General features: G+C 41.8%; 1 protein-coding gene across 2 annotated transcripts; it reads right to left on the reverse strand.

The window, feature by feature from the left end:
- Positions 1-3,922: 3,922 nt before the first annotated feature.
- APX3 (ascorbate peroxidase 3) lies at positions 3,923-40,507 on the reverse strand. Of its 2 annotated transcripts, none has more exons than XM_087389245.1 (10): positions 40,385-40,507; positions 40,186-40,348; positions 22,095-22,219; positions 18,534-18,583; positions 13,703-13,768; positions 13,504-13,552; positions 4,959-5,041; positions 4,793-4,872; positions 4,396-4,498; positions 3,923-4,313 (listed from the first exon to the last, which is right to left on the reverse strand). In XM_087389245.1, exons 2-10 carry the CDS (start codon positions 40,296-40,298, stop codon positions 4,089-4,091), a joined length of 894 nt encoding a protein of 297 aa, XP_087245371.1. In that variant the 5' UTR covers positions 40,299-40,348; positions 40,385-40,507; the 3' UTR covers positions 3,923-4,088. The 2 variants fall into 2 exon arrangements, with proteins under 2 accessions (XP_087245371.1, XP_087245372.1); XM_087389246.1 differs by having other exon boundaries at positions 40,186-40,344; positions 40,383-40,406.
- Between the last annotated feature and the right edge of the window lie 31,582 nt (positions 40,508-72,089).

Below are 72,089 nucleotides of genomic sequence, written 5' to 3' on the forward strand. Positions count from 1 at the left end.
TGTAACCTAGGTAGGCAGCTATGTATGGAAGTGGTTTGAACCTTAGTATTGCACCAAGCTCTTCACTCTATTTTCTAGCATAGTCTTGGATTGAGGAGATGTTGCCTCATGAAGAGAGATTACCTAGAGACCATTAGTATTTTTTAAGTTAAAGGTTTCAGTGGGTTCAAGTACAAGAATTTGTTCCAAATTCATATCCACCAGGTGTGCCAGTGATAGGCGAATAATATCCGGATAAGTATTTTAGAATTATTTTTGTATAGTTATTTCTTACATATATGAAAGGTCACCATCTAACAGGTGTATCCCTTCAAATCCACATAAGAACATGTATCAAAATGGGAATGAGATGTTGTGTGTGTTGTTGCAATAATAGATTTTGGCTAGTGTTGTAAGCAAATACATTCTCCCAAATTCTGAAGGTGTCTATTACTCTTGATTTCATGTTCATTGATTTGTTCTCTGCAATTCAGTAATGTTGTAAGCTTCTGGATTATATTTCAATGATGATGTTTTAAGCAATCCATGGTGTTATCATATCATTCAAGATTTGGTGTAGTGTTGCATGATGTTTTTGAGTTGTTTGTTGGACGTTTCTCTATTTTGGAGTGATGAAAGTAGTAGAAGTATTAGTATGGAACACTTTTGTGGGTTCTAGATGAAACCCCAAACATGGCTTTCTAGCCATGTGGTAAAAAACTGTCCCCTTGAGAGGAGCAAGCCTAAGGAGGCTGTTGCTCCTGCTCCTAAGCATTCAACTCCTTCAAAGAAATGGGTACCCAAGACTCCAACACAACAAGTGCTGAAAAACCAAGACAGGAGGTTGTCCCTCCCTCTAATGCCAAGGGCACTTCAGACAAGGGAAAATGAATTGACAGAAAGGGAGACTGAGGAGGGATTAAAGAGAATCAAGGAACAAAAGATGATATTATGATTGAGGAGATGGGATAAGTGACGAAGAATCAGATGATAAGCAGCCTAACAATAATCTAGGCAGGAAAGATGACACTGCTCAAATTAGAAGGGATTTTGCTTTGAACAATCAATGCCAGATATTAGTGCTAAACAGTTTGGGACTTTGGCAAGGTAATACTCAGTGCAAAGGAGGCAACTTCTTGATCTACTAGAGAGAATTCAATTGGTTGGCAGTTCACCGCTTCTCCCAATTCCCACTCCTCCTAATGATATTGAGGATATTTTCAGAGCTCACAACGTAAGGTGGCATTTACAGGATAGTAGAGACAAATGGTATGAAAGATTTAGAAAGCTATGGAACACTAAGGTACCTAAGAAAATGTCTTGCTTAACTTGACTCATTCTTCACAAAGCTATGTGGACTAATGCTAGAGGATTCAATATAGGGAGAGGGGATGGAAAATGCAGGAGGTGTGCTGGTGTAACTGAAGCCATCTTTCATCTCTTCATTGCTTGCCTTCTCATGCTAGAAAAGTTTGGAAATGCATACAGATTGGAATAGGGGAACCAATAAACTGAAAGTACATTTTGTTAGGGGATGCCTTCAGAACTAGGCTGAAGATATGGTTTCAAATTAGAGCACTTGCATTGTGGTTCATTTGGATATCCAGAAATAACTTTCAATTTAATGATGTTGTGATGAATACTGATGCCATGTTTATGGCTTGGTGGGATAGGAAAAAAGAAGACTTGATTTCCAGATAAGTGCCTACAATAATGAACATTCCAAGCTAATCAAGGGCCTTGCTAAACATATCACCAGAGGATGCTACTCATGTCAAACCCCCCAAGTACTTTCACAGGACTGCCTCTGCTCTGGATGTTGCTGCTCAAAGTGTTACTAATGTCACTGATCAGGGGGCTACTGCTAAGGGTGATATTGTTCAGGATGTTACTTTTCAGGCCCCTTCTACTTCACACAAGAAGGATAGAGATGTCAATCTGTCTTGCCCATTTCAGAGAAACAATTTTGAAGCATAGTTGATGTCTAAATTTCCTATTGTGGTTCTTTAGCTGTTCCCGGTACTCTAGATATAATATATCACAACTCATCATGGAAATCTTCTTATCCTGTGAAGGAGAGAATTTTGATGTATAAAGTTCTTATGAATATAAACACCCTTTTTTTCCAAAAAAAAAACTCGAGTGGGGATGGCTTTAGCAAAGCTTTGTTTCTAAAACTCGAGCCCTCATCGTCTACTCTTTGAACCTTAACATCCCATGATTCTTTCCTAACATCCTTATTGTCCTTTGTAAGAAAGAGACTCGATATGCATTCTATCTTCTCAATGGACATGTTTACAAAAATGTCTCAAGCAAAGCAAGCTATCACTTCTAATTGGTGTGTTTAAAAGACAACAAATTCGAGAGAAGCACAAAGACGGATGGGAATCATCAACACAACATGAGAATGACGTTTTTTATGCTCAAAAGAAAAAAGCCAAGACAATGCTCCAAAGAGTAAATACTTCAAGGATAGAGCTAAACAAGGCTAAGCTCTACACTCTCTTAAGTGCGCTTTGGTTGATATCCCAAGGAGAAAGAGAAAACCATCTTGAACAATATAGAGATTTATAAAGATAGGTGTCTTGAGTGCAAATTGGTTGATGTCCCAAGGAGAGAGAGAAAATCAACTTGAAACAACAAAGAGATTTACAAAAACTGATCTCTGACTCCACAAGGATCTTAAGTTGTTCTCGTATAATAGATGCAAAGGTCACCAAATAAGAAGAAGAGAGTTCAAGATGCCTTCAAGCATTCTATTGTTTTTGAATACTAAGAAATTAAATATCAACGCAGACGTGTTGAAACGGTTGTTTCTTTAACAAAAAAGAACTGTTAGAGCTACAAATTCGTTCAAGAAGAAATTTCTTAAAACTTCCTACAAATGTTTTACGTATATTCAACAAGCTGATGTATTGTTACCTCCTTTTGTGATTGTGTGTAGGTGCTTTAAATACATTATATATTACATGCTATTTCATAGAAATTTATATCAGTTTCAAGATTCTAATTATGCATTATCCAAGATCAACAATTATTGTTTTAAGAAAACTCTTTCAAAAAGCATATTATATGTCCAAATGTAATAATTGTTGCGACTTTTATTTTAACTCTTTCAATGAGAATATTTTAGCAAAGGTCGACTGCGCACAACAGCAGCAGCATCGTATACATACATGTCTATCTATCTATACATACATAGATCTCTCTCTCTCTCTCTCTCAGACACACACACACACACACATCTCTCTCTCTCTCTCTCTCAGACACACACACACACACACACGCCCTCACTCACATGCACGCACGCACAACAAAATTTATAAGTAACTCTACCTTTCCCTTTGCAATCTGTACGTAGAGTATACATGATACTGTATGAAGCCATAAGTTCACAACTAACTTTACTTCCACTTATAAGCCGAAGGAGCATTATGGTTCATGCAATTCAAGCTTCATGCACTAGCAGATATACGATAGAGTGCCATACCTGCTTATATAAATAAAAAAATCATCCATGTATGTACTTTCACAAATCCTCCATGTATTGAGTTAGTATAAATTATAAATCTCCACTTTATTGATGTCCCATGAAACAAATTTGTGATAGAGCACATAACTAAAAGATGCAACATGTAAACATTTGCAATCATCAAGTAAATTCATTATGCTAGAAATTTAATATGCTCTCTACAAATTAAACTTTATCATGTATGTGCTGGAGCATGAAGCTAAAGCTGTACGAGTTAGAGAAATAAAGCCATTTTGCCTTCACAGTTTATAAGAGTATCCTTTACTTAATTTGTATACATGTTGATTATCAGGCCTCACATTTTTTCATGCATGAGTTTGAAGTTTGAATTTATGACTTCCCACTCTATTATTTTTTGCCACCATGTTTGTCTCTACTCAAAATGCATACGTATGCATGTACTTGGGAAGATTTGTCTAAAAACAATAAGTTACGATTATGTAATCATGATCCATTCACAGAACTGATCTGTTTTGCTCAGGGTTGCACAGCATTCCCAATAGTCACAAAGCTCAACAATCTTTCCGCAAGAAAAGCTACAGTGTGAGCACAGTTCATAGTAGAGAAGAAATATATATCACTTAGCACTTGCCTTTTTTCGAGCCTCATAAATATAACCCACAACAATAACTGCAGCTGTGACAGCAACTCCCACAGCACTTTGTGCCAACACAGTTGTTGGGCTGACAAAAAGATCTTTAGTAGTTCCCCTAGGAATAGCACTGGTTGCTGGACTCTTAAAGCCAAGCTCAGAAAGCTTCTTATGTGATTCTGCATAATCCTTGAAAAAGGCATCCTCATCCTGAAAAATGACTTCTTTCAGAAGCAATTAAGCAAAATTAACTACCTAGGTTATAATATCACCAATTAACCATTAATCTCACCTGTGCATAGAGTTCCACATATGGGCGGAATGCTGGATCTTCGAGCAAGCATTTATCTGTGGGAAGTTGAAGCAGACCCTCAGATTCTCCCTTCAATAATTCCCTGCCACAACCAGAAACCACTCTCCATCAAACGAATGGAGCGATGCCGGAATTCTCATATCAATACATCACATCATCAGAGTTTCCCTCTCAATTCAAAAACCACCAAGGTATAAGCATAATGTAGGACATGAATAAGCCATCACTTTTATAAATAGCATAGCCACCCAGTACTGTTTACAGTTCCATCTATATCAAGTAAGATGGCTGAGATCTGTATAGTGATGCAAGAAATGGATTGCAGTATTATATCAACTGCACAGAATTGGCAAGTTTAAATTGTACAGATACTCACAAGAAATAAGAATTGTCAAACTTCAAAGGTTTTTCTGTCCATGCTCCCTCAAAACCAGACCTCTCTGGATGAGCCCTTCCCTACAGCATGAAGCAACTTCAAAGCATAAATAATCTACCTCAAAGCGAAAGCTGCGAAATAATTTGAAAAATAACTCACAGCTTACCAAAGTATGACCACCTGAAAGGGCTACAATATCCTTATCTGAAAGTCCCATTCGATAGAAAATGTCCTTCAGATGCTCCGAGCCTACACCGACAAGTGCAATGCAGATTGTCACAGATGCATCTATCATGTTGCTTATTTGATGCAGACACTACACCACCTATCCGCAACCAAGTCCACAGACACAAACAAAAACCATTTCCCCTCATCTCCTGAAGCAGCAGAACGGGTGAAAATAACTAAATAAAACATGTATGAAATCAATAATCTCTAAGTCCTTGATGTGAATTATCCGCACAATTCGCTAAGAAAATTTACAAAATGAATTCATCTTTTCAATAGTTCTGGAACGAACAAACAGAATGGCCAATGGAGACCATGTGACAGCTCAAGAGTCTAGACAGCTCAAGAGTCTAGCCTGTGTATTCAGTCAGAGGTCAATCTTTGGGCTTGAACCAACAGCCTGAGAGTCCTTGATGAAAATTATCCGCACAATTCGCTAAGAAAATTTACAAAATGGATTCATCTTTTCAATAGTTTTGGAACGAACAAACAGAATGGCCAATGGCGACCATGTGAAAGCTCAAGAGTCTACCCTGTGTATTCAGTCAGAGGTCAATCTTTGGGCTCGAACCAACAGCCTGAGGTTGCCATATCAGACAATCACTTTGTCCACTCTTTTTGCACAGTTGAGGAGATGTACACTGGTACGATCTGCAAAAAACATTTAGGGGTCGAGAGGCAGGGGTGACTCTCCAGATGGAGTTCTTGCTCCAAAATGCACCACCACCGTGTCAAAATTCCTGATATTGCAGAAATAGTGTAACCATGTCCAAATGCCCATGTGCGTGAGCAAATCTGCATAAACTTCGCTTTGAGATGCATGTTTCTCATTGTCGGACGGCTTTGTATCTATAAACTCTGCTGCACCTACACAGATATACTGTATGGGCATGTTTGAACAGCTATGCAAACCACTTTATTGTGTGAGAGATTGCGGAGAGAGAGAGAGCAAGAGAGTGAGAGCTTGAGAGCTGAAAGTTTGAGAGCTGAGTTGCAATAGAAGAGTGTAAAGAGTACAACTCAAAGAGTGAGAGATAAGGTTTTGTCCTAGTGACAAAACCTTAGTAGTCACTAACCATAGTTAGTGAACTAACTGCGGTTAGGGGGAAAAACCTCCTAAAGAAAGAAAAGTGCCCCTAACTAGCTTATTAAATTACATTGGTCACTGCTGAATTATATCTATAATTCTAACACCCCCCTGCAGTGCCAATGTCATGTACAAGGCTGATCAATCACCAAACGGATATAAGTTCAAGGCACTGCGAAATGCCTCAAACTTTTCACGTGGTAGTGCTTTGGTGAAAATATTTGCAACGTTGTCATGTGTGGACACAAAGATCATACTGATCTCTCCTGCATGCAACTTCTCTCTGACGTAGTGATAGTGAACCTCAATGTGCTTCGTGCGAGCATGAAACACTGGATTCTTTGCCACTGCAATGGCACTCTGACTATCAGTGAGAATTGGAGAAGGACCCTCCAAAGACAGATGAAGATCAGCAAATAGACGTCGCAGCCAGACACATTCAACTGTTGCTGTGAAAGCTGCCCTGTACTCAGCTTCACATGATGAGGTAGCCACTGTAGATTGTTTCTTGCTTAGCCAGGAGATGCAAGATTTACCCAAAAAGAAACAATTGCCACTAGTGGACTGCCTAGTGTCATAATCACCAGCCCAATCTGAATCACTGTAGGCATGCATCTGCAAGTCACCCCCCCTCGGAAATAGCAAGCCAAAAGACTTCGTGCCCTGCAAATAACGGAAGATGCGCTTAACTGCCTGCCAATGCATAGTTTTTGGGCTGTGCATGTACCTGCTCACCTGAGATACTGCAAACTGAATATCAGGTCTAGTGTTGCAGAGATATATGAGGCATCCAACAGCCTGACTGTAAAGTGTGGCATCAACTAATTCTCCTGCATCATGCATTGTGAGTTTCAGCCCCGGCTCCATGGGAGTGGCTATGGGCTTACAATCATGCATGTTAAATCTGTCCAAGAGTTTCTGCACATACTTGGACTGAGACATAACAGTGCCACGTGTCTCATGAGAGAACTGGATCCCCAAATAAAAGCGAAGCAGCCCCAAATCTGACATGTCAAAGTTGGTCTACAAATCAGCTTTGAAATCTGCAATTTTGTCTTCATTGGACCCTGTGAGCAGTAAGTCATCGACATAAAGAAGGATGACTAAAATTCCCCCCCCAGAGGGTGCTCTTAGTAGGACTATTGCGCAGCCCCTTGCTGGTCAAAAAGGCATGAATCTTGGCATACCATGCACGAGGGGCCTGTTTCAGCCCATACAAAGCTTTGTGTAGCTTGCATACCTGAAGTGCATTTGCTGTAATTTCAAAGCCTGGAGGTTGTTTGACATACACCTCTTCCAGCAAGTCTCCATTTAAGAAGGCTGTTTTTATGTCCAATTGATGAACATGCCACTCAAAATGTGCAGCCATTGCAATAACTGATCGGATGGTGGTCATCCGGGATGTAGGAGCGAATGTCTCCTTATAATCTATGCCCTTTTTCTGAGCATAGCCTTTAGCAACTAGCCTTGCCTTGTATCTGTCAATGGAGCCATCTGGCTTCCGTTTGACCTTGAAAACCCATCGTGTGCCAATGGCATGTTTACCTGGTGGCAAGTCTACAACATCCCAAGTCTGTTTTTTTTCAATGGACTGCAACTCATCGTGCATGGCATTCATCCAATGCACATTGTCCTTTGCCTCTTCGAATGTGGCAGGCTCCTCCTCATCAAGAAGAGTACCTGCATATGCTGATTCCACTGAATTAGCACCTTCCATGTGCCTTGCTGCACTGCGAGTCCTGCCAGGTAACGGAGCATCAATTTTACTCTCCCTGAGAGTCTGTAACAGCCAGTTTGGGACTGTTTTTGCTGCATGTATGTCTGCAAGCACCACCTGTTCCACCGCCTGTGGAGGTGGCAAGACATCCTGTGGCGGAACTAAAGCATCGGGAGGTGGCTGTAAATTCTGATTTGCATCAGAAATATCAGCACGGGAACCCAAGGCGATGGGTAGTAACCCCTCAAAGACATCCTCTGAAGAAGAAGGCATTTGAAATTCAGCCTGAGTGTGAGCTGAATTTTATGCAAATATCACATCTCTACTGACTATGATCTTGCGTGTAACAGGATTGTAGAGACGGTACCCCTTGCTTTCTGCACTATACCCAACAAATATGCACTTAATGGCTTTATCTGACAACTTGTGCCTAAATTCAACTGGCACATGAGCATAAGCAAGGCATCCAAAGACTCGGAAATGATCCACTGAAGGCTTTCTCCCATCCCAGACCTCATAGGGAGTTTTTGTTTTTAAGGCCTTAGTGGGAGCCCGATTCAAAATGTAATTGGCACACATCAGACCCTCAAGCCAGAATTTGTGAGGCATGTGTTTGCTTTTCAGCATACATCTGTCCATCTCCATGAGAGTTCTATTTTTCCTCTCAGCTTTGCCATTTTGCTGAGGGGTCAGCCTCACTGTGAGCTCATGCACAATACCCTTGCCTTTCAGAAAAGCATCAAAATCTGTGGACAAGTATTCCCCACCTCTATCTCTGCGCAATGTCTGTATCTTGAGTCCGGTTTCATTTTCAACCATGGCTGAAAAGTGTTTAAACACCATGAACACTTATGATTTGCGCTTCAGCCCAAAGACCCAAGTGAAATTGGAGTAATCATCAATAAATGTAACGAAGTAGAGATGACTACCCAATGATGGAGTCCTCATGGGACCACAGACATCACTGTGTATAAGCTGTAATTTGCGGACAGCTTTAACTGAACCATCCTTTTTGAAGGGGAATCTATGCATCTTGCCGAAAATGCACCCTTCACAGGCATGTGGAGGAGGTATCTCAAGAGGTGGCAATGCATCAACCATAGAATGCTTCTGAAGTGTCATCAAGCTGTAGTAATGCATGTGGCCATATCGGGCATGCCATAATTCTGCATTCTGCATGGCAGCAGTAGGGGTAGAAACTGCAAGAGCATGGGCTACTCTTTTCTCAAAAAGATCAAGCTGAAAAAGCCCACGCAGCAGAGTACCAGATAATCTTAAGGCATAATCATCTTCCCTGTCTCGGACAGCACATTTGTCATCTTCAAAGATGACCTGAAATCCAGCTCTGTTAAGAGTGGACACTGAAAGAAGATTTTTGGTGATACCAGGCACATATAAGACATCTGAAAGTCTGAAAATTGAGCCATCAATGGCAGTAAGATCAACATCTCCTGTGCCACGTACTGAATATGATAAGTTATTGGCACAAGTGACTTTCTTACCGACGGGAGGTGGATGCAAGAAGTAAAAAGACACTTCCTAGAAGTCATATGCTTGGATGCACCGCTGTCAAAATACCAAGTGTTCAGTGTTTCATTGACACTGAAAGCAGATGCATCCGTAGAAGAGTCATAACTGCAAGTCAAAAATGCATATGTATCATCATTACAAGTGGTTGTACTATCCCGAGCATCTGGAGCAGCCAGCCTAGAATTTGAAATGCAAGATAAAAAGGCATAATCCTGTCCAACAAAGTTGGCTGCAGCATCCCCACTGTCAGATGCATGAGGAGCTGAATCTGAAACAACCATACCGGAGCTGTTTTTCTTCTCTTTTGCAAGCCTTTTCCTGCATTCTGCAATGTGATGACCTGGCTTTTTGCAGTAGTGACAAAAACCCTTCTTCTTGGGCTTACTTGCATCATTTTTAGCCTTTTGTGAAGGCTGTCCTGACCCACTGGAAGGCTGATTTACTGATGTCTTTGCCTGTCCCTTTGTTTTTTATTTAAACTTTGAGAGCATAGCTTGTTCACCTACACGTGAAGCCAAGTTTTTCCTGGTCTGCTCTTCCTGAAGCAGAAGTCCTATCAACTCATGAAAAGTGAGAGGATTTGCACCCCCCCTCAATGATAAGTTCAGCGAGGTATGAAAGCTGAGATAAGACTCAGGAAGAGTATTCAGAGTGGTAGTAATCATCTCTGAATCAGGAATAATCTCATCTATGTTTAATAATTGCTCTCTGAGATCCTGTAGTTTTGTGAGGTGGACTGACATGGAGTCACCCTCTTCCATATGTGTATTACTTAACTCTCTTTTCAAGAAAGATACCCTTGCATCATTCCGGGCTGCATACATGCTTTCTAAAATATCCCACGCTGCCTTCGAGGTCTTACACGACCAGATATGCGGAATGATAAATCTTTTCACTGAAAGAGAGATGCATGACAAAGCTAAGGCATCCCGTGAATCCCATCTCTTCTGCTCTGGAGTAGTGGCTATAACTGCACCAACAACTTGTTCTGCAGCTGCACCCTGTGCACGACCTCTTCCACCTCCTTGCTGAGGAGGGGTATTAGGTGCCATACCTGCTAGTCGGATCTCACCCCCATTCACATAATCCCATAAATTGCGAGAAATCAGAATGTTGCGTACCATAAAACTCCAGAGGGAGTAGTTGGTACCATCCAACTTGTCTTCCTGTGAAAGACCACCGAACTGGAAGTCATTCTGATTTTGTTGGGCCATATCTGAGAAAGAGATTTAAGCAGATACAAAACTGAATTCCCTTACTGGGAATGAAATGCACAACTCCCAAAAAACACAGCCAAGCACTGGCTGTAAATGCAACTCAGATTTCTGTACTTGCACTGTCAGAAATCTGTCCAAGCATCAAAAACTCTCCAGAATCTGCCAAAAGTGCTGCAAAACACTTCAAGAAAGGCAGTATGAACTGAAAACTCCAGAAATTGATCTCCCAACACAAAAGCCCCAAAATAGGCCTGAAATTGCAACCGGAAAGGGGCAAATTGATCAAAAGCCCCAAATGTTGCAAGAATTGCGCTTTGTTTGCAAAAGCCCCAAATTTCACTGTGAAATTGCAGTGTAATTACAAAATCCCCAAATTTCTTCAAGAAATTGTACTGCAAAACTGAAAGCCCCAAATTTCGAGCTTGAAATTGCAACCAGAAAGGGACAGAAGTACAAAAAGCCCCAAATTTTGCAATTTCAGCAGAAAGTCCCAAATTTTTGGCTAAACCTCTGAATCTACCTGCAATGTCTGCTTCACAAGCAACAATGAACCCGAAAATACCCAAATGACTGCAAAGATCTGCAAATGTCTGCACAAATACCACCAGATCTACTGGTACGATGACTGTACAACATAGTACTGATTAGAATGTACGGATGTACAACAGAGTACCGATCAGCGGGGTACAGTTGTACGGACGAACATAGTACGGATCAACGGGTACAGTTGTATGGTGCCGAAACGTATGAGGACCTGTACGGAAGCAGGGACGACAACCTGCTGTACGGCTTGTACGCACAGGTACGGACGGTGACAGCGAACCATACGTATGGTGACAGTGAGCCGTACACGCAGGTACGAAACTGTACGGCGAACCGTACAGTCTGGCGACGGACTGTACGGCTGGAGATTTGCTGTACGGAAAGGAAACATAGACTGTACGTCGCTTCACTTGTACGGACGACGAGCTGTACGACGACCACACAGGTACTGAAGGTACGGACACAGCAAGAGCAGTACGGCAGGGTACGGTACGGTACGGTACGGTACGGCAGGTAGCAGGTACGGCAGGGTACTGAAGGTACGAAAGGTAGCAGCAGGAGCGTGGGCTGTAGGCTGGAGCTGAACGGGGAAAAGCAGGGAGCAGGATCAATTGCTCTGATACCAAATGTGAGAGATTGCGGAGAGAGAGTGAGAGCTTGAGAGCTGAGTTGCAATAGAAGAGTGTAAAGAGTACAACTCAAAGAGTGAGAGATAAGGTTTTGTCCTAGTGACAAAACCTTAGTAGTCACTAACCATAGTTAGTGAACTAACTGCGGTTAGAAGGAAAAACCTCTTAAAGAGGGAAAAGTGCCCCTAACTAGCTTATTAAATTACATTGGTCACTGCTGAATTATATCTATAATTCTAACATATTGCTCCAACATACATAGAACATAGTTTCAGGAGTTTTGGGCCTGTAGTAGTTAGCAGTAGCAGTAGCAGTAACAGCAGCAGTACAAGTAGCAGTAGTAGTAGAGTAGGAGGAGGAGGAGTAGAGCAGTAATAGTAGTAGACTGTACATACATCTACATGACTGTCCATAAAATCACTTGCACTTGCACACTTGGCTTCTCCATTGCCCTACTGTGCTTATTAAAAAATTGCGACAACCATTTCCCTTAGTTTACTTGTATTTTACTTTGTAAAGTATGTTATTGCCCCCTAAAATCTCTCCTTTTTTAAAGAAAAATTTGCGGGGCGGGGGGGGGCGGATACATAGTAAAAAATAAATGCTTGACATACTCAAAAGTCCATAGGAGGACTATTTTCATTGAAGTGAACTCTCCACTGTGCATTTCAATGTATTCAAGCATTGCCCAAAATCTAAGTCATTGTCACACTTATTAATCCACTCTTTATGGAAGCGTCAATACTTGGACAGTGCATGTATGTCGTATCTCATACATGTACTACTCTACCCCCCATTTTCAGATCCATCATCAGCTGCTTCTTATGTTTCTATACTTTTCATTTGGAATTTCAGTACCTAAAAACTAGGCTGGCAGTGCAGAGCAAATCTACCAGCATAAAGTTTTCGCTTCTTGAGGTCTTCAAAGGCAAAACAGTATCTTCCGCTCTAACTTCATAAGGAACCACTGTTCCTCGAAAGTGGAAGAGATGCACAGGCATGCGTGCTCAAACAAGCACTATGGTGGATTATTGTAGAGTTTCAAGGAGCCAAAAACCTAAATGAAGAGGCAGGGACTTATGGCATCCCGTAGGGAAAAGGTGGACATAGTGTAAGATTAATAATGATTGTCACCTTCATTCCTCTGGATTTCTTGTGTAGACTCTCATTTCAGAGAGACGATTGTATAGAGCTGAGTTGAAGCTCTTCCCTATTCTTCCATTCATTGTAACTGTAAATACAGTCGCAAGGTTGTTGACCTACGGGTCATAGTGTATGAAACTACGTGTTGTAGGTTGAAAACCAGCATGCTTGCTGGATATAAAGCATTTAAAGCTTTAGCACAGCTTTCAGGTTGCTTCAAAAATAGTCAACGCAAAGCCTGCATTCTCAGTTCTTCTACATGAAGTGGTATCAAAGCAGCCTGTTTAAAGAGCTTGCAAGTTTGTGTATTGCCTCAGGAAGGTTCAAAACACACCCCGTACAGAGACCAGAACATGGAAGCTCAGGGTAAGAGACCCAAAAAATAGGTATCTTTGGGGCATGAAGGGAAGAGGACATGAAGCATCTTGCTTTCAGTCTTTCAGCCTTTTGACTACAAACAGTGTCAGAACGATATAGAGTTTCCTTGCTCAAGCTTGTCCTCTTGAGACAGACCAAACATTCTCCATGCACACATTTGGAAAAGAGAAATATGGTTCTTTTTTGTCATATAATGTGAATACTGTAAGTTCCAAAATTGTAGCTATAATCAACCTCACCTTTCTTGGCATCTGGAAGTCGCCCCTCTGGTGGTGATGCAAGTGAGTCCTGTTATATCACAGATAAAACTGTAAATCTTTCTCTCTTCTTTGAAATTGAACTTGTCAAACAGAGCCAGCTGATCTCTAAAAACCGGCTGATCTCTAAAAACAAAATATGAACCTGTTCACAACATAAGAACAAAGAATCAGAGCAGACCTTACGGCCAGGAAGAAAATCAACAGTAGGGCCTCCAGTAACTTCGACTGCCACAACCCCAGCGAGCTGCAAAAATAGGACACACAGATTTACCTTTCTGCTAAAATACTTCAGCTTTATATTTTCTGTTTAAAAATATACACTGCAGTATAGAACCCTTATTCAATACCAACTGGCATGCTGTATACAAACTATTCTAGGTGTAAGCAATTACAAATCCCAGTAAACTCAACCTGATCTAGTCAAATTTGGAGATTGTTGACACCAACTTTGATGCTCTGGATTGGTATCATGCAAGTCCTCTATTCTTGCCATGAAACTCCTCTAGACTCATCATGAAACTGCTATAATGCTTTAAATAACCCGCAAAGCATGTAAGCAAGAGTAGTTCACGCACTTGCCCTCCTTTGGAACTGTATACTGACCAACTCTACGCTTGCAGTGCAAAAGCATAGAAACAGGCCATCAGTGTTCTTTGATACTAGATTTAATTTAGGGTCCTTTGTTATTGTAGACAATGATCCACGAAAGGAGGAGTCTCTTCTAAGCAAGAAAGTGAGTAATACGGATATGGCTTATGTTCCTTTGTCCACTTTCTCATCATTTGTAAGTCAAATCTCACAAGAAAACTACAAAGTTTGGGAGTGTGACTATGTATCACTTGGAAAAGAAGATAAGAAATACAACTATGATGGGGCTTTTCAAATCATAAGAAAGTTCTACCATGAACTCGGTGGCATGAAGAAGTCACGCAATGGAAAAAATGCTGCATGGAGTGTGGATTTTTACTTGATTGCCCTTCCTACAAGATCTATAGTGAGTGGAATCAAGAATGGAATCCCTGGATGGAACATTCTAAATGAGGATCATATCTCATGTTCACTTGCTATTGCTTCATCTGTGATGGATGACTATGGATGGACATTGGTGATGTGTTCACCTGTATCCACTTCATTTGTTGAGCATTTGGCGAGACAACTGAGGCTAGAGGTTTCTTGTAGGTGAGTAATATATCACAGTTGATAATGTTTTGTTTATGTGAATTGCACTCGGCTATTGGCATCTTATAGTCAATACATGTAGATGGATCATGGAGACGGGAGATTGCATTGATGTTGTAGATAATGTTGGCTTTGGTGTCAAGGTATGTCATTTGGCTATTTACATGATTGTCATGTTCTTGTTTGTTCTTATTTTATTTTTCTCCCCTAACTTTTTCAATCTATGGCTCATGTAGATTACCGCCTTTCAAATCCTATTGTTATCTAGGATTGGCAAGAAGGCACATCACTATCTTGATAGGGCAAATAAAGTCTCCCAATCCCTTAAGGTGTGCGTGGACAATTATTTCATCACTCATTACTTGCCTTCAAGTGTACGGTGCATAAAAGAGGGAAAGGGTGGACAGTGGCGTGGTGGGTTGGAGAAGAGTAACTCCATGATCTTGATATTCATGGAGTTATTGTGTCCGATTGGAGGCTCCATGCTTCAGCTTGGTGCAAGTACATGACCTGGGATGAAAGCAGCAATTCACTCACGACGTCCATGTATGGCGGTGTACAAAGGCATTTGCATAGGATACTTGCAAGGCATGCTCAGAGAAAACTTCGTAGAGGAGGGGCCTTCAAGTATGAGTCAAGCAGTCCTCATGATAGATGATGAGGAGACAGACTATGACTTTGATGCACCTCTTGATTAGTGAGTAATTTATTTGATGTGTGTATATAATTTAAGCATGGTTGGATACTGACTAATTGGGCTTAGTGTTCTGCCTTGTTATGCAGAAGATGTGGCTACCCAAATGGCAGGAGATAGCACATTGGTGGAGAGGCATCGTGGACATCTGGATTACATAGATAACTTAGCTGATGAGGTCTAGAGAGCATGTCCTAGCTTTTTATGGATTGATGCAAAACTTAATCTCTCATGTTTTCATTATCATCTCATGTAGATTTAGCTTCTTGTGGATGGATAGCCATTACCTTCTCATGCAAACCTTAACTTCTTATGGATTGATAGACTATGGCTTTTGAATCAAGTAATTATAATGCTCTTTGACCTAATAATATGAATAGGTCATAGTTGTTTTCGTAATGTAGTGCAAGTTGTAATTTTTAGGTTTGAATTTACAGTTTGGAAATTCTGAATTTGCAATTTGCATACCTTAATGTATAGTTTATAGTTATATATTTAAAGTTTTCACTTTGTAGAGATAAATTTGTAGTTTACAAATTCTAAACGTATGGTTTGTGGAGAGCATTCAAACCAAGGGTATATTTCTCTAACTCTTTGTACCTTGGTACATGCATGCAAGATTAAAGTTAAAGTAGACCAATTAGGCTATTTTTATGTCACTCAATTTGGACGTCTACGCAAGGAAAGTATCCATAAGACCTTATCCTTGCATAAGCTTGCCTCTATTTTAATCCCTAGTATGCTTTTTATTAGGTGCAATAAATTAGCAACTTCCAAAGTTGCAAAAATACCTAGAGGTTTACTATAAAATCAATTAAAGAAGCATGTGCTGATATGAGAGCTGCCGATTGAGATTTTGAAAAAAGATATTCCATGAAAAATCATTCATTCAAGTATAACTCTATTGAGTGTTGCTCGGATAATCTTCTCGAGGGTTACCGCTCATAATATGTACGCACCCTTAAAAAATGATGGTAGCCACAAGAGACGACTCATATATAAAAATTACCCATCATTGGGTTTTGAGAGTTTGATTCCCTCTTGAGAATTGAAACCATGATCTCTATGAGCATCAGATTGACGAGTCACCAAAATACCCTATCCATCCTTGGAAGGAGTTGTCCAACCATCTAATTCATCGTACAAAACACTATGCTTCTTGAAGTTCCTTTGCTTTCGGACTACTAAAGAGATGCCCTCAACTCTTAGTACTATAGTCAAAAAATCATTATTATTGTCACCTTCAAATCCCAAAGGAGTCCCAAAGCTTCCCCTCCGAACTCCATTTCAATCAAGAAATGATCCCACTCAAGAGTAACATTGCAGTCCACCAGTTTCATCTCAAGGAATTTGCTTTCTTAGCTTCTAGAGAATGAAATAAGTACTAGATGAGCTCGCAGCAAATCATCATACAAATCACAGAGAGCATGACGAACCATACGCTGAAACCAAAGGCAGAGGATTGCAATCAAGCCAAAATCGATAGTGTTTGCTCTAGCAAGGGCCATAATCAGCAGTAATGGTTGAATCATCACGACATGTAGCTAAATCAATCCAACCCCAAGATACTCCGTGCCAAGAAAAAACTATAAGGTTAAACTTAGGTTGACTTGCTGGCCATGCAAGCTCACCCGCTCAATTCACCTTGGCCACAGTTTCTAAAGGCAACTTTACGCTATAGAATCAAGCCACATCCAAATTTAGGTGGCCTTCCAAGACTAGCGTCCTCAATCACTTATCTATCCTTAGCTTCATGCAGTTCAAATCTAAAAGCTAATTTTGCTATTCATGAAATGTCAAGTGCAGTCTTAAATTTTGGAGCACAAAGCTTGGGTCCCATGCATGCATCTACAATGTCAGACTAGTGATCTTCCTATTACTCAATTCACTTAATCTTGTGACCTCTATCAATAAAAATCAGCCTAAGAGCTAAAATTCGCTTCTAGATCCCTCCAAATACCTAAACCATGAATCCTCAATCTATCCAATCGTACAAATTCAAATTTTTTTTGTGATCTAAAGGAGTTTTACTTGTTAGGCTTTTGCACCTGCGTCAGGTATTTCAATATAGTTGAACAGCTGATCACCACTTGGATGAAAATTCAAAGAATTTGCATGACCGCTAAGGTAATAGAAAAATATACCTTTGTAAGGCTAATCATACAAATTCAGATTTTTGTTGACCTAAAGGAAATTTGGTTGTTAAGGCTTATGCACTTGCGTCAGGTATTTCGATATAATCGAACAACTGATCATGACTTGGACAAAAATTCAAAGAATTTGCATGTCCGCTAAGGTGATAGAAAAATAAACCATTGTTTGCTCCAATAATTGTTTCTTCTCTAAGTCTCTAGAAATTTGACCATCAGAACTACTCTATAACAATGCCAAGCTAGATCTTAATTTAAGTATTACCCATGTGGTATTCACATGTGAAAAGGGATAACTCTGGAGCAGATTTTTGACACGTGGTACCTGAAGCGCTAACCAACCAGACTTTAGTTGTCTAATTCCATAGAGCACTATTATTTAGTATTATTGACTCGACATCTCTTTGGACAAGACTCATATATACAATCTTCATTAGACTAGAATATACAATCTTCCAAATTAATATTTTGTATAGAACAAGCGAAAGAACACAGGAAAGGAGGGAGTTTGTAAGCGACTTTAGACAAATTTGTGTGTAATTGAGAAAAATCTAAAAATAGAAATAGCTTAGTAAGCAAAGGGTTTCGAAAGACTTTGAAATCCCTTGGTAAGACCATTGCTTACTAGTATTTGAATCCCCACCAAACAAGAAAAACGTTGATAGCGAAAAGGTAAAACCAAAGCAGAAAGTAGAATAAGAAATGTGTGTGTGTGTGTGTGTGTGTGTGTGTGTGAGAGAGAGAGAGAGAGAGAGAGAGTAGGCTAATTCTCATAATGAAAGTCAACCCTAATAGCCAATCTTGGTGTGCAATTCAATTTCTCATTCAGCTTGGGCATTGCGCTTTTTGATTGCCAAGCTTTTTTTAAAAAGGGAAAAGGGGGGAATTCCTCAATCCAAACTGAGCTAAACATTACGGAAATTACAAAAAATTTTGAGAAAACTAAAACTATAGAGTTATAAAATTTGAATTTAAACAATCCTAACCTGATAAAGATCTGCATAAGTTATGTTCGGATAGTGTGACTTGATTTCCTCTGAAAGAGAAACATAAGTCGCGCCATTAGATTCAATACTTTCTATATCAGCCAACTTGAGTGTCAAAAATGCAAAAACTAGCTGTGCTTAAGAATCAAGATACAAAAATAGGCACACATGTTTAAAACACTTAACTGATAAAAGCTAAGCTAACAACATGCCCTCAAGACATTGAATAAATTCCTCGGACAAGACCTTCAATCATTTCGTATGACTTAACGATAACAAGGCAAATAAAAGCAGCTACTACCATCACAACAGTCATGTGATAACTACCATTTCATTGCAAAAATGAGATACAAGACTCAAGGCTATTTCTACAAACACCATCAAAATAGCATACACAATGAGGCCTATCTTTAGAAATGCCTCTACATCGTGGCTTACAAACACCTACATGGACTACCAAACTGTTGCTTCAAAAGACTATCTTGTGCCACTGTGGATAGTAGCCAATGTCTAACAGGGCATGTGAAGACACCCATTACTTTCATCCCATTCGATAGGTGACAATTCTTCTTTAGAAAAACCACTATAAAAGTCAACAACATTCATGAAAACGTTGTTAGTGAGAATACACACCCAAATCCTAGCACGGTCATCCGCGGATTATTTTTCCAAATGGCCTATTATCAGTAATGACCTCCAACATACCCATCTAGAACACCCAATATGCTCATTGTGGGCATATCATTGGAGGTGAGCATATGACGTATGATAGGATTTATAATGATTTAGCTGAAGATTATATATATACCTTTGTAAGACTAGTATATATCCAATCCTATAAGTTCATTTTTTTGTTGATCTATAAAGAAAGTGCCACATGTCCCAAGGATACACTATGTATGGGGGTCATCGATCCCCACCACCCTATTGTGCATAGCCCTTAACGCTCTTCAATAAGAAGTTGGTAAGGATAGCTAGAGAAGTGTGGATTCTCTATTATCTATTTCTTTGTGGATCAACATGTAGGATTATCACACTAAACCATTTGCCAACATCACTGCTTTACATGACCAAGAGCCCTTTTCTTCAGACTGTTGTCCCAATTTGTACCACATGAGAGGTGAGACCGTCACTTAAAACCACTAACCCGAGTCAAAATGTTAGAGCCTGCTCCCGCTTCCCTGCTAGCTGCCACCGCTTGTTGCAATTTCTACTTCCTCCACCTCTCTTCTCCTCCCCGTCTTGCCTTTCTGCCTAAGCCACCTTTGCCCATTTTAGAGTTCTTGTTACCTTTTCTCTACCGTACCGTTTTTCACGCTTTGCCGTATTCCACACAAGACCTTCTGCCCCTGCTCAGGCCAACCATTAGCTGGCTTGCAGGCTCCCTAGGGACCTCGAGGTTGTTCCAAGGCCACCTCCCACTTACCTTCACCCAACACACCTCCAAGGCTGTTCACATCCCTCTTTGGGTACCTTTTCAACCTCTATTTGCCGCCCACCCAAGACTCTAGTTGCCCTCCTTCCTTCCCTAGGGAAGGTCTCTCATCCCTTCAAGACCTTCCTTTCCTCCCCTCTTTTGCCTTTCCTCCTTTCTTGCTCTTCCCTTTCTTGTATTTGATCTTTCTTGGAGCACCCCCTCCCTTTTCTCCTTCCTCCTTATGGCCTCTTCCGTCCCTTGTCTCTCTCGCCTGCTTCTTCCCCTCCCTTCCTTTTCCAGACCTTCTTCTCAAAGCTATCATGTGGTTGGTGTTTGTTTGACAAGGGGACTCGTGATTCAAAAGGTGAGCACTTGGTCCAGCCAGAGAGACTCCTATGTAGTTCCCTCAACTCCCACAGCCTCCAAACTTCCCTACCCCCGGACGACAAACAATGGGTACAGAAAACGGTTTAAAACCTGTGAATAGAGTACTAGTGGGCCACATTGTTGGGCCCACCTACACAAAACGACAAGTCCTAGAGTGGATCTCGGCAAGTCTTGCATTAAGGTTTCATGGCAACTTTTGAACGAGTGGATTTCTAGGGATTTTGGGAGGGGAGTCATCTAGATGTGCGGCGATGCGGCGCTAGAGGCATCACTAGCTCCAAACCCACATTGACGGCCCAATGCATCATCTCCGACGCCAAAACTCCCAACTTACTAGAATACTCATTAAAGGCCAATGAGTAACATCGCAGAGCTTCTTGCTCACATCCAATCGGATAACGCCACAAAATACCTAGTCCAAGTCTGTTCTTGGGGAAAGCCACTTTGAAAGGTGGCCTGCCATATGCTACCCTTGCTGCCCCACCGACCCATCCTCAAGCATTTGCATCATTTGGGCCTTCACCAAGTCAAAGAGGAGCATGGTCCCTTGCTTCTCTCCTATGGCTGAAAAATTAAAGCCCCAGGATGGGCTGACAAGGCTCCCTACTATCCTAATGGTGCTCCCTTTCATGGGCTGGAGAATCATCATTGAAATATTAAGGACAAGCGGGTACTTCTAGGAACATGGGCCCCAAGCACGCAAACTCCAAGCTAGAGGAGGAAAACAGATGGTGACCTCTTGAATGTGAGCACCCTAGCATTGGAATGCCTTGCTTCTCAAACCCCCCCCAAAAAAAAAATTTCTCCATGAGCTAAACATTAGTGAGTTGAAGTGTGCATGAGTTCCATGACCATGCACATTAGCAATTGCAGCACTTGATCCCAAGATGGTGACCTCTTGAATGAGATCACCCTAGGATCAAAAGGCATTGCTTCTCAACCCACCCTTCCCATTTTCTCCATGAGCTAAACAAGTGTGCATGAGTTCCATGACCATGCGCATTAGCAACCACAGCACTTGATCTTATGGCAATAGTTGCACGAGCGATTATTGGGCACTCAATGGACATTCTAATGCTTCAGGAGCATTTGTTCTTGACCATGGACTTTCACCGACCCTTTCCAAGGAGGAGATCGAAGATTTGATTCCAAGCTATGGGACGGGGCAAGGGAGTATGTATCTCAATGGGACAAGTAGGCCCTTGCCCTAGGGAATTTGAGGCCTGGGCTATCATCTTGAAATGGATCATTATTTAGAACAAAGTTTAAAATTTTGCCAAAGACTGTGCACAATAGTCATAGAGGCTGCCATGTCTCTTTTTTTGGACAGTATGATTGCCATCTTGTCTGGTATAGAAGTCAACCTTACTTCAGGTGTTGTGGCATTGCATCTTTCAGCAACACGCTATCGAAGAGTGCCACAGCATCCAACCGTGTGCTTTGTAGAGTATGACCAAGATACTTATTATTGATTTCATTATTCTTTGACAATTTAGAGGTTCTCAATCAATGTTTATTGCATACAAGGTCTGCAAAAATGCATTAGTGTTTCAAACAAGGAAATCATAATATTGATGTCAATTGCCACCGAAACTCAGATCGGTAAAGCAGGCTATCAATAGAAATAGAAATAATGATCACATTCATCTCAAAAGAAGGCACATTACGACAGTCCACAAATAACAAACATATTACCACAAACATCAATAGAAGAGCGCAAATAACAATCATATTCATCTCCAAAAAAAGCATATTACCACAAAAATCCAGGGCGACTTTCAAGCCTTTGTTTGCATCATGCATGTGCTCTCGCTCATTTCGAATTGAACCATTTGCTCCACCAGTATTTGTTTTTGCATCATACGTACCAGCATCATGCCACCTACAATCATTATACAATGCAGTTGTTACAATACAGTGAAAATTGTGGCTGCAGACATCACACAGTCAATAGGGTCATTCATTGACATGCAGGATTAAACTTTTCCATAATCACTCATATATTGCACAGAAATCAATTGAAACTCATTATACCAGAACAATAAGACATCAGAGACACAATCTCTGTCATTGTTATTCTAACTTTTGAATTGGAACAACAATGAGACAATTAATGCTCCATTCCAATTCTCACCCCTTTGTCCAAGCATTCAATATTATTTTATAAAACTGCAGCAGTATTTCCAAAATAGTATAGACTTTATGCGTATGTGGGTAAATCAAAGTCCATTGATAGGCCCTTGCGCTAGCTGCATCAGCTATAAATGTACTGTTTGCGCTATAGACCATGCCAACTTGAACTAGTTATAGATGGCATCATATTTCCTCATTTTAGCATGTCTTTACTCAAGTTAAGTCTTGACAATTTTTGACAGCCATCATGCCTAGTGTACTTTTACACTTTGGACTTGTATTCTTTACATCTACAAGGCCAGCTGCTATTACATTTCAGATAGATATTGTCATTGTCATTGCCATCATCACTGTAATTGTCATTTGTTAGAAATCACCCAACAGAGGGTACGCACAGCAGAAGACTCGTCGAATTGCCCAGGAGCTCACACAGTGTGGTGTGGAATCACAAACTTCTTAAACTTATGTGCATAGAATGGATGTGCACACTCATCAATAGACAATGAACCAACCAGATATAGAAACCACCAAAATAATATATTTCCGTCCAAAGCTATGAACTTCTTAAACTTATGTGCATAGAATAGACGTGCAGACTCATCAATAGACAATGAACCAACTAGATAGAGAAACCACCAAAATAATATATTTCCGCCCAAAGCTATGGACACGATACAAAAGAGATAGATCCAAAGTCCCACCAATGGTGTGGTCCTCTGATCTTACCACAAGGTGTCCCACCAATGGTGTGGTCCTCTGATCTTACCACAAGGTCCTTCTCCTATCTACTGGCTATCTCTAGACTTGAGCCCCCGTGCTCCACCTCAAGCATAAGTAGACTTTCCATCCAGATCACAACACCTTGCTGCCCTGAGAGACAGCCAAGGTTCAGCCCTTGAGAGCTCACTCTGCAGCACACCTCCTACTCTCCTTCAACTCCAGGATGAGGCCCAAGGAAATGTCTTTTGGCTGCTCCTGTCTGCTGCCTCTTCTGCTGAACTGTTGGATGAATTATGAGGCCCAGGGCCCCTCCTTTTATAGGCCCAAGGCCTGGTCAAAATAGCTGACTGGTCAGCCCTATTTTGGCCGACTCAGTCTGGCTGAAAACCGACCTGGTTGGCTGCCCCTACCAGCCCACTAACCAGGGCCCTATATAAGGGTCTTTACTAGGCCCTTTGCAGCCTTTGTTCCAGGCAGGGACCCAACCCTCTTGACCAGCCTAACCAAGGCCTGGTTGGCTGGATCAACCAGCCCCAACCAGCTCTACTGTTGGCCGACCTGTTTGCTGATATGTCCCGCCATATTCCTGCACCATCTTTAGGGTATGTTGCAGGCCATGTGCCTACCTACACGCCTTGCCAAATAGCTCGCCATGTAGGCGCCTGTACCCTGGGATACCCCACCATCTTTTGCTGCTCCAGGTCTGTCTCTTCCAGGCCAGATCTATGCCTTGTATGCATCGCCATCTGCCAGGGTCTTGACGCCATGTGTTGCAGCCACTTTGATGCGTCCAGGTACTTTCCTTTTTCTCTCTGATCTCTGCCCCCATGGCAGCCATCCCTCAGTACCCAGGTCCACCCCTCCCCATGCTCTCCTCATATGGGGGCTTACAGATGGGGAGGTGACCTTTCCAACACCCCCTCTCCCCGACACATCTCGGCCCAATGCCAACACGTTGATGACAATGCTCCAGTGACTCCCGGGTCATAGTCCTCTAGAACACTTCGATGTCGAAATCTTTTCCTAGATTTTCATCCAGTGGCTCTTGCTCCACTAGGTCTGGTTCTGCTTCCGCACACCATCCTGGTACACAGGTCCATCTTTGGTAGCACTTCCTGGCACCTCCTTCAGTCACATTCCTGCCTTTGAACTCGAGCAATCCAGTCACCATGATCTTCTAGTTATCCACTTCATAATGAGTGAACAACCTGGAGTCTTCCGCTTTGAGGGTCTGTTTCTTCCTTTAACAAGGTCTGCAACAAATAAATATTTCCAGAAAACCTGGACCATGAACTCCCGTTGAGCTCTCAAACAGGTACTCTTCTGGCTTCAATACACTTTGTCCATCACCTTCTAGCAATCTGTGTCTGAGATTTGAAGAAGCACCCAGACTTCCCCTTCTGCCTTCAAAGAAGGCCAATTCCTTTCAATCTCACATTACCTGAGACAAATGAAGAGCAGAGTCTCTCCACAGCATGCTATAAAGGCTCAAATGAAGAACATCAAGTACATACCAGATCATCATGCTGCCTGTGTGTTTGCTCTAAAAGCAAACCATGCACCTCATCTGTTATGCTCTAGCCGAGATAGCATGACCTCGGAAAGATCGGTGGGCATTTTCTCTTAGATGACCGACTTTTGTAATATTTTATGTGCGTAAATAAAATGGTCAAGAGAAGTAACTGCCAAGGTCCTAGGTGAGGGTGTATTGGCATCGACTAGGTGGTTCTGAGTGCTAAGGCCTAGGTGCACCTAAATGTGTAAAAATGCCAAGGGGCAAATGTTTAATTGTGCCCCAAGAGAGGGGTAAATGGTGTACCAAGTAAAAGGTCTAAAATGATGACATGTGGCAGGAGGGAACCATCTAGGGAACTGAGAGCTTGTGGATAAGCATGAAGGAAATAAAGTTACGTATCTTTTGTACATGTGATCCATGAGATAGGCTGGGAGGATATTCAGTATGCCAATGCCTGTGAATTTGAGTCCGTGAATATTCACAACGAAGGAGAGATTAGTTACGGTTCGTTTCATTTGGTATCAGAGCTTGCAGGTTTAACGAAGAGGGAAGAACCCTTGAAAGAGTCGCAAGGCCTGGGCCTCCCTGGTGGTCCGACAACTGTTGGTGGGATCGTCACGTTATTTTGGTAACCCCTTTCGATGCATCCTCTGGCAGGAAACGCAAGGCTGCGGTTTTGCAAAATGAGGAAATAGGTTTTGGAGCTTGTGATCACCCTGTGTATAAATTTTTGCAAAAAGAAGGGCACGTAGGTCGCTTCACTTGTTCGAGAAAAACGAAGGAGAGGACGATGCTTTTTTGTCCTTTGCAAGGGCTTATCGTTTTTAATCACCAAGTCGACCAAGGCATCTGAAATTCAGAGTTATCCGACGGAGATAGTGCCGAGGCTTTTATTCCTGGGTGATCTGAATCATGCGAAGGTTCGGTTGAAGGATCTTCAGATTTCTCAAGTGTAGCGATGCACGGGCAACGGTATGGTCATATGGGTGACTCGTCGACGATGCGTGGTTGACGGGTCCCCTGCTTTCAAATTCACGCCGAGGCCTTGAAGTCATCTAGCAGCTACTCAAAGCAGTAGATAGCGTATCATTCCGAGACAGAGAGCAAGCTTCGAGACATCTACGTTACGTGGATATTTCAGGAAGCAGTGTGAAATTAGAGACCGTGTCGTTTGGTCTGGTCTAGCTAACTACAGATAATTCATCTGTTCACCAAACCAGAGCCAACCCGGGCTTGGTCAAAGTCCTCGTTGACCCCTGAACAAAAAGTCGCACGGCCAACATGATAATATCTGAATGCGACACGGAAATGCAGGAGAGTCCCAATGCGAAACATATGCAGATGCAATTGGCGGGACCTTCGCAGAGGTTAGTACCTGTGTTGTTAAGTGTGTCTATTACTAAGTTAGTAAGCGGTGCACCTGATAACATCCTTTCAAAGCCCGCAGCAACGGGGTATACGGTTTTCGATGAGCCCGAGTTGACTAAAATGAAAGGGCAAGTAGCCAATCATGATGTGATTGTGTTGTTTGACTCAGCGTCAACGCACAATGTAATCAACTCGAAGCTTATTAAGAGGTTCAAGTTGAAAACTAGTCCGTCTGGCTATGCTTATACGGTTAAGATGGCGGACGGAAGTTCAACTGAAGTATGGGACCAAAGGGTTACCCAGTTGGAACTTCGAATTCAGGACTATGTTGAGAAGCTGGACTTTGAACTAATCAAACTTGCTCACACAGATATAGCCCCAGGCATGGCTTGGCATTTTTGAAAAAATCCAGCCATTGATTGGAAAAAGCATATTTACCAGTTCAAGATGAACGGAGTAGAATATGTTTTGCGAGGTGAAAAGGATTTACCTCAAGGACCATTGATTTCAGCCATGGAAATTCGAAAGACTCCGAAAGAGTTTCTGTGTCTGTGTATAGCATCGGTAGAGTCGATTGATGATGCGTCGACTAGCACTGAGACTACCCAAGAGAAATGGCCGAGTTGGCTAAAGAGGTATCGGAGAAGTTCTCTGATTGTTTTAGGGATGAGTTACCTTATGGGTTACCTCCAGAGCGGAATGTTCAACATAAAATTGAGCTTATCCTGGGGGCAGAACCTGTAAATAGACCTCCCTATAGATTAAGCTTTACAGAAGAAGCTGAGGTGCGAAGACAACTGGAAGAATACCTCAAGCTGGGGCAGATTCAACCAAGTTTTTCACCTTTTGCTTCCCCAATGATATTAAAGAGGAAGAAAGATGATACTTTTCGCCTCTGTATAGATTACAGAGCATTGAATAATATCACTATTAAGCACAGATATCCGATGGCTCGAATCGATGATTTGCTAGATGCATTACATGGGGCCATATTTTTCAGTAAGATAGATCTTAAGTGTGGCTACCATCAGATCCGCATTAGAGCCGAGGATGTGCATAAAACCGCTTTTAGAAGCAGGTTTGATCATTATGAGTTTTTGGTAATGCCCTTTGGACTTACCAATGCTCTAGCTACATTCGTCATGCTTATGAACGATTTACTACGTCCGTATATCGGAAAGTTTGTAGTATATTTTATTGACGATATTCTAGTATTCAGTAAAAGTATTACTGAGCATAGTGAACACTTAAGAGTAGTGTTCAGTACTTTGAGGAAAGCCAGTCTTTATATAAATAAGAAGAAAACTATACTGTGTATGGTTAGGCTTGAATATTTAGGATTCATAATTACTCCAGAGGAGGTAGAAATGGATCCATAGAAAGTGGCTGCGATATTGACTTGGCCAATCCCTCAGAGTTTGACTGCTTTGCAATCATTCTTGGGATTTGTCCAATTTTATCGAAGGCATATCAAAGGATGTTCCGAAATAGTATCGCCATTGACTGATCTGACCTCAGATAAAGTACCTTTTATATGGGGACAGAATCAACAAGAAAGTTTTAACACCATAAAACAAGCTGTGGTCACAGGACCGGTGTTAAAAATAGTTGATCCCCAAAAACCGTTGTTCCTGGAAACCGATGCAAGTGGCATTGCAATAGGAGCAGTTCTCCTCCAAGAGGGAAGGCCAGTAGCCTTTGAAAGCAAGAAGCTTTCTCCCTCTCAAAGAAATTGGCCAACTCATGAATTAGAGTTGTATGATGTTGTCCATGCTTTGAAAACATGGCGACATTATTTGTATGAATCAGAGTTTTTTGTGGATGTTGATCATGATACTCAGAAACATTTTTTTAAACAACCTGACTTGAGAGGCCGCCAAGCTAGGTGGGCAGAAGTCATGCAGGAGTTTAATTTGACGATTCGGTACCAAAGAGGAAAAAATAACAAAGTTGCTGATGCGTTGTCACGCATTATGCATAACATGAGTTTCACGGTATTAGAGAGTGCTCTAATGGCCGAGATTAGAGAAACTCAAAAGGTGGACGAGTTTGTCCAGAGCCTTTGGCCTAAGGCTCATGTGTTAAAACCCGGGGAAAACGAAAATGATGACCTAACATCCAGAAAAGGCCAAACGTATGCAAGATATGCCATAAGGGATCGTATGCTGAAAAGAAATGGCAAGGTAGTAGTACCTAATCAGAATGATCTCAGGCAGAGAGTCATTCGATAGTGCCATGATAGCCCGTGTGCAGGACATCCAGGAGTCGAGAAGACATATGATCTCGTGAAGTGAGATTTCTTTTGGCCAAAGATGAAAAAGCATATTCATGAATATGTGACACGTTGTTTTTCATGTCAAGTAAGTAAGGCAGAACAAGTGAAGCCACCCGGCCTTTTACAGCCCTTGGGGATACCACTAAGTAAGTGGGAGAGCATTTCCATGGACTTTATTGTAGGGTTGCCTACGACCCAAGGTGGATATGATTCTATCCTTGTGGTGGTTGATCGTCTCACCAAGATGGCTCACTTCATTCCAACTAGAGAATCTGTTAGTGCCCCGCAAGTGGCGGATTTGTTTATTAGACATATATTTCGTCTGCATGGATTACCCAAATCCATAGTGTCAGACAGAGATGTCAAATTTACCGGTCATTTTTCGACTGCAATATTTGAGACACTAAGGACTGAGTTGGAAATGAGTAGTAGGGATCATCCAGAAACGGATGGTCAGACGGAAAGAATCAACCAAATTTTAGAGGATATGCTTAGAGCATATGTGTCATTGAGGCAAGATACATGGGACAAGTGGTTGCCATTCCTGTTCAAATTAAATTAGCCGACTGGTCAGCCCTATTTTGGCCGACTCAGTCTGGCTGAAAACCGACCTAGTTGGCGGCCCCTACCAGCCCAACCAGGGCCCTATATAAGGGTCTTTACTAGGCCCTTTGCAGCTTGTTCCAGGCAGGGACCCAGCCCTCTCAACCAGCCCCAACCAGCTCTACTGTTGGCCGACCTGTTTGCTGATCTGTCCCGCCATATTCCTGCACCATCTTTAGGGTATGTTGCAGGCCATGTGCCTACCCACACGCCTCTCGCCATGTAGGCCCCTGTACCCTGGGATACCCCACCATCTTTTGCTGCTCCAGATCTGTCTCTTCCAGGCCGGATCTATGCCATGTATGCATCGCCATCTGCCATGGTCTTGACGCCGTGTGTTGCAGGCTGCAGCCACTTTGATGCGTCTAGGTACTTTCCTTTTTCTCTTTGATCTCTGCCCCCATGGCAGCTATCTTGCTGCCCATGTGGCCATTCCTCAGGACCCAGGTCCACCCCCCCCATGCTCTCCTCATATGGGGGCTTATAGATGGGGAGGTGACCTTTCTAGCTTCATTGTCATGAAGCCTACTATGGAGGTGGCTCTCCCTTGATCAAGCTTATAAGACCTTGAAGACAACACATGTCAAATTAGTCTCCAAGACGATCTACATATGCAAGTCTCTGGGCAACAAATACCCACAAAGATTCAAAAATATTAAAAGGTGTCCCCCATGAATGCCATTTTAGGGCTAGCCAAGTGCAGCGGTATAGATGGAGGTATAATTTAAGATATGAATCTGAAATGGTAATTTGAGGTCCTCAGTTGCACAACATCCAATTATCACAAGGAGTTCATTAATTACATGACATATTTGCATGGCTATGTGTTTTATTGCTGCAGGAATACCTAAGTGTTACTTTTCAAAAAGTGCACATCATACACGGATTTAAAAAGTTTGATACTGTATACACCTCAATGCCAAACTTCACATCAATACAAGGTCAATAATCATTATAGCAAATATGCTAATCAACAATGAGAAAACAATGTGGATACAAATGTCCAAAATATAAAAAGTCTATGTGCACAATCATACACAACTCTCTCTTGTCAACAGCCATCGTCACCAACTTCTTCCTGAGGAAAGATTCTAAAGAGGAACTAGGATTGGACAATCTTGTTGTGAGGAGAGGCTCATGTAGCCCTTATTGCCACCGCTAGACCGATGATGCAAGTTTGAAGAGACCTCCATACTTATCACACTAAGTTCACTTGCTTTGGAGCAGGCTATGTTTTGCAATAGCTTGAAATTTACAAGCATATTAACACACCTCCTTGACCATTTTCACTCATATAAAGAGCTATCCACAACATACATTTACTTAGATCTATCTTCAAGCCCAACTTATACTAGTGTAATACCCAAATCTCACTCATGCCATGACAAAACTAGTCTCTCTATCGTATTTCCTACAGGAAGTCACAGTGCCTATCATAATAGGTGACACATTCCTTGTCTAAAACCTTATACTTATGGATGGTTGGATCAATGGAGGGTATGCCCTTTCGAAAAGTCACTTCCCATAGGCACAACCCAAGAGCTACAACTCTAAAGAGACATACACTTATGAAAAGGAAACTTCCATTTATAACATCTAATGTCACCTCTCATCAAGCGTTACACCCTTCAAGAGTTACAAACCTCCCCATGCACACACCCTTTGGAGTGCACACCTTTTCATATGCGGCCCTTTACTCTCCATATAAGAGAGGCCTCATTATAGGATCAGACACTGGTATCAAAGAAAAGTTTGCTTCTACATGTAGGAAATGCCCCTCACCTTGTAGCCTCCACCTAATACCAACCCAGAGAGAGGCTGACAAAATTTTCACCTACCATGTCACATGACTCCCTAGTGGCCTCTCCATCCCCTCACATCACCACATGTTGCGAATAGACACAGCCAGCCTCATGCCTCTTCGTGTGCTTGGGCTGTCCCAGAGCGAGAAAACACACTTTCTCATCAAACTAACGAACCCTTCGTGAGAAGAGATCTCCCTCTCCAAGGGGCGCATCCCATAGTGAAAGGTCACCATTTCACCCAAGGGACACACACTTTCATGAAGGGACACACTTTTTCATGAAGGTTACACCCCTTCATTTTTGGGATGCACTACATGTACACTACTGTACAGGGACGAACCCACTCACACCAAGGGTCACTATCTCTCGCCCCAATTTTAGAAGTCACCCGATGTGAAGGAATAGACCCCCTCACGCCAAGGGTCATACCCATTCACACCTTATCACAAAAAAGTCATACACCTTCGTGAAAAGACATAGCCCTTCAAAGGGTCACCACCCTTTGAGTGGACACACCTTTTGTGCCATGCACACAATATTTGCTCACTTGCACCGTTCATGAAAAGGTACACCGTTCCACGAATGGACATACGGAGGGTCACACCTCTTCGTGAGTGTGTGCGTGGTGCGCGCGCATGTGTGTGTGTGTGTGTGTGTGTGTGTGCGGTCCAAAATCCACTTCCAAGCATGAGACCGCACACATGTGCCTCACCCCCTCCGGATTCCACTTCGTTTTGCCTCCTTTCCTGATGCTTGTTATAAATGTCGACAATTGGGCCATTTTGCTAGAGTATGCCCTTCTCCATGCTCTTCAGCTTCGGCTCAAAAGCCTTCTGATCCTCCAGTTCCTATCTCTTCTTCTACCATACAGAAAGTCAGGCATTTTGCTAAACCCTCTAAGGTTTGGAGAAGAGTTCAGGCAAACACGGCGGTTAAAGATTCCAATCCTTTTGCTGTTTTGGAAGTTCCGGATCCTATTACTACAGTGCCAGATTCTCCTGTTCCTTGTGATCCTGTTGTTCCAAGAACGAAGTTGCAATGTTGGATGCTTCCTCTCCGATGGAAAGTTCTGTTGTTATGCAAGATGTCATGGAATCCTCTTCTCTTCAGCAACTTCCTGCAGTAGAGGAAACTTTGGAATGTTTTTCAGCTCAGGATGTAAATGTTCACGATGCAGATGTTCCCTTCTCCTTGGAGCTTCACCTTTGATTGAGAACTCTGCTATAGTACAACCATCTTTACAGGGCCTTTCATCTTCAGCTGTAGATGTTTCCTTTTCTTTGGAGTCTTTTCATCCTTGGTTGAGACAGGTTTTTGATCCTGTGGTTCAAAAGTTCTGATTGCCAGCTTATATTAAGAAGAACCACAAGGGCAAAACTTTGGTTTATTGATGGTGATGTCACTCCGTTACATGGTTTTCTGCAAGCTAATAATCTCACTTTAGAGGATATTTTACTTGATCCTCCTCCAAGTGACTTGTAGTCAGGTTTTATATTTTTTGGCAGACTTCTGAGGTTTCTCTCAGAAGCATACTTGTAATCTTTTAACTTTCGTACTTCATGGTGGGTTTTTTCCCTCTTTTGGAGGTTTCCCACACATAAATATATGATTTCACTATAAAAAAAGTGTGTGCGTGCGCGTGCCATAGTTACCAGGGAATGGCGTTCCGACATCCGGAACATCTAGAACGCCGTTCCAGGAAGCAAGCCAGAACCGGAACGGCCCCGAATTGTCCCCAAATTTTTCTTTTTTAAATTTTTTTTTTCTCTTTGAAAGTTTTAAATGGGTATTTTAGAGCTTATATAGAAAGTTTAAAGTTGTAAAATGTTAGTTTCTTTCATTTTCTAGCATAGTGATATATCGCATGATGATGTGTTGTGCATGACGTGGCGTTTTGGTTCCCGTTCCCTCGTTCCCCCTTCCCGGAACGTTCCCGTTTTGACACCCAAATTTTCGGAATGTTCCCGTTGCCTGGTAGCTACGATGCATGCGTGCGTGCCTGCGCGCGCACGCACGCACGTGCATGCGTACGTGTGTATGAGGGGGTGATATTGTCTGCAAAGTAATGATCATAGAAAATTCACGTGCATGCGTGCCTGTGTGTAAGTAATGATCATAGAAAATTCACGTGCATGCGTGCGTGTGTATGTGTGAGCGCGCGCGCACACACACGTGCATGCGTGCGTGTGTGTATGTGTGAGGGGGTGATATTGTCTGCAAAGTAATGATCATAGAAAATTCACTGAATGGGAGACGAGGAAGATAGAGGGCTTTCTTGAATAAAGGTTGTTCATCCAAAGAATTCTTTACCTACGTTACAAGAGACAATCTGCAAGTATCTGCCGTGCTCTTATGCTGCCTGATGGTGTTTGGATTTCTTCTCGAGCACAACTTGCTGCACCATGTGTTGCTCATTTTTCTAGACAATTTGGGAATGCAGATTCCCCTTCACAAGAGGTCCTAGTAGCGAGAAGCCAACTTTTACAGCATGTCTCTCCCATTGTTACTCCTGCACACGCTTTGGAGCTAGAAAGTCCTTTCACTAAAACAAAGTTATTTGATGCAATAAAATCCTGTGGCAGATGGAAATCTCCAGGATGGGATGGTCTTACTGCTGAATTCTTGGGATATCCTAAAAGCTTTGCTGCCCATGATTAATTCTTCTTGGGAAAATCAGCACATCAATTTCCTGGAAAAAAGGGATTGTAAAACTTCTTCTCAAGAAGCAAATATGTGAATCCTTGGTTGATTGGAGGCCTATCAGTCTCATGCCTATTATTTACAACATCATCACTAAAATGGTGGTTGATCGGATTAAAGGGTGTCTACATGATGGCCTTCATCCTGCACGATATGGGTTTGTTCCTCGCCTACATATCACAAATAACATTGCAAATGCTTACGTTGGAATAGAATATGCCATATACACGAAGCAGAATGTTTTATTACTGCAGGTTGACATTGCCAAGGCTTTTGACACATTCCAATGGGATTTTATATCACAAACTATGCATGCATTGGGTATTGGTCAGAAATTGCAGTATGTTATTTATTGGCTCTACAGTGACAGTAAAGCTGCCTGCATACTGTCTGGGGATATTTTCCGAAGCATGGACTCTTTGTTGTTCAATTTGTCAGGCATGTCCACTTAGTGCACTTCTATATGCCATTGCCACGCATCCCATGCTTCAATACATGGATCATCTGGTGGCGATTAACATGCTGCATGGATTAGAGATTCCTGGAAGCAGCACTATGATTGCTCAGGCTTATGTTGATGATTCATTCTTACTCCTCGGAATACTTAGCACGATCTATCCTCCCTGATGCATGCCTTATCCTTACATGGTTTGGCTGCAGGTCCATGTCAATTTTCAGAAATCTAAGTTGCTGCCTTTGCATTCCAAAGACTGGCATTCTCTTTTATGGCCGGGGGAAATTGTCCAACCCACTCAACTGGTTCGCCATCTCGGTTATCCTTTACGTTGGATGATTACTCGTCGCCAACAGTCTAACTAGATACTTGCAAAGCTGAAGAAAAAGCTTGAATACTGGAAGTTAGCCACTTGGCCATCTGGTGCTCCAAACATGGCAAGAAAAGTTAGAGATTCTTTCCGTGCAGCATCTTTGTTCACCAAAGATGCATGGGGGTCTCAATATTCTTAACATCCATGAGCATATTCTTGCTCATGAAGGCAAAATGATGCTGCAATTTATGCAGGGTTCTCAGCCTTGGGCTGCCATCATGCGCCATTTGCTCTCAAAACTCACCACCCCTACCTTTGGATATTGGCAGCCCACTCACTGGGATTTTCTTATGGGTTGTATATAGATCAAAGGCTGTTCACTCGTATCCAACATGTTGATGGACTGGAAACACATCCTCTCGCATTTGGAATGGCATGGTTGGGATTCCTTGCAGGGAAATTCACTAAGAGCTGAGAGCATACATTGGTCAAGGGTTTTCATCCCTCCGCTGGCTTTGCAAGAGCCTAGACGTTCATACTTCCTTAGTCTGAAAGGGATCCACTCGGTTGCAAATGTTATTCATGATGATGAAACCCTTCTTTCTTTTCCTTTGACTACTGTGTCTTGGCATGCATTATCGTCCTATATGGCACATTATTACTCATATGCTTTAGTATTTTCAGCCAGTACCGCCACTAGAGATTGAGGACCGGCTTCAGGATTGGACTCTCCATTTGCCAGGGTCTACATGCCATCTTTTGAGGCTGTCTCACATTACAGTAACTTCTTTGTATAAAGTTCGTTTACTCTTGCCTTGGGTTTCACACAGGGCGAATCATCTTTGGCAAATGAATCGTCCTGCAAAGTAATGGCAAAAGAGATTGCGAGGAATTTGGAATTCTAAAATTCCTCTTCGACAATAGGTTTTCTTGTGGAGAGTCTTGCTAGAAGCTCTTCCATCCGAGCAGCTTTTGGCATGCATACATATTGCTCAAACTGTTTGCCACAGATGCTTGGCTCCACGGGAATCAGTGCCTCATCTTCTTTGGCATTGCTCTCACACCCGTGATTTCTTGGGCTTCCTTGGACAGCGTTTGAGAACCCGATTTCCAAATGCTACTTTTGGGAAGTTCTTCTGGCTTTTTGGGATTCACCTAGCTAGCCAGGAGTTTGATTTATTTTTCACTTGGATTTGCTACTGGGCACTCTGGACTCTATGGAAGGACAAAAATCATAGTGTCTTTGGTGATCCTACTTTTTCTATTTTCTCTTTTTTCAGGCACTCCTTGCAGCAATCTTTCTATGATTGTTTGCAAACTCGACTCTAATGTATACTTGTCATATACTAAGATCTTCTTTTGATGTATTTTGGCACATCCCATTTTGGGATAGTGACTCTGTAATATAAAGCAACAAAACTTTCCACCCAAAAAAAAACAAAAGTGTGTGTGTGTGTGTGTGGGGGGGGGGGGGGGGGGGGGGGGTTACACCATCTCACGAAGGCACATACCCTTCGAAGGGTCACACCTCTTCATGACCCTAGCACCCACCTACATGAAGGGATACATGTGAGCAGTCCAAAGGACACACCCACCCTTCCCACTAAGGCATATGCCTATCAAAAGGGCAACTTCTTGGGGGATTCTTATAAGGCCCCTACTCTAGACGATTTGGGAGGCAACCCAAGACCTCACAGCCACCTGCCTTCCCTCCACCCCTTGCCTCCCTGTACAGCGCCCCCCCCCCCCCCCCACGCGGCACCCCTTCTTGTCACTATACAGCCCCCCTTGCCTAGCTGCAACTCCTCCACTGCCAGCCATCGTACTGCCTATCAGCCACCATACTACTTGCCAGCTGCCATCGTTCAGTCATCCTGCAAATGCTGTACAAGCCTGCAAAGCCACCTTACAAGACTGCAAAGCCACCGTACAGCCCCCCCTTTGCTCACGTGCCTACAAGCCCACGTGGCCGGCCTATTTTCATACAGGTGCTGCTCCAATCACCTCACCAAACCCCTTTCCTTGCAGCAATTTCGTCCTCACCATCGGCACCGATTTGGGACCAAATATCCAACGGATGCCTTCTTCAAACACACAGCAAGGACCTAGTACCTTGGCACCTGGCAGTGCTTCAATTTTGGCGAAGGCCTCTTCCAGACCTCATCTCAAAGACAGCAACGAACAAAACAGCAAAGGATCAAGGATACATTACCATGGCATTCATTACCGCTGTACCAAGAGAGCCCCCAAAATTCCCCTTGCAAGACTCCATGTTCGAATTGCTTGTCTAACATATCAAAAAGCATTTGCATCGTGGATATTTTGTATCACGTGTTGCCTAGAGAATCTCGAGCACGTCCTCTATTTGCTTCGAGAGGCATCGCACCTTCATTTCTTCCTCGAAGCAGTTGAGGTTGTATTCCACAAGACCAACGTTATAACTTATATGAATCCCCCTCTTGAAGTTGCTGTCCACCTTGGCACCAAATAGCCTTAGTTCAGCCAGCCTCACTAGGATAAACTCTAGATCTTTCGGCACCACCGTATTCCACGGAGCAGGCTCTCTCAGATGTTCCAGTTTCAACAGGACACATTTTTGCCTCAGAGGTTCCTCCTCTTCCCAGTTACACTCGTCTTACAAAAATCCCAGCCTCTCGAGGATATAATCCCTTGCCAACATCAACTGCATATATAGTGTCAAATCCATCGTTTAGATTTGTGTGTCTTACAGGTAAAACACATTGAGCAATTTAGGCACATACGCATCCTTAAGACGTGTCTGTTTTAGCTTCTTTTTTTGTTCTCGGTAATATTTTTTCCACATGTAAACATTGATCGTGTGCTAGTGTTTTACAACTTTTTGTTTAAATCTTCTTGTGTCCACTGTGACTTGTCATGGCTCACTCTTGACATGTGACTTGAGACTTCCACATCTCGATGTTTGTTGTATAATGTAGCAAACGTCAATTATGATAGCTATAATGATTGATATATCATAGATTTTTGGACTTCGGTTTTTGTGTTTCTTTTCGTAGTAGCCACTTGCCTTGCAGGCTACTAGAATTCACTATAGAAAGTAAAACAAGAAGATTGCAAACCTCTTATTGCAGTGGATGAATGGACAAGCAAGATACCATCCGACAGAATGACTTGGAGACACACAACCCCCCCCCCCCTCAAATTATTTTTTAAAGTCTAAGCTGTGTCTATCCAACAAATAGAGCACAGTTCTATAAGCATCTGCATTCAGTCACCTCTCTTGAGAGAGATTACACAGTGGTTTTACTTTCTGTGTATTCTGTTCATGACAAGTTCTGCCCTTGCTGAATCCTGCATCAAGCGCTAGAGACTTCGAGATGCTGGAGACTTCAAGACAATGTGATTTCATTTCATGTACTATCCAACAAATCCCTTTGAAAAATCTGATTTCCTTTCAATACAGATCCCACAGATAAGATATCCTTGCTTATCATCCTCTCATTAAGTCTGCATATGTATGGATCCCAACGTGCTAAAACTCCGACATTCACAAATCAAACAATTATAGGGCAGCACTGTGTGTTCTCTACCCACCTCTAATGCCACTACTTCCAGCATCCTTGTCTCCTACATTGGAGGACACGAATACTTCAGTGGCAGGGAGAGCCACTTCATTATGGGGGGTCTCCCTCTTTTGATCTCTTGGGACCATTTACCCCAAGGGCTTACATCATTAAACCCTTTTCAGTCTGCATCCCAAGGATTGACTAGCTAAACCTATCTCTCATCATTGCAGTCCCTTGAGAGGCTATACTTCTGAAACATGTACTTAAGGTTGCCATTTCCAAGCTGCACACGCTTACAGCCCATCCTAACAATTGACCAAATATTAGAAACTTATAATATGGTGGAGCCTCTCAAATATCAAGCATCCTTTCTAGTTCAAGTGAAAAGGAGGAGGTTCAAAGCGTTTTACAAGGACTTCATGTCCCATCACATTACACACTTATAAAGTTGACTTCTAAACCTGTCCTATTTTGATGAGGATCCTGAATACCTGGGTTTTTGCACATTCACCAGTTTTTAAGAATTTAAAGGAATCGTGTACCCTCAAATATAATTTTTTTACAAGCTTGAAATTCCTTTCTTTTTTTTGTAACTATTATTTGAAGCTTTACCAGCTCATTCATAAATTTGACAACCCTGGCAGCTTGTACCTTCTTCTCAAGCCCAACTTAGTTACCTAGGCTGGAATATATAGATCAATCAGTAAATGCACACAACCGTGTAAAATGTAGACTGGCTTGCATAATAGCCATTTCTGCACCATCAAGCCATAAAGACAAAATATCACAGATTTGACATCATTTGTCCTGATACTTGGAGCAAATGGGGCGTGGCCCGTAAAGCCATAATCCCATAAGGTCATAAGATCCAACAGCTTACATGTACAGGCAACCCAATTCAAGAGGTGGAGCAAACTTCTCATCCGACTGTCACATGGGGCTATTATTGATTAAAATAGGCAACGGGATTTCCCTTGCAACCCACCAACTCAATTTTCTCCAACATAAAGGGGCTTACATTCATCATTAAACTCAATCATTTGCTCGAAAGACTGTCCCATCACAAGCCTGTTTAGGAGCTAGCTGTCTGATAAGAACAGTGAACGTTAACATAACAAATTCCCCCTACAACCACGTCCATCCACCATGAATGCAAGAAGCACTGTCCAAAAATCAACCACTACATGTAATAATAAACTATCCAGGTTGGAATAGTAATGTGGACCGACCACCCAAAAAAGGAATGAGAAAGCATCCAACTCCAATTCACTGTCCCCAGAAATAGACTATTGACATCAGTACCCTGGACTTCAACCACTTCTTCACATAACTCACTCACGTCAGTTGGGATATCTATAAGATTTTTGGACACTCTCTCTCTCGCATATATAGATATTAGTCATCTAAAGACAATACAACCAATGCAATTTTCGCCTCATAGTAAGTAAATCAAAAGAAAACCATAAGGTCCATCACACGTAGTAAGTCCAGAGGTAAGTGGCTGACTTGGCCGTGTCAAAGGCCAGCACTAAACGACAATGAAGGCTACAAACGGTACTTCACACTCCCTCCAACCAAGCTACAATTTCCTGTGAAGATGGTCAGTCGCAAACTAGCGTTTCTAAGCGCACAAAAAAAGTTTAGAAAGGATAACTAATAGGGCAACTCTCCTCTCCCTAGAACAGAAAAAATTATAAATGCAAAAGCATAAAGAAAGACATGCTCCTCTTCCTACTACCACTCCCGATGCTAGGCCAACAGTCATCCACTCTCTTTCCCCCTCTTCATACGTTCTTCACTGCTCCATTTCGCCTGCTGTTGAACATAGCTGCACTCTCGTCTCCATACCCTACATTTGGAGCGTTAGCTCTGAAGCCGTCTAGGCTCTGTCACTTTGCCCGCTGAGATAATGACAAAGGGTCTTATGCGGACAACGCAGGCTGCTGAGGTCTTTCTAAACCGAAATGCCTAAAACAAGAACTGCAACGGTAGTAAATAGTCAGCTGTGCTCGTGACGCACAACACAAGCACCAGATAAAGCATTTGGCAAGCGCTTGAGACTGTTGCAGTGCGCGTCTCGTGAAAAAGCAATTTGCTAACAATGTGCAGTGTCAAAGGCACCACGAACATCGTCGCTCAAAAGAAGCCACGCATCTCGTATTATTTTTACATGCTTGATCCGGCTTATGGTTCCCCATTTACTGTAGATTGATTTGCTAAGGGCAGTTCATGTGGACGGCGCAACGAAGCAAAACAGCCACTTTTGATCACCATTTTGGGCTCTTTCTATTCAATTCCTTCTCGGCGCACTACAGCTGCATCCTCCTTTGAAGGAAGGGAACCCAAGTGCAAACACAGAGGGGCGCCCAATTGTAAGGAACGGCGACACAGAAAGAGCAATGGGTGGAGAGCTTACGCCAATCGGAGCATCAAGGGGGCGCAGTTCTTCTCGGCGATGAAGGCACGGAGGTCACGACGGGCCTTATCGATGGACTTGAGGTAAGCATCGTCGACAACGGGGGCCGGCATGGTGCTGATGGGCAGGAAGTAGTAGGGCGAGAGAGAGAGAGAGAGAGAGAGAGAGAGAGAGGGGGGAGGGGCGGGGGGGGGGGGGGGGGGGCAGAAATGAGTGGAGTAGAAGAATTATGTTGGAGGATAAGGCAGGGAGGTAGTCCGCGAGCTTCCAGCACAATTTTGCACAGCGAAGGGGGACGATATTCTCGCCCGCTGATGCTTTCCTTTCGCAAAAATCCACTTTGCGTCTGATTGTTCGCCAAGTAAATCGCCTGCTGACGCTCCCTTTCTTCGGATTTTTCTCCACCCTCCGTCAATCCCCCTCCACGTTCATCATCAATCAATTGCCAAAATCCCAGTCAAATCCTACCCTCGACAGTCGATTTTTCACCAATCTCTCTCCACGATCATCAATTGCCTAATTCTCATCAGTAAATCGCTCCCTTTCTTCCGATTTCTCACCACCCACAATCTCTCTCCCGTTCAGATCAATTGCCTAATAAATCCCAGTACAAACTCCTGACTGCGCGCCAGCTAATTAACCGACTGTGAATCTAATTGCTCGCCAGCTAAATCGCTCGATGACGCTCTCCTTCCACCTCTCCCGATCACCATTGCCAAAATTCCACTAAAAACCGACTCTGAATTCTGATTGTTCGCCACGTAAATCGCCTGCTTCTTCGGATTTTCACCTCACAATCATCATCATCATCATCATCATCATCATCATCAACTTTTCTCAAAGTCTTCATGGAATTAGAGGGCATTCCCACGCCATGGAAATGATCGACTCAAGGCAAAATCGGAGCCGTTCCCACATACTCAGCCGTTAACTTAGCCTTAAAATCAGTGAGAGAAGGGGGTGTGCTATCATCCCAGTTTAGGCCGATGTTAGATCGGCCTCCCTGATTGTAGGACCTCTCCCAGTTGGTAATAACGGCATAATAACGGCAGGCAACCTAGAGAGATGTTTTGGTTTTCTTCCCTCTCCTTGAACCACATGTAACGAATATGAGCCCTTAGATTGATTTTAATTAATCTCAATCATGAAGGTTTTATTCAAATAGTGTAAAAGCTGCTGGGTAAAAGCATATCTCTCTCTGTTTTCTTTGCATAAGCTTCGTCTCATAGCAGAAGGACTCCTCTCATCAACACCCTTCATCAAGCACTGTAGTTTCAACCTTCGTCAAAACAACCTTCATTTCAAATCACAGAGCAAGGATTCGGCGTTTTCTATTGCGATCGAAGCTCTGATCAATATTGTACTGCCGTAATGTAGGTATTGGCACAGTAATATAGTGCCGTCAGCATTGAAGAGCTAATGATCCCAAGGGATTCCACGAACTATAGCTCGTGCAAGTAGTTGTACCGGCCCAATAGGTACCAGTCGGTCCAGCAAGCCCTGATAGATAAGCAAGGAGTAGCGGAAGTCTAGACACAAGGGAACGGAAACCCAATCAACCCGACAAGGAGCGTGGCATGAAAGGCATACCAGGTCCAGAAAGGCATGGGAATGTGCTCTTAGACCTTCCCATGGATTGTTGCATGCGCATTTTTCTGCCCGCAACACTTTGGATCACTGCTCGCCTCACACGTGTGATCGTCTTGTTTGTCCATGCTCCGTCGTGGTTGTTGCACCGCCTCAAGACCGCGGTTGTCCAGAAGGCAGTGTTCTTAGAGGTGGCTCCTTGTTGGAGTTTCTAGCCACACGCCAAAGAGTAGGGACATACCTTGTGAGAGTGAACATGTTCCGTTTGATGTCCCCTTGCATATTTTTCTGAGAGGTATCGATGGCGATGGTCTCGTCAGGATTTCTTCACTATGGTTGCTCTATAAAGGTGGTAATAGTGGAGGTTGTATTCATTTGCATTGTCATCTCCAGATCATCTTTGCCTGTTGTTTGTAGCATAATCTTTCAAACCTTTCGAATAATGGCCAACTTCTGCTGACTCTATCGATACATCACTTTCCAGAAAGGTTTCAGTTAGTTTCCCTTCGAGATTCTTTCTAATTCATGACCATTCGTTCTTATGGATTGGGTGTGGTTTTTGGACTACCCCCAATGGGATAGGGCTTAGTATTCGTTTGTGGGTGAAAGGGAAAAATGTTGGATTTCCTTCATGTGAAAATTCAAAAAATGTATCGATTGGTCCACTTCCCATGGCGTGCACATTGAATGGTCAATATGGCATCATCCACGAGTATCTTCTCTCCCCTCCGTGAAATGTGCATGGCGTGCTTTGCAAGCTCCTTTCCCTCCGCTTTTGGTTCCTTTGGATACCCTAGCGGTTTTTGGTGCATGGTGCCTTCTATCTCTCTATCCTTTGAATACCTTGGCGGCATTTGGTGCATGGGGAGTTATGTCTATCCTTAGGGATGTTGGTAGGCGAAATCTGCAAGCTCCTAGCACTGTTGATGCATGGCTTCTCTTCCTCTTCAATAGTGTTTGGCGGTCTTTGACTTCATCAGTGGCTTTTCTTGTTCTATGGTGCTCTCTCTGAATCTTCAACGGTATGACTTTGGAAGTTTGATGGCTGTGTTTACTTGGTGTTCTTTGTTTCTGTTCAATCGTATGTGGCGATCTTGTAACCTTGGATCGAGGCTATAAGCATTCCAACCTTCTCGTTTCCTATATAGTCCAGCCTATACTCTAGATCTCGTGCCTTGTCGAGCAAATTCTGATACCAGATGGGAGTGATGTCTCAGTTGAGATCAGGGGCAACCATGTTGACGTTTGTTTAATGCCTAGAGTCCACTTTCTTGGAGCATCACAATGCCAATGTTATATGCACTCGCTCGATGCTGCTGGACATCAAACCTAGTGGCACATTCACTATTAATAGTGCTCACTCCATCATAGCATACAAGCCCTATGTTTGATCAGTTCATGTACTAGCATGGAGCGAGTTGTGGTAACAACGACCTAGGTATTGCAACATACTACAAGTCCCAAGCAGTTCTACTAGAGTCTCAATTCTACAATGACCATGGAATTGGAGCCTTGCTAACAATTCATCAAAACGAACAGCTCCATTGCTATAATCAATGTCTACAAATCAATCTAAGCAAAAATAGCACATCTTCTTGTAGCAATAGAATATTTGTTGTCGAGAATAAATGATTGATTACATATATACATAGTCGAAAACTTCAACATAGACCACAATAATACCATAACAACAACATCTAAACCAAGTTACTTCATGGAAAGACATAACTACCACAGATAATACAAATGCCAATGACAATTTATGGGTCCACTATTGACCACATTTGGACAACAAGGGACAGAAGACTTCGCATGACAGGTACAAACTACGTGTATTGGTCCGACCACTCCCTCATCTACACTACAATTGACGTTGGATGATCCTTGAACCAAAGAATTCCAATCTCCAATTTTGGGCAAGCCCATTTGAATGCAATTCATCTTGTTTTGATTCCTTTCTATTCGTATCCGTCTGCTTGGTTGTTGAAGCAGAACTGTTGAAGTATGGGGACCTAAAATGTTTGGAATTCTACCTTGATGTTTTGATGGTTATGTTTGGTTCATCTTTGGAGTACTTATGTAGTGCGTTGATTGTGTGCAGGTCAATATAAAGCTATGGAGAAGGAGGTTGTCAGCTGTTCGCATAAGGTTGAGGATGGTGTATTATCGGAATCGACCATCGACGGTGAGAGATGCTATTGACGTTGTGTTTGTGCCTAGGAACGAGTGGTGGGCCCTGTAAGAACCTTCGTAGACTACCCATGAAGGACAAATGACAGAAGCTACACTCTGAAATGTGTCGTAATTTTTTGCATGGTTGTAGGTGGATGTAAAAGTATCGAGAAGGAGGAGGTTGAGGATGGTGTATTAGGAACATGCAAGGTATTGTGAGGGTACGCTCCTTCATCTTCGTCCTCCTCGCACCATTCCTTCTTCGACATCCCATGTTGCAGTTTCATGGAGGTTTTGTTCGTTGTTGATCTTCGTCCCCCCTACCTTTTTTTCCTAGCTTTGCCCCTCACATCGCTCCTCCTTCCAAAACCCAATGTTGCAGTGTCTTCTTGGAGGTTTTGTTCGTCGTTCTTTCCTCTGTTCGGATCTCCCCTGTCACAACTTGTACTAGTTGTAATATTCAACAGTAATAATATCCATAAGGAGCACCAGATGTTACTATAGAATGTAAGTCTGATGTCTTACAGTTTAATGGCAATAGTTATTTGTACAAGTTCATCTCACAAATCACTTGTTCAATAGAAAATACAACTTATTGATTCCATCCAAAAAAAAACAAACGGGCATACAAGAAACGAATGACAACCCATTTCAAGTGACCAGCAAACAAAAGACACCGGCCGGAGAAGGGGGAGATATCATTTGGAATCACAATGAAAGTTTCATGTTTTCCAATTTTACTCTGACAATAATTCATAAAAAGTCATCTTGCAGATCACTCATTCGATCAAAGATAATCCAAATTACTCATTCCAATAGGGGCGCCAAGTTGGTGAAAAATGGTATTACAGCATGAAAGATGAGGGAGGAGGGAGGGGAAGGGATAAATTGTGGGGAGGGATTTAGTGCCACGTGGCCTTCTCGACTTCTTTACACCGCCCTCTGCCTGTGTATAAATCGACGCCTCCATCAACCCTCCTTCGTTTGCCTGCCCTGGCTCGCTTGACTGCGTTCCCTCCCTCGATTGCCTTCCCTAGCTTGAGCTTATGCGCGCAGGCCTCCCACTATGGGGGCTGCCTTCCATCCCGTTGCCTTCCCTGGCTCTCTCGACTGCCTTTCCTCCCTCTACCTTCCTTTGTCTCGTCATCTGCTGCCCAATATGCTACAGCGGAATGCAAGCTGCCAACAATAGAACAAATGCTCAATCGTTGAAAGGAAAGAAATACCTCCTGCGATACCCAACAGAATTGAAACACAAAATTACGAACATGTTTCAACAAATCCGACAGAAATTCAAGATTCGAATGTAGGCTGTGAACGGAGCAAAGAGTACAAATGGAAATTTTAGGCGTTTGATCCAAATTTCTCGATTCCGTTTTTGATCTAATGCATTCGCTGAACGTCGATACAATTGAGGCACAAAATTATGAATCCAATGCAAAAAGTCCCATGAGAATCTAATGCGGGAACACGCAGATATGGAATTTTTCAATTTAGTAGAGCCATTATTAAACACATCATAAAACTTCACCTCATTCTTACTGGGAAAAAACTGCACATGAATGCAAAATCCCCACATTGCATTTACGATCCAAACAAAAATGTAATGTTAACCTCATGGGCACATTAACAGAAACTACAAATTGAATGTTCCTTCCTTCATATGTGCCAAAATAAAAACCGTAAAAACATCTGTCACTATCCTACAAAGGAAGTGTACCTTCCAAGTCTTTCTTTCCTTTTGGAGCTTTTCATATACACATGAATCTACACTTCACATTAGCACGTGGCCCTAAAGATCCCCAAGTCAATTGTTAGAAACACAAAATGAAGGAATAATAATACAAAATCTATTCATCCACATGCACTCACCTTCCCTGTATGCTTGGTCCACTATGGCCTTGAATGCATTCTTCAGGGAGTGTCTCGATGTTTTTCCTATCCCTACCTCGCTTGCTCACAGTCAGGCACTTTAATTGTGGCTAAGGGATTCAAACACTCAATATGACACTTGGCTTGTGCTACTACGAACTCCTCTGTAGATAAGCAACCATGCACAAAATGACGAGATACTAACTTTGCTATAGGAGCCATCGCTTGTTCCCATACACAAACACAGCATCCATTATATCTCTCACAAATTGCTCCCATGACACAAAAGCTATTGGGGATATTGGCTATAGAGGCGAACATAGATTGATGTGAAGGAAGAGTGGCTTGCAAGACAACAAAACGAGGGAACAGAGAAGCCATGGCTAAAGCAACAACAACCAAGGTACCATTCGAATTGAAGAGAGTTGGGCGTCAATCCGATTGGGAACTTCTTGGGGACGTGGTTGGAGCAAGACTCTATTGAGATAAGTTTTGAGAGAGAGAGAGAGCATTCCAGCCAACATGATTCAAGGATCCTAAGGGTATGCTACGAGATGTGGTCATCTCGATAGGTGGCATTTATTATACAATTACTTTTATTGTGATCACTATGGAGCAACATGCCTATCCAATTCTATTGGGGAGACCTTGGCTGAAAAGTGCAAACTTACTCCATGATTGGGGTATAGACAAGATGACCATCAAGACAGAAGGTCAAGAAGTGTGTATACCGACCAATCCTCGAACGGTTCCGATTGTCGTCGTCCCACGAATCTAGAAGTTAAAGATTCATTTCCGCAAGATGTTGAATCTTGGTTAATGGAGTTGCATATCCTGCATGTGGGTGACATAGGCATTTTCAAGTAGCTCTTGATATCAAGCACAAATTGTGCGATGAATAGATTGCTAAACAGTAGGTTCTTTTTTTGAGCAATTATACATAAAACATTCAGGGAGAACGAGAGATTGCTGAAGAACCAATAACAATCACGCATCTCAAAAGTGAACAGTTAGTTCCAAAACCTACATAAGAGTTGAATTTGGGAACATAAGAGCACCCAACCGTGGTAGTGGTAAGTGCCAACTTGTCTACCAAGTAACTCGGACTGACAAGGGACCTATTTGTCAGGTACAAGGATGGGTTTGTATGGATTTTAGAGATCTAAGAGGAGTTCCTCATGAACTATGTTAGCACAATATACCTTTAGTTCTAGCTGCTAAGCCAATTCCACAGCAAAGGTATAGGATGAATCCCAACTATGCCAAGCAAGTCAAGGCCGAGTTGGATCAACTCTTACAAGCTGGATTTATATATGCCATAGACCGAAGTGATTGGCTTTTTGTATTGTAGTTGTGCCTACGAAAAATGGCAAACTCCAAGCTATGTGGATTATCAAAAATTAAATGCTCAGCTAGTTTCAGATCCATTTCCCATACCTTTTATTGATGGAATTTTAAATCAGGTTGCAGGCCATGAGATGTACTCATTATGGATGGATGTAGTGGGTATACTCAGATTTTCATGACTCTTGAAGATCAAGCAAAGATGCTTTTATTAAGAATGGGTTGCTTGTGCGACTAAAGTGATGAATTTGGATTGAGGAATGCCCCATCCACTTTTTAAAAGTTTATGGTGGAAACCTTCAGAGATTACCTCACTAAATTTATTGCAATTTACTTGGATGATTTTTGCATGTATTCCTCGGAGATTGATCACCTGGGATATCTTGAGAAGGTTTTTCGGAGATGCAAAGAGGGAACGTGTTGTAGAGAGCGACTTGTTAACATTGGGGTGTGAGAATGCAATAAATAATGATAGAGGCAAGAATGTAATGAACGAATCAAAAGCATTAGTTCCAGCAGATTACAGGTTCGGTAACTCAAACAACCTTCCTATCTTACGTATCAAGGACCTCTCTGAATTTTTTGGTTATTGTTTCACTTTTGAGAGAAGAGCTCTAGCCAAGTATGGAACCTTCAGAGCTCCTAACCCCTCCTACTCCATTTACATGAGAGTTGACTTCACTGACATTGACTGCTGTGAGACGATAACGTTGCATGTTCCTTAGACCTATGTGAAGGACGTGATGCGATGGACAACTTTTATTGGATCGAAGGTCCAACTATATCAAAGAAGAGCATAGGTGAAGGCGACACATGCTATGTTTCATTGCGCATAGATGCAACAAGTGTAGTGAATGCAAAGCCAGTTGAGGGTGAACTGTGCTTCCACCCTGAGAAGTCTATATGTGAGTATGTCCCATGGGCTATGGTGCAAATGCAATCTAGGAGAGCAAGCTTCAAGTTTATGATGGTGACTAAAGCATTTGTTGTCATTAAAGTGGATCTTGACGGGCCTACATCAGATCAGATTATTGTGGCAAACGGACCAAATTCTGAGGACCGAGCTACAGTAAGTGTGAAATTTTAACTCTCTTCTCCATTGTGAAAATTTGGGGAAAGAAACTTACAGATTGATCTTGCTTGTAGCTGTCATTAGTGGTTGAACAAAGGCAAACATTTTCTTCCTTAATTCAAGAAGTCATTGACAAAGGGGTAGTCATGTATGTTGGCAAGAATATCTCTTTCATGAGTGTGAGACACTCTTTGGGTATTTTTGATTTCACAATCCTTGCAGCTATTCCGAGGGCAGCCTCTAAGATGCTTAGAAGGAAGTGCACTCATAACAGTATCTAATCTTGGATATGGATAGAAGTTATCGATAATAGTGCTTCTTCTTTCACGTTTTGTACTCATATTTGAACCCCAAGGAAAAAACTATTTTTTCTTGCAGGTGGCTGGAGTTCTCCAATTCCTAAATCTCAATGCCTCTCTCCTTGAATATGTATGTGGATCTTGCAGAGGTCCATTGGTAAACTATGGCCAGACCCATCCATTCTATTATAACTGCAATGCTATGCAGGTCATTGTGCATATTCCATCATTAAAAGTCTATCATGTGACGGGTCACAAGTGGCTATTCAGATCAGAGATAGCAGGTCGATAGACCATCTGGTCACATCATCAGCAATAGGCATGTGATTGCTTTCGAGGAGAGTGGATAGATCTCATACAGTCTATATGTGTTCTAGGTAGTTTCTTTCAATTATGAGGAAGACAGAAATAGATAGTAGTAGTTTCAAGTCTCATTGTAATGCAACCATTTTTGGAAGAGGAAATTTTGGTGTTTCATGTGTTTTTCCAATGGATTTCCGTCTGAGAAACTGGATTTTAGGACCACAGATTGAAGATAATGTTTTTATGTACCCAGAGATTGGAATGCTCAAGTTGTTACACTACTCATTCATGGCATCTTCTCATATTTACTATCCTTTGATGTTGTAATTTATTAAGCATAAATTGAGAGGATCTCAAATGGTTTTATTTTGAGGGTATACGTGCATTTGGACAAACTTTTGACAAGGAAATTGTGTAATTGGAAGGTTAAGTAGAGGTCTTGTCATTTTGGATGGCCTTTAGTATTTCTGTGTACAATGGAGTTCAATGGTATCAATATCCTAGTTTGAAGCCAATCATATAAAAAATAAAATTGGTTGTAGTAGACCTCAAGGTCAGAGTCATTCCTGTTGCAATCTTTTTTGAACTTTTGTCATTACTGCTCCTTCGACACCCAGTCGTATTTATATCACTACAACAGCATGACCAACATTCACCCATGTGCATATCTATGGATGGCATCTTCTACCAATAGACTTAGTTTGTGATGGCAACGTTCACTGCAGAGATGGTGATCGTCCATGCAAAGTTTACTCTGTGTGAGTAGTTTCAACGTGACCTACCTGTCTTATTGCGTCTTGCCTTCTACAACCTTTTGGTTGATTACCAACACCTTTTTAACAGAGTCAATTCCTTTTGAAATGGTTTTAAGTAATGTTGGAACCATCATGTTCTAGGACTGTGGTGTCTAAGCAATCTTTGAAGAGCTTCATTTTTGTAGCATAGTTGGCTTATGCTTTGTAAAGGAGGGTGTGTTGAGATATCGAGCTCCACTCGAGATATGCCAGGGTGACCGTTGTGTACTTATGTCAACGACTTGTTAGCTGGAGATGCGGTTGGTACACCGCCCACGAATAATAGCTGGATGACAGCTATCCTTATCTACTATAGTTTGTGGCTCAGTTAGTATGCCACCTTAGTTAGTTGAGTTTGGTTTGAGACCCCCCACATATAGGGTTCTTCTATTTCTTTGTACTAGAGTTCTTTTGGCTTACACAACTAAGAAGAGGAAAACTGTTTTCAGCCTCCACCTTTGTGTGTATTCCCCCATTGTGATTGTGAGAAAGCCTCAAGTGAGACTCCTTCCCTCTCTCCCACAATCTTCACATGGTATCAGAGCCTTGTTCGTGGTAAGGAGCTCAAGAAAGCAAGCCAAGTTCGTGGTGTCCTGGTAAGAGGACCAGTGTTGCTTTCCTATTTCGAGTTTGGGAGCAAATCTCTGCAGGTAGCACAACCAGAAGTGCAGGAGTGCACTGTTTTAGATTGAGACGCCCTTCGCGGTGTGACTTTATTTTTCTGATTTGAGGCCGTTTCGGGGCCCGTTTTGAAGGCGGAAGTTCTTCGCAGGCACTCACAGAAAGGCCCTATTTTTTGCTGTGCGACCACTGCGCGGCTAGTTGGTGGAAAGGTGCCGCAGAAATTGCATCGTATGCCTGTGTGCAGAGATATTGGGAGTTGCAGATTCGTGCCTGTTGCCTGTTGATGCAAAATCGTCACTAGGAAGTGACTGTGTGGTGAAATACCACTTTCGTCAGTTTTGCAGATCTGCCCGTGTGAGGCATTAGCTGTGTTTTTTGCAGTGACATAATATTTTGCAGTGTTCTATAATGGCATCTGATTCTCTTTCATAGATTGTCACTGAAAAGCTTGACAAGAACAACTTCCAGGCATGGAAGTTTAGAATGACGAATTTCTTGATGGGAAAAGGCTATTGGGAATTCATTACAGGAAATGAAGAAGAACTTGTTCTTCCTAATGTTACCAGTCAACAGGAAATGCAGGCATTCAAAGGATGGCATGAGAGAGCCAGGAAAGTTATGTACTGGCTGTCTATCAGTATTTCGGACTCCATGATTGTGCATATTCAGGATGCAAAGGAGGCATGGGATACTTTGGCAAAAATGTATAGCACAAATACGCAAGCCAAGAAAATGCAACTCAAACAGGAGTTGCACAATGTGCAGAGAGAAAATTTGAGCATAAATGACTACCACATGAAAGTGAAGAAAATTGCAGATGCACTTGCTTCCATTGGGTCGCCAGTGGATGATGACGATTTGGTTTCTGTGACCTTGAATGGTCTAGGAAAGGATTATGCACAGTTCCGGACATCCATTGCCGTCCGTGAAAACTTTCCTGATTTTGAGGAGTTGATTGCTCTTCTAATTTCTAAAGAGCAGAGAAATGGGGGTGCATCTTCTTCAGCAGGAACTTCAAAAGAAACTGTCTTCTACTCAAATGCTGGCAGAGGTAGAGGCAGAGGTAGAGGAGGCCGATCTGCAGGCTGTGGTAGAAATCAGAATATGCAGCAAACGCAAGAAAACCAGTCCTATGCAGGAGGACGTGGTAACTCTAGAGGCAGGGGGAGCCAAAGAGGCCGTGGTGGATGGCAGAGAAGCCAAAATGCAAACAGCAATGTTGAATGCTACTATTGTGGCAAAATGGGTCATATGACTAAAGACTGCTACAAAAAGCAGAATGACATTATGAGTGGAAAATTGCAGCAAGGCAATTATGCATCCTCTAGTAGACAGGGTGATGACAGAAATGAGCATTTGTTTATGGTGCAGCATATGACAAATTCTATAACAAGTGCAGAAGAAAGCAATGATGTGTGGTATGTTGACTCGGGTGCGTCAAACCACATGACAGGTCACGCTGAATGGATGCAGGATGCAAGGAAAATGGATAAACCAGGATTTGTGGAGACTGGTGATGATACCGCACATCCTATTGTGCAGATTGGCAAAATTCCTTTGTCTATGCAGGATGGGAAAAAGAAATACTTGTCTGATGTATTTCATGTCCCGAACATCACCAAGAATCTGGTTTCTGTTGGTCAAATGGTTGAGCAGGGCTTGCAGGTTAGATTTAATCCTCATGGATGCTTTGTTGAGGATATGAAAAATAACGGTCGCTTGATAGCAAAAGGAAAGAAGAAGGGCAGGATGTTTACGTTGGATGCAGACATGCCTGAATTGAGTGCAGCAATGTTTGCACATGGGACCGGTGTAGTTGCAGATATTGATATCTGGCACAAACGCATTGGTCATGTTAATATACAGTGACTAAAATCAATGCAAGCCCAAAATATTGTTGCAGGATTGCCTAAATTCAAGGTTGCAGAAATGCACAAGGTTTGTGAAGCCTGTCAATTTGGGAAACAGGCAAGGAAACCTTTTCCTAGGCATGTTAAAGAGAGTAAAAAGCCATTGGAATTAATCCACTCTGATGTGTGGACTACAAAAGCTGCATCTATTGGAGGCTGTCACTATTTTGTCACATTTATTGATGACTTCAGTAGAAAACTGTGGGTGTATTTTATGAAAAAGAAAAGTGAAGTGTTTGGGCACTTCAAAGCTTTCAAAGCTATGGTTGAAAAAGAAACAGGCCTGCAAATAAAATCCCTAAGGTCAAATGGAGGGGGAGAGTACCTCTCAAATGAGTTTGCAAGGTTCTTGCAGGAGCATGGTATAAAGCAGCATCAATATGGACATGGAAGATTAAGTCCTAGTAGGTGCCTATAGAATTGGGACTGATCCCAAGACTAGCTTAAGGGTCTCATAGGAAAGTTGTCATTCTTCAGTCCCAAGAAACTGATCAATATTTTTTAGAGAGGGAGGGTGATCTTGGCATAATTGTAGATAAGCCTACGATAATAGCCCGTGTTCCCCATGAACCTTTATACACCAATGCAGATGCCATTATTGTCATTGTCTCTCCCAAGTCCAAGGGTGTTGGTGGCCACATACAATTGTAGCGTAGGCGTTCACAAGTGTAGCATAGGTCCTTGGGTTGTATTTCGATGAAGGTGTAGGCTAAAGCATGGAAAACATCTCATGCACGCGTGGGTGAGAAAGAGGGTTTGATCATAATGATGGATGGAGGCTCTCTCCTCCACGGGAATGCAAGGGTTTAGAAGGGGGTTGTAGGGTTTGAGGTTGAGAGAGCTATCTAGGAGTTCTAGGGTTCAGAAAGGGTTGCAAGGTTTAGGAGGAGTCCAGGGTTGAGGAGTGGAGATCTAGTCTCCTTCGAGACTTCGAGGGGTAAGGGTTGAGGAGGAGGGAGGAGGAGGAGGGAGCACAAGGGTAGGGAGTGCAAGAGTAAGGGCATGCTAGAACATGATAGTGTAAGAGAGCATGGGCGCAATGAGATCAATCACATAAACACAATAATGAGCTTGAACATTGAACCCCAAAGAGTGGGAGCTTCATTCCATTGAGAGATATTTATATAGGTTGATCTCTCCACAATTCGTAGTACCTTCAAGGTGGGACCTCTTTTGTAGGGGACCTTTTGGACAAGAGTCCCTCCACTCTTTAGGGGGACCTTAGGCTAAAGCGTAGAAAGCAGATCTCATGCATGCATGGGTGAGAAAAAGGGATTGATCACAACAATGGATGGATTCTCTTGACTCCAGACAGGGTTGTAGAGTTTAGGAGGAGCCCAAGGTTGAGGAGTGGAGATCTAGTCTCCTTCGCGACTTTGAGGGGTAAGGGTTGAGGAGAAGGGACAAGGGAGGAGAAGGAGGGAGGAGGAAGGAGGGAGGAGGAAAAGGAGGAGGGAGGAGGAGGAGAAGAGAGGAGGAGGAGTAGAAGGGTAGAGAGCGCTAGGGTAAGGGCATGCTAGAACACGATAATGTAAGAGAGCATGGATGCAATGGAGATCAATCACATGAACACAATAGTGAGCTTGAACACTGAACCCCAAAGAGGGAGCTTCATTCCATTGAGACAGATTTATACATGTTGGTCTCTACACAATCCGTAGGTACCTCTAGGTTGGGACCTCTTTTTATAAGAGACCTTTTGGACAGGAGCCCCTCCACTTTTTTGGGGGGACCTTTTGGGTCTCTACACAAAGTGGGGGGACCTTTTGAGTCTCTACACAAAGTGGGGGGACCTCAAAATGTGTAGGCTTTTAGTCTTTCTCTCTCTAGATCTTGATTTTGCAAGTATGATTGGATCTTTTCTAGAGAGGATTTCGGCTATCCTCATCCTTTAAGATTTAGCATACCATCTTTCAGGCTCAATATATTACAAGCGGAGCTTTGCTCTACTACTCTACACACACAATGAATCTTGTCGTTGTTGCTCTAGACTGCACTTCTAGCCCTTGTTCCCACAGGATTAATAGTCATCTAGAAAAACCTATAGAAATTCACTTAGGTATTGTTTGAAGGCCTTGATCATTAACCTTTGGAATTTTGTGCGAGTGTTAGTAGTGAGTCAAAAGAGCATTACCTTGGATGCATAGACTCCCCGAATATGGTTTTATGCTGATCTTGTTTGTATCCAGAGAACCCATCTAGATACCTGGTTGTATCCAGAGAACCCATCCATGAATCTATAAGCCTCTATGAAGATCTTGTGGTGCTATAGATGCATGGTTGTATCTAGAGAACCCATCTAGGAATCTATAAGCCTCTTTGCCTGTAACTCTCTCTAGGACATGTTTCGTAAAGGGTAGTGGTGGGGGGGTAGTGGTTCTTGCGAGTCACAGCGTTCACTTTCTTGAGATCAATGAATAGTCTAAACTTTTTGTTCTTTTTTAGCACTGTGACAATGGGGGATACCCATTCTGTATACCTCAATCTCATAAATGAACCCTACATCAATCATTTTCTGTATTTCTTCCCGAACAATCATTATGTACTTTGGGTTCATCGGATAGGGTCGCTATCGCACTGGTCTTAGGGATGGTATGCTATACAACCTTTGGTGGCATGCCCTTCATGTTCGTATAATTCCAAGCAAAGCAATCTTAAAATTCATGTAGTAGAGCAAGCAAGGCCTGTTCTTGCTCGAGGGTTAGGTCATCGACAATATAGATTGGTTTAGGGTCTTCGCCTTCATTAGCAAGGTCCACTTCCTTGAACTTTGCAGGGCCATCATAATCATGATGGCCCCCTTTCTCAACTGACTGTTTATCCTCCTCAAGGTGTATCTTGTGTCCTATAACAAGTGAGCCTTGAAATGCCTAGGGACTTGTCGTAGATCATTTTCTTCCTCATCATCCTCTATGGCTCTGGGAGTAGGTTGCTTCTCCTTGGGAGAAGTCTTAGCATCGTTGCCTCTTGAGGCTTTGTTCTTTCGAGGTGGTTTCTCTTCTTCAAGAAGCTTAACCTCGACAAGAGGGGCTTTCTATGCCTTAAGGGATCCGAGGGGGATCTTAATTCTATCCAATCTAGCTCCCCAATTGGATGAGAACTCATGCTGTACTATGACAACACGAGCATATTGCAACTAGTGAAAAATCCATCTTCACCTTTTGCACTCCTTGATCATTCGTTGGTTCCCGTAAGATATTTATCATGTTTAGGGAAACTTTAGTCCCTAACACCTTGGAATCATAGGCCACCATTTTGGTTCCTATCTTCTCGACCTCGTGTATGGACGCTAGGACATGCATTCAATTTTGAGAGAATTTGAGTTCTGACAGTGGAGCATACCTACGTTCATCTCGGTCCTCTCCCATGTCCTTATAGGCTTGGAACTCATTAATGGGGGCAGTACTTTGAGTAGTATCTGACTTGGCCACAAATAAATTGCCAGTCATGGGGTGGGTTTTCCATGTTTGTAGGTCAACCCTCACAATCTATGCATTCTTGCATAGATAATTCCTATTGGAGGCCCTAGTCCTACAACGCGCATAAAGACTGTCAATAGGGTGTTACTGATGAGGAGTTACAAGCTCATCTTGTATCATCACAAGCCAAAGAGATCGAGGACTTGCAAGCACGCATACACATGTTGGAGGCTGAACTTGCACACTACAGACATACATTTGGAGACTTAATTGCAGTTGATGATATTGACACGTTTGATCTTGAGGACCTCACTAACATAGATTCGTAGGGTGCAAGACCAGCACTTAGGGAACGATAGATATGGGACCTAGTGCATAATTGTGTAAACTTCATACATAACTTTGTAATACTCTTCTTTAAATATAATGATCTATATTAAGTGTTGTTGGCTCCCATGGCTTCCGTAGGAAGAGTAGGGTATTATATGTATGCAGGGTTTCGAGGCTTTTTGTCACCTATAGATATATCGGGGTTGTCGTTTGTAGTATATGTGTAGCTTAGAACCTCAAGTCATATTCCGGTGAGAGACATAGGCTTAAGTGTGGTAAGCAAACATAGTGCATGCATGTGTAAAAGGATTGTGCATCATCATGGTTGAGGTAATGACTCGCTTTCGCCTTCATTGGGGTTGAAGGGTTTAGGAGGAGTTTAAGGGTTGGACAGAGGTTTCATGGTTTAGAATGACGTTCCAGAGTTTACAAGAGATTCAAGGGTTAGAAGGAGGTTCCATGGTTGAGAGAGAGGTTCTAGGGTTTCGAAAGAGGTTCCAGAGTTTAGAAGAGGTTCCAGGGTTAGAAGGAGGATCCAAGGTTTAGGGTAGAGTACATGGTGGAGAACTCGTCTCCCTTGTAGATCATGGAGGTTAAGGGTTGAGGAACTAAGGGTTTAGGGGGAGCATAGGAGTGGGAGAGGAAGAAGGTGTAAGAGCATGGAGGAAAGAAGGAGAGGGGGGAGGAGGAGGAGGAGGAGGGAGGAGGAGAAGGGAGGAGGAGGGAGGAGGAGGAGGAGAGGGAGAGGATGAGTTGCAAGGTTAGAGGAGAGGGGAGGAGAAGTTGCAAGGTTAGGACATGCTTTGGTTGTGTTGAATTGGACTCCGTTCAATGTTTCTAGCAGTATAGCTTGAACTTTAGATTCTTTTAGTGGTCTTGGCATTACTATGGGGAGACTGCCACTTGTGTAATTCTTAAAGTACTCCGGCACTTCTTGAAGATCAGCCACTTATGGTGTTGAACTAGCCTGACATGTGCTATGGGTATGGGGTGGCATAGTATCATTAACCAATTTGTTTGGCTCTTAGGGGCCTTTTTTTGTTTTTTGTTTGTTCTTTTTAAATTCTCTTGATTGATATTCATACACACATGTGGCTTATACTTTCGAAACTTCTTACATTGGGAAATGTGGGGTAACTTTTCCATTGGTAAGGTGTTCCCAAGTAAGGGTTCATTTGCTGCGTATACTCCTTCCAATCCCTCAGGGGACCAGCAGTGGTTCTAATTTTGAGGGAGCTAGCTTTGCAAGATACAATTTGACGGTCCTTGTTTGGACTCGTTCGAATTCATTGAAGTGTTCGGTCTTGGCTTTTCTGCGATTTCCTCCTGCAGCTTTCTTGTGAGATCTTCTATTGTTATTCAACTTTGGAGGTTCAATTTTTGGGAGCTCGACTGCCATTAGGGCATGAAGAATGGCTAGGTCATTGTCAAAGATTTGATCTTCAATTTCAGCATTCTCAGCCTCAGTTTCAAAGTCCCAAAGAATATTGGAGTCATCATTGGTATGGGTACCTTCTTCAAGTTCATTATCCCACTCGAGGTAAGCCATAAAGAATGGCACCTTTAGATCGATTGGTTCTTCATGTGTGAGTGGAGGATCTACTTGTAGCACCTTAGAATCTATTTGCAAGAAGATGGGGTCTAATGAATGGCAGTTATCGATGGTTGCCAATGTTTGTATCCAGTTATTTACATTGCTTTGTGAATTGCCCGTAATGGCATGTTGTTGTAAGGGAGCTGATGTGCTTGAGATTGTGTCATTAAAGATGTGTGATCTAATGCTCTAGGCACAATTTGACCACTAGTCAGTGGTAAGCATAATAAGTAGATATACTAGTCTTTCCCATCTTCCTAGGGAGATCATATAGAGCATTGGCCCAAGCTAAGAAAACATTACTAGTGGCTCAAGGCATAGGAACACGTATATAGATCAGATGTAAAATATGTCCCGTGACTTAATTCCTATCCAAGACAATCCATAGTGTGAACATAACATGAAAAGCCCAAGGACTCCATAATGTGAGTATAGAATGAAAAACCCAAGGAATCCATAGTGTCAAGCCATTAGTCCAACTATCCAAGTGTTAGATATCCATTGACATTTCCCTATTCCATCCAAGGTCATGAATTCATATGGTAGGGGCAATAAATAAAATGTCAACATATATATAATGACCATAAGCGATCATGTAACATATGCATAAAGGCCATAAGCCTTCCACTTGTCCCTTCCATCTGCACACTTATAAAATCACAACATAAGTTGTAAGGAAATATATCAACAGTAATAAAATAGCATCTATGAGCTTCTTTTTTAACTTTAAACAATAAGTTCCTGAAGCGTCACTATATAGCGATGTTTTGCTCTGTTCCATCACTATACAGCGACGATTTGCTCTATTCCATCGCTATATAGCAACGCTTTTAAATATAAGCGTCGCTATATAGCGACTGACTAGCGTCGCTATATAGCGATGCTATGGGCTAAAACCTGAAACCCCGCGATGTGATGATTTCTTTAGCAATCTCTATTCTAAGAAAAGCAATCTCTTCTCCCACCTATATCTGACGACCTCGCTTTCCTCCTCTCTATTCTCCACCCATCACCACTACTCACCCCTCTTCTAACACTTGTGCTCCCTCTCCATCCTTCTTCCTCTTTGCTTCTGTGAAAAGAAGTTTTTCAAGAAGATGAGTCTCTTTGAGCAATGTAGGTTCGTTTTTTGTGAGATTTCATTTTGTGAGTGTTGAAGCATGTTTCTCCTTGTATTGCTAAGGCTATGTGCTAGGCTTCATGCTTGATTTTCAAGGGTTAAAGACAAAAAATGAGATTTTGTGAAAGAAAGAAGACTCACCTCTTCTAGTCTTTTTTGTATTTCTCTTTGTCCTCTTTCTCCTTGTCTCCTCAATCTAATCCCTTTGAGAAGTTGCTTCTTTAAACTCCTCCTTTCTCTAACTAGTTATTTGAAAAATGGTATGTTTACTCTCTTTTATAGGGCCAGTCCACAAAACACCAAGCGGGACTATTCTAGGTAAGAAAGTGCTTCCTCTTTTTTCCTTTTGTTATTTTTGTTATTTGCATTGGCTTGTAGCTAGCGCCGTAAGCGCTAGCTATAGTGATGCGCATAGGAACCCCTCTTCCCCTCTCTTCCCCTCTCTTCCCCTCTTCTTTCCCTCTTTTCTCCTCTTCCTTCTGTTCTTTTTCCCTCTTCTTTTTCCCCTCTTTCAATATTTTTTCCCCTCTTTCAATCTCTTTTTCTCCCCTTTCCTTCTCTTCTTTTTTCCCTCTTTCAATCTCTTTTCCCCTCTTCTTTTTTCCCCTCTTTCAATCTCTTTTTCCCTCCTTTCCTTCTCTTCTTTTTTTCCTCTTTCAATCTCTTTTCCCCTCTTCCTTCTCTTATGTTTATGCTCTCTCTTTTTCTTTTATGCTTAAGCTTTCTCCCTTTTTCTTTTATGCTTATATGCTCATGCATAAGCATAAGCATATGCTTTGTTTCCTTTCCCTCTTCTTCCTCTTATGCATAAGCATAAGCATATGTCTCCTTCTCTTGTGCTCATGCATAAGCATAAGCATGAGCATATGTCTCATTCTCTTATGCTCATGCATAAGCATAAGCATAAGCATGAGCATATGTCTCCTTCTCTTATGCTTATGGTTATGCATGAGCATATGTCTCCCTCTTTCAATCTATTTTCCTCTCTCTTTCCCCCCCTCTTTTGTCTCTTTCAATCTCTTTTTCTCTCTTTTTCTTTTATGCTTATATGCTCATGCATAAGCATAAGCATATGCTTTCTTTCCTTTCCCTCTTCTTCCTCTTATGCATAAGCATAAGCATATGTCTCCTTTTCTTATGCTCATGCATAAGCATAAGCATGAGCATATGTCTCCTTCTCTTATGCTTATGCTTATGCATGAGCATATGTCTCCCTCTTTCAATCTCTTTTCCTCTTTTCCTCTTTCTTTCCTCCCCTCTTTCCTCTCTTTCAATCTCTTTTTCTCTCTTTTTCTTTTATGATTATATGCTCATGCATGAGCATATGTCTCCTTCTCCTTCTCCTTCTCCTTCTTCTCTTTTCCTCCTTTCCTCTCTCTTTTCCCCTCTTCTTTTTCCCCTCTTTCAATCTCTTTTCCTCTTTTCCTCTCTTTTTCCCCTCTTTCAATATCTTTTTCTCTCTTTTTCTTTTATGCTTAAGCTTTCTCTCTTTTTCTTTTATGCTTATATGCATAAGCATAAGCATAAGCATATGTCTCCTTCTCTTATGCTCATGCATAAGCATAAGCATAAGCATGAGCATATGTCTCCTTCTCTTATGCTTATGCTTATGCATGAGCATATGTCTCCTTCTCCTTCTCCTTCTTATGTTTATGCTCTTTTTCCCTCTTCTTTTTCCCCTCTTTCAATCTCTTTTCCTCTCTCTTTCCCCCCCTCTTTCCCCTCTTTCAGTCTCTTGTTCTCTCTTTTTCTTTTATGCTTAAGCTTTCTCTCTTTTTCTTTTATGCTTATATGCATAATCATAAGCATATGTCTCCTTCTCTTATGCTCATGTATAAGCATAAGCATAAGCATGAGCATATGTCTCCTTCTCTTATGCTTATGCTTATGCATGAGCATATGTCTCCTTCTCCTTCTCCTTCTTATGTTTATGCTCTTTTCCCCTCTTTCAATATCTTTTCCTCTTTTCCTCTCTCTTTCCGCCCTTTTTCCCCTCTTTCAATTTCTTTTTCTCTCTTTTTCCTTTATGCTTAAGCTTTCTCTCTTTTTCTTTTATGCTTATATGCTCATGCATAAGCATGAGCATATGTCTCCTTCTCCTTCTCCTCTTTTCCTTCTTTCCTCTGTCTTTCCCCCCCTCTTTTCCATCTTTCAATCTCTTTTCATAAGCATATGTATTTGCCTATGCATAAGCATAAGCATATGTCTCCTTCTCTTATGCTCATGCATAAGCATGAGCATATGTCTTCTTCTCTTATGCTTATGCTTATGCATGAGCATATGTCTCCTTCTCCTTCTCCTCTTTTCGTCCTTTCCTCTCTCTTTCCCCCCCTCTTTTCCCTCTTTCAATCTCTTTTCATAAGCATATGTATTTGCCTATGCATAAGCATAAGCATATGTCTCCTTCTCTTATGCTCATGCATAAGCATAAGCATAAGCATGAGCATATGTCTCCTTCTCCTTTCCTTCTTTCAATCTCTTTTTCCCCTCTTCCTCCTTCCCTTCTCTCATGAGCATGTCTCATTTTCCTCTTTTCCTCTCTCTTTCTCCCCCTCTTCCCTCTCTTTTGATCTCTTTTCATAAGCATATGTATTTGCCTATGCTTAAGCTTTCTCTCTTTTTCTTTTATGCTCATATGCTCATGCATAAGCATAAGCATAAGCATGAACATGGGCATAAGCTTTCTCCCCCTCTTCCCCCCTCTTTCGATCATTAGCATATATATTTGCCTATGCCTATGCCTATGCCTATGCTTATGCTTGTTTTTTGTTTTTTATTTTTGTGTTTGTGTCTATGTTAGACATGGGATCATGTCGCACGTCAGACGAGTATGGACAGCCTCATAGGAAGAGACATCACAATCTCTATGCTCTAGAGGACTTTGATTCCTCTTAGGCGATACCTTAGGGGCCTACCCCTATGGCTACCCTGACTCCTCTCAGACGTAGCACTGCAACTACCCCTCAGGGAACTCTTTGCTAGTAGCCCATGGCTTTGTCGGGAGTCCCGATGAGTTTGTAGCACAGATGACCGATGAGGAGGCAGCAGGATTCTTCTCTCCGCTATCTCAAAGGACCTCAGTAATTCCCTCTCCTTCACCGACGACTGGACCTACTACCCAACTGTCCCCTCGTGCCCCTTTGACCGAGGGGTCATTACCTGCGCGTGCCTATCGTAAGGGAAGGAAGAGTAGGAGGGGTTGCTTATGTTGTGCTAACTCGGGAGATGTACATGAGTTAGCACACTCACATCCCTACAGGTCTCCACTTGGTCCCAAGGCACAGTATCAATTAGGTCCCTTGTGCTCTCCTACTCCCACTACTACTCCTTGCTCCGGAAGTGCTCGCACAGCTTCCACTCACTCTGACTCTACCACTACCATGAGTCCTCCTTACCCAATCGAGGACCTCTCCTATCAAATCAGGGCTGCTGGAGAGATAATAGAAGATAGAAAGGGCAAAGCAGTGATCGCCACCATGAGGCAGTTGATGAGCCACCACTTCAAGAGCAGCATTGCTACTGATTGGCGGTATCAAGATGACCAAAAGAAGCAGGTGGTTATCGATGAATTAAAACAAAAATATCCTAACCCGCCAAATTGGGAGTTTAATGAGAATTATATGTGAGAGCACATGGGTTTGGTCTTGAAGCATCGTAGATCAACCTTGCATACTTCCATCGCAAAGGGGATGGCTAAACCCAACTGGGTAGACAAAGCTGATTGGAAGTTCTTCAAGAAGTAGAATAGGGACCATCCCGAAATGTTTGAGGGTTAGAGGAGGGTTGCGAGGAGACGGCTGGATAGCGTAGGTACTTCGCACTTCGGTTGGCATTCGAGGCAACTATGGTAAGTCTACTTCTTCTCATTTAATGTATTGTTCTATTTGTTTTACTACATATTACATGCACTTTATGTAACTCTTGTAAATTGGATCCACAACAAGTTGCGATGGGTCATCTTCCTATAGATGCAGAGATGCGATGTGTGTTTTGCATAGGAACAAAGCCGTGGTTTATTAAGCAAGAGGCAATGGGAGCGACGGTCAATTGGGCTGAGGTGGCTGCTCACATGGTATAAGTCTACTCCTACTTGTAATCTCACCTTTTAAATTGTTTTATTCTTTAAGTTCCAATCTAATTTTCAATTAATATGGTTTCACTCTTAGGGTCAAAGCTCGAGCGTCCCATCACCGGAGGCAGAGCGATCACGAGGGCCAAGGATCAGGTGCACTTGATGAGGGTCAGGGAGTAGGCACAGCCCACGAGGACCAAGGATCAGGCCAGTAAGACGAGGACGAGGACGAGGAGGACGACGATTCAAATGAGTAGTAGTAGTAGTAGCAGTTGGCATATACTTCACCATGTATATCATTTTGAATATCGGCTCGTTTGAGCGATTTTGTATCACCCTTTTTGAAAGGGTAATTTTGTAACAAACGATGTTGTATATCTTCGACATGTATATGCTTTTGTTGCTCGATCATTTCATTTGAGCGATTTTGCATCACCCTTTTCACAAGGGAAATTTTATAATAAAAAACGTTTTTTTGTAATTACAAAAAAAAAACATTAGTGGGGCAAAACAGGGCTTGCTATGGCCCTGTTTAGCCCCACTAATGCTTTTTTTAAAGTTCTGTTAATCGTCTCTATATAGTGACATTTACCAGTGTCATTGTATAGCAACGTTTATTAGCATCACTATATAGCGACGCTTTATAGCGACCGTTCTTTTTTTACGCTTATAACGATGTTTGTGCCCATTTAAAAAAAAAATATAGTGTAAAAAACGTCAGTATTTTCGTCAGAAAAGGGCCTATGCCTTGTAGTGTATTATGCCTACTTTTTGTCCTTCCAAATCCTAAAGAAATATCTTATATTAAAGAACATGTGTAATAAGTCTAGGATGCCCCCTAAGGGGGAAGTCCCTTGTCCATTAGAAATTGTTCATGTCAGGTGTAGCATGGTACATACCTAATGGGTCCTCAAGATGAAACTTAGATGGTGTGTTAGGGAGGTGGTACAATCATAACATCAAACTAATGCTTACATGAATGGGAGGTTGATGCATTGAGTGAGTGTGTGTGTGTGTGTGTGAGAGAGAGAGAGAGAGAGAGAGAGAGAGAGAGAGAGAGAGAGAGGTTGTGAGGGGAATATGGTAGTTTGGGGGGAGGAGGGGTCTTAGAGAGGTTGTGAGGGGAAATGCGACAGTTTGGGGGGAGGGGGGGTCTTAGAGCATGAGATCTACTTCTATCAATTGATGTCTTTTTAGCCCACACTTTGTCATTTAATGGCAGAGGCTTTGTGTCCCCACCATTTGTATCTCAAAGACTTGCAATGTTACAACTAAAGTGTATAACATGGTTTCATAATTAGTAAGGTATAACTTCAGTTACATTTACAAGACCTTGCATTGTAGTCGTGTGTGTGATGGTTCTAGCTTGATTATGATGATTATAAGAATTAATGAGGATGGTGTAAAAAATGAAATAAATTATCGAAGATTTTGCAAAAATGTGATCATATATTCCTTCAAACTAGCCTATTGTTTATGTATGGGATAACTCCCAGCTCGATATGATTTCTCCATACTATAAATGCAAGACCTCACATGTCTATTTATGGATTTGTTGGTAGTTCTCATAGCTACACAAGAAATATCAAGTTACCAATGTAGAATAGATATAGTGAAATGATGATGAATAGGTAAGACTAGGTAGGAGACGACACAGACCAAGGAGGTGTAGATTGTAAATGAACCAAGACAAGGGATGAAAAGAGTAACCTAGCCATGATTCTAAGTAGATCTAAAATGAACCAAGACAAGGGATGAAAAGAGTAACCTAGCCATGATTCTAAGTATAAATAAAGACTGAGATGGAGCCATGGACCATGTGTAAAAAGGAAGTGTAGGGCCATGAGGCAAATAAAGTGTAACCATCTCTCAACCATCTATGGCTCACTAGATACACAAGGTTCTTGTTCTAGCCTTCATGATACTGCTAATCTTCCTTGAGGAGTTGGGAAGGAGGTTATGGGGTGGAGCCTAGCAGTATGCTGGGGCCACATTCCACTGGTTTTGAATGATTTGTACTATGTCTCAAAAGACAAGATAATAACCCGAAGTTCTGGTTACAACTTGTTCAACCAGTAAAGATAAACTAAAAGAACTAAGTACAAATTACAAATGGAGATCAAACATTGGTTATAGATTGAGTGTTTATTGATTTAGCTTTGAAGTCTTTGATCAATGCCTTGCCATCTCAAAAGACAGCCCATTTGCCTTCCTTTTTGGCCATCTTTACCTTGCAAGCTCCAAGCTTTTAATATTTAGTTGAGCTTTTGCAAGTTCCTTTGACATCCACACTTGTAATCCTTTCAACATATTGGATTTTTTGATGATCCAAGGAAAGCAAGGATTGTACATGTGCTCCTTCTTGGCCAATCTCAAACTCCAAATCTACCCACTCAATGCCTAGTAAGTCTTTGCTTATTTTTTCACGGGTTTTTTCATAAGAGTCTTCTACTAAATTCTAGTGATTTGATAAACCTTTGATCTTGAGCATCTTTTGAGTTGCGAAGTCTTTAAGCTTGCTCTTTTACTTCCTTCTGCAATCGAGAAAACATTTGTGCATCTGAGGAGCTCTTCACTTCTCCTTTGAGCTTCTATTGTGGATCCTCTCCCTTGAGCTTCTCATGCATCTCTTCCATTTGACCATATACAACTTCAACATTTAAAACTAAGTGGGGAGTTGGCTTTTCTAGTTTAATCTCAACCACTCCTTTGGAACTTGTGCTTTAGCTCACTATTCTCCCTTTTGAGGAGGAAAACTTGATATTGTAGAAGAAGAATGACCTCATTCTGCCTCCATTCTTCCTAGTTTTAGGCAGAGGTGAAGCTAATGTTGCAGCATATGAAGGCTACTTCTCTATTAATTTCTTATCACCCATTGAAAAATGGCAATCTATCAGGACCCCTCTGCTTGTGACTCACCACGGCCAAATGACGTCGATTTTGACTTCGACCTAAAAGACAAAAGTATAGCTTATCTTCCAAGTAATAAACTTGCTTTTTATTTCAAATTCATTTGATCAATGGTGCAAAGTTATGGCCAATTCTTTATCTGTGCAGAAGCCAATTCGAAACAACAACAAACTTTGGTTAGCTGGAGCAGAACGGCGACCAGTGAGGAGCCTCCTAGGGATCAGTTTGGGTGAGGTCATCAACGTCCAAAAGATATCCAAGATGGTGCCTAACCCCCTGGCCTCGGCCATGGAGTTTAGGCCAGCCAAGAGTGGGAAGAAAGTGCAGGGTAGGGTTAGAAAATTTTCTAGTATTAAACTTTCATCACACCCCTTTCTTAGAGGAAAGAGAGATACCAATGTATATAGGGAGGGAAGGTAGAGGTAGGAGGCCACAATAGTGCATACTAGTTTATATGGCAGTTTGCAAGATGCTCATCGATTGTGAACTTTTGCAAGCTTCATTGTCTTGGGAACATTGGTACCAATTCATAGTAATAAAAGATGATGCAATAATTAACTCATAATTTTGACTTGATCACATGTTCAAGGTAGATATCAAACCCAAAGGGTAAATTTAACACAGGCTTTGACACAACAACATTTAGAAATAAAAACATGTCTAGGAAAAGGAAACACGACCCTAAAATTAGTCAAACGCTCCTTAGGGTCAGGACTTACCCTAACTTGAGTGTGAATCCAAAGTATTGAAATAGGAGACATTGGAAAAAGCATCACAAATTATTTTTAAAGAAATTTAGAGTCATTATAATCATCAATATAAGCATTAGCATAATCAATGATAAAAGCATTGGAAGTGTTTCCCAAGAAACCTAGGACATTGGTAATAAAAAATACAATGTCAAACTTGTATATACCTATCCCTTGCCCTCATCCTTTCACCTACAAAACCTTGTGTGCATCTCCACCCCTAAAATCCCCATCATGGGCCTTGTTTGCATTTTTTGCTACCAAACGAGATATTTTCCACTAACTAGGCCAAAATAGGTGAGCTGATCTTGTGGAAAGCCACTTAAGCATTAGAATCCATTTGCCCCTCTAATTCGATTATGGATGGCCTTTTGTTCCTTTTGAGCCATTTCTCACTCAATTAGATAAATTGGGTGGGTAAAGGCTCTTGAGTCAGGAAATGAGTGCACCGTATACCTAATGGACCAAGATGGTGGTAGCAGCATATGGGACTCCAACACTGGCAGATAGGTGACACCCAAAACTAATGATGGTGGTGAAATTACATTGTGAGTTGAAATTGTGATGTGATTGTGAAATATGATGCCAAACACATTAGTTGTTACACATCCTCATGGTCCTACTATCAATTTTTAGTAAACATATCTATTCGAATTGGGATTCAAGGGGGTCCAATTATGTTGAATCCCTTAAAAAATACATACTCATTTTTTAAAAAAAGGACTCATAAAGAGACCCTATAAGAGAGCACCTCCCACTTTGTGCATCAACTCTCCCATCATTTGTTTGAACTATAAGCAATTTATTGAAAAACCTAGTTTCTCAACTTAACTTGCACCATTGGTCTTGAACCAAATCCTCTCATCCAACTACCACACTTGTCTCACACTCTCTCTCATTTCTCTTCCTTTTCCCTCATTTCTGAGCACCATTTCACTTTTTTCTTGCTCCAACCCTACTTTTGAATGATTCCTTTCTTTTGAGTGGGAAGCTTCTCTCTCTATCCTCCTTATCATGGGATGGACTCTCATGTTGAAATCTCAGCATTTCCTTTCTCCACCTATGTTTTCATCCGATTTCACTTTCATTATTTCAAAACATTCATGATTTTGGAATGAGATATACCCTACCTTCTTCTTTCTCTACCTTGGGCTCTTCTCTTTTTTTAAATAACAAAAATAGACTTCCATTAAGTATGAATAAAGCCCGCAAGGGCAAGCTCAAGGTAGAAATACATCATGCAATGCATGAGAAAAGAACTACTCAAGAAGAGGTATAAAATAATCAAGGTTGAGGCTGAAAATGCAACCACAACCCTGTGGATGTCTCGGAGAAAAAGGGGGAGCCCCTCTATTCCCTTAGGAAAATAATCCTCCTAGAAAAGCTGGCTCTTCTATTTCAAGTCTCCCCCCTTCCAATCTATTTGTTTTTTGTGTGTTATCTTGTATTCTTTCATCTTATCATGTATAAGTGCTAATGTTATTGACATTCATTATTTATAAAGCATGTTTGATAGCATCATTAGATATTTTGTTTTAAATTCTAGTTTGTAATAGCTCAACAATGTTTGGTATTTAAATGTATTATGTGTTATTTCTTTGTTCTTTACTAAGTCAAGTGTGTTACTATATTTGTTTAATACAAGGTTAGCTTATTTGTTATTTATGTGGTTTGTGTATGTGATATTAGTTGTCTACTATCATTGTACCATGTTATATGTGCTAATTTTTGGAGATTTATATTTTCATGTTAGTATGGTTGATTTGATTAACCATCATTGGATTCATAGCGATTTGAATTCTTGTTTTGATTAACACTTTCCCTTACTTGTCACCAAGTATATGTGTTTTTGAATAGGTAGAATTAATCCATTAGAATTTAAAAGTAATTGGAATTTTTTATGAAGTTGGGGATTTTAATTTTTGTTGATTTGATGTTTTTTTGAAACATGTCACATTTGTATGTTGTTTGCTGATGTTATGGTGGAAAGTGTATGACACCATGGAGGCCCTTAGAAATAAGAAAAACGTGGACATCCTGCACCATATCTAAAGAGTAATGAATTCTCCTTAGGCAAGGGAAAAAGATTTAGTAACTCTTCAAAATCAAGGAAACACACATAAGGATTTGTGATTACATGGGAGGATATATCTAGTACATCCACAATCTTATCATGCTCCATAATTCCATGGGTTGATTAGCTTCATAAAGTTTTTGTGTAAGGAGAATGGATTGTTAGGATATTGTCGAAGTTTAATTTGGCATGGATAGGTATCCTTCACACCCAATATCAACCTTTGCTTAATGAAAGAGATAAAAGGATTGCAATGTTAGAGGCTTGGAATCAACATTTGGTATCATCTATGCAAACAATAGGGGAGATGGCTACAAAAGAAACATGGTATGCTGGCATAGAGAAGAAAAATCAAGAATTACAAGTAAAAGTTTAAAATTTTATATTCTCAATTGGGAGAGAGAACAATTCACTTACACATTCAAACCATAGTTATGAAAGATGAGATAAGGAAATTGGAAAAAACATCAGCATTCATGTAAGATACTCCTATGGGTCTAAGGCTTTGTAACTGAGGAAATTGCGTCCAATGGATGAAATATCCAAGAAAGTGGTCACTAGTTGCATTGAGTGAGATCTTGCAAGACCATTTCAAAACTCATGTCTATCCACCGTGATGCACACTCTAGTTCTATGGGTGAAGTGTTTACGAAAAAATTGTGAAATTTGCTATACAAAATCCCAAATTCAAACGTCTAAGATTAGAGATAACACTTGAGTCAGTGAATAAAGTTGTGTGAAATTCAATGCAACTAATGCACAAGGAGACTATGATACTACAAGGATAAGTATAAGGGCATATTGGTTCATGTTTAAGAGATTTAAAAAAGCATGCCTTTCTGTGGGAACAAAAGTCAAAGCCTCGCAGGTGTCAATAAGGCAAGGCATGCTATCAATTTGGGTGCACTTGATTTAGTTAGTGAGCCTCATCATGCATATAGCACAATAATTTCAAAAGGGAAGGTTGGAGAACCTAAAGAGTTGAAACTCACAGTCAACACCAACTTTGTGATGGATGTTCAAAGAGTTCTATGGGCCATGGTCAAGTTTTACAATATGCCTTTGGCACAATGCTATGGCCAACTGAAGTTTTTGTAAATCTTGATGAAAGTGAGGTAGTCAAAGGTAAAAGTTTAGCAAGAGTAAGTTTGACATTGATGAATAGAATATTGGACCTTCAAGTTGAGCTTGTTGATGCAACGCAATTCAGCATGCAATCAAAACAAGAGATTTGGTGGCTAGTTACATTTGATGTAACATGGAAGTTTGAATTTGAAATTGGTAATGGAAAAATGCTTAGGATAGTTTGAAATAGAATCTGATTTGGTTTTACAAGTGCCAAAAAAATCACCATTAATTTTGAAGTATTTTTTTGACCAAATTGATCCAGCTGAGAAAGCTGAATCTTTTCTAGTCCTCATCTTTTGATGCATCTCCTCCTCAGAAGCATTGCCCAAATGGCAAATTGAGCTGCAGCTAGTGGATAGCTATAGTAGCAGGCAGGCATATTTGATCTATCCATGACCTGGATAGTATCACATTACATAGTCTACATATCGAACTTGCATGCACAAACACCCCAAAGCAAAAAACATGCAGAGGGTGGGAGCACACAAGCCATCGGATCATGCAGTCATCTATGATGTGGGTATGGCAGACCATACAGATAGTATCACATTACATAGTCTACATATCGAACTTGCATGCACAAACACCCCAAAGCAAAAAACATGCACAAGGTGGGAGCACACAAGCCATCGAATCATGCAGTCATCTATGATGTGGGTATGGCAGACCATACATTTCAAACCCTATTGCATAACATGATAGGCGTCCGATCTAACTATTGCAGCCGTCAATACCACAGCCTGACTTTGTACATGAAGAAGTTGCTTCTTGTTGATTCTCACCACGTGTCACCTTCTGCATATTTACCCATCTATGTATGCACATTCACCAGCTCGCTGCCATTTAGACCAATCACATGCCATTGTTGTTTCACCTATTTGCCATTGTCTTCTCTGTGATGATGTTGTTAAATATTGCTATTTGGGTTGCTGATGTATAGTTAGTTTGTCTGGTTTCTTGGTCAGTTTCTGTCAAAGGTTTTAGTTAAGCTTTTCGAGGAGCTTTGCTCTACTACTTTGCTCTCCTCTAGCTCTCTTCCACCCATGCTCTACTTTGCTCCATGCTTCCTCCTCCAACTCTCATGACTCATCTGATCACCTACTGATCCGCTCCACTGCTTACCCACTCTTTTCACCATGCCTATTACTACTATCACCCCTCGATGCAAAGTGATCCTAATCTTGTTTGCCTTCTCATATAAGGTCATTGTGTTGCACTCGTTAGGACTTGAAATGCTTGCTCTTCCAGAATCTCTTTGTTTCCTCGGTCGATTCCCCCCGCATCTGCATGTCACCACCTTGGATGGTATGCACACCTTTGGCCTCTATATGGCTGTGATGTATGGATTCCTTAGAGACATTGACAAAAGGGCTAAGGATTTTCATAGCAGAGTACTCTCATCTTATTGGGGGGGCCGTATTCTAAGTCCTGCACTTGTGTAATGTGCATGGTCTTTGGCCTCTCCATCATCTTCTCCATTGGCTCCCCAAAAAAATCAAATGCAACAAGCTGGGCTAGTGGCAATACTAAGTTGTAAAAATATCCTCTTGCTATCAACAATCAACAATACTAACTTGTACGTATATCCTCTTACTCAACAAGGCTCATAACCACTCAGTAATGGATGGATGTAATCTTTTGGCCTTTAACACTCTTAATGATCTTTTGGCTCACTGGATGTAATCTTTTGGTCCCTAAGGCTCTTAGCAATTACTGAGTTTTTACAAATGTAATCTCTTTTGTTCAATTTGAGTCTCTTAGTATAAACTATTGTTAATTTTTATATAAACCACTTAGCAATATGCTCGCTAGATGTAATCTTTTGGCCTGTAAGGCTCTCAGCAATTGCTGAGTTCTTATAAATGTAAGATCTTATGTTCAATTTTTGCCCCAGAGTCTCTTAGTATAAATTGTTGTTAATTTTTATATAACTTGTTATTGGATGTAGATGTAATCTCTTTTGCTCAATTTTTACTCGATGAATTGTAGTTGGTTATCTGGATGGCACCATTGGCACTGCGATGGCTTGGAATACTTTTGCCCTCATTTAGGATTTATTAACAAGGACTAAAATACTAGTAAAGTAGGACTACATTTTCCTTGGTTTAGGACCAAAATAGCACTAACTGAGCTCCAACAACCCACCATGGGGGTTGCCCTTGAGGGAGACCCTCTAGGGAGAGAGAGAGTCAATCACAAGGGCACTTTGATAGAAAACAAGAGTCTACTATCTTTCTTTCATCCTCTCCCTATTCTCCATATGCTATATTGTAAAGTATGTCATCATTAATTGTGTTGGTGATTAACATGCCCCCCTTCCTATTCATGATCCATCAAACTCTAAGCATGATTTCTGACTTGAGGGCATTGTTCATGATTTGGTAGTAGTCAAATAGCCTTTGGGAGTTGTAGAGAAATGGATGAAGAGGATTGCAAAAGTGTGAGTCAAAGATATCTTTGAAGGTCTAAATGTTGTGACCATGAAGATTGCCAACATGTAAGTATAGGCACATAACTTGGGAAAATTGAGG

This window comes from Dipteris shenzhenensis, chromosome 18, assembly GCF_047967505.1.
Source record: "Dipteris shenzhenensis isolate YYH24624 ecotype China chromosome 18, Dip_SZ_1.0, whole genome shotgun sequence".
Classification (NCBI taxonomy): domain Eukaryota; kingdom Viridiplantae; phylum Streptophyta; class Polypodiopsida; order Gleicheniales; family Dipteridaceae; genus Dipteris; species Dipteris shenzhenensis.

Bases quoted from the DNA above. Each gene is read 5' to 3' on its own strand.
- APX3 (XM_087389245.1), bottom strand. From the start codon at position 40,298: ATGCCGGCCCCCGTTGTCGACGATGCTTACCTCAAGTCCATCGATAAG. The intron at 18,584-22,094 runs GTAATATGCTTT...TTTCTCTTTCAG, and splicing joins AGTCGCCCTGGATTTTTGTG to AGGAAATCAAGTCACACTAT. The intron at 13,553-13,702 runs GTCTGCTCTGAT...GTGATATAACAG, and splicing joins ATTTTCTTCCTGGCCGTAAG to GACTCACTTGCATCACCACC.